The sequence below is a fragment of the Bufo bufo genome, chromosome 4 (genome assembly GCF_905171765.1).
Source record: "Bufo bufo chromosome 4, aBufBuf1.1, whole genome shotgun sequence".
Classification (NCBI taxonomy): Eukaryota; Metazoa; Chordata; class Amphibia; order Anura; family Bufonidae; genus Bufo; species Bufo bufo.
This window is the reverse complement of record NC_053392.1, coordinates 20859970-20932058: the sequence shown is the minus strand read 5'-3', so window position 1 is coordinate 20932058 and position 72089 is coordinate 20859970. Positions and strand designations below refer to the sequence as shown.

Genomic DNA, 72089 nt, shown 5'->3' with positions numbered 1-72089 from the left:
ACACAGCGGCGCGTAGAGGGAAAGGTGCTCCGTTTGTTTTTTGGAGGGCTGATTTTGCTGGACAGTTTTTTTGACACCATGTCCCATTTGAAGCCCCCTGATGCACCTCTAGAGTAGAAACTCCATAAAAGTGACCCCAGCTAAGAAACTACACCCCTCAAGGTATTAAAAACTGATTTTACAAACTTTGTTAACCCATTAGGTGTTGCACAAGATTTAATGGAAAATAGAGATACAATTTAAAAATTTCACTTTTTTGGCAGATTTTCCATTTTAATATTTTTTTTCAGTTACAAAGCAAGGGTTAACAGCCAAACAAAACTCATTATTTATGTATGTTTACAGAAACACCCCATATGTGGTTGTAAACCGCTGTACGGGCACACGGCAGGGCGCAGAAGGAAAGGAATGCCATACGGTTTTTGGAAGGCAGGTTTTGCTGGACTGTTTTTTTTTACACCATGTCCTATTTGAAGCCCCTCTGATGCACCCCTAGAGTAGAAACTCCAAAAAAGTGACTCCATTTTAGAAACTACGGGATAGGTTGGCAGTTTTGTTGGTACTAGTTTAGGGTACATATGATTTTTGGTTGCTCTATATTACACTTTTTGTGCGGCAAGGTAACAAGAAATAGCTTTTTTGGCACCGTTTTTTTTTTTTTGTTATTTACAAAATTCATCTGACAGGTTAGAACATGTGGTAATTTTATAGAGCAGGTTGTCACGGACGCGGCGATACCTAATATGTATACAATTTTTTTTATTTATGTAAGTTTTACACAATGATTTCATTTTTAAAACAAAAAAAATGTTTTAGTGTCTCCATAGTCTAAGAGCCATATTTTTTTTATTTTTTGGGCGATTATCTTAAGTAGGGTCTCATTTTTTGCGGGATTAGATGACTGTTTGATTGGCATCTATTTTGGGGTGCAAATGACTTATTGATTGCTTGCTATTTTACTTTTTGTGACGCAAGATGACAAAAAATTGCTTTTTTTACACGGTTTTTATTTTTATTTTTTTACGGTGGTCATCTGAGGGGTTAGATCATGTGATATTTTTATAGAGCCGGTCGATACGGACGTGGTGATACCTAATATGTATACTTTTATTTTATTTATGTAAGTTTTACACAATGATTTCATTTTTTAAACAAAAAAAATCATGTTTTAGTGTTTCCATAGTCTAAGAGCCATAGTTTTTTCAGTTTTTAGGCGATTATCTGGGGTAGGGTATGATTTTTGCGGGATGAGATGACGGTTTGATTGTTACAATTTTGGCGTACATGCAACTTTTTTGATCACTTTTATTACCTTTTTTGGGATGTAAGGTGGGCAAAATTTCTATTTCATCAAAGTTTTTTTTTTTTTTTTTTTATGGCGTTCACCGTTCAGGTAAAGTAACATGACCGTTTTATAAATCAGGTCGTTACGGAATCGGCAATACCAAACATGTGTAGGGAATTTTATTTTTTTCATTTTTAATCAGTGATAAATGTGTTTTTTGATTTTTACTTTATTTTCACTTTTATTCACTTTTTTTTGACCCAGACCCACTTAGTTCTTGAAGATCCAGTGGGTCTGATGTCTGCATAATACAGTACAGTACAATATATATTGTAATGTACTGTATTTTACACTTTGTCTGAACAGATCTATGCCTTTAGCACAGATCTGTTCAGCACCATGGACAGCAGGACGCCTGAGACGGCGTCCTGTTGCCATGGGAACCTTCCCCGTCTGCTCAGTATTGGTCAGAACTGCGCAGACGGGGAAGGGTAAGGACGGGGCTGTCGGGGGGCTGTCTGGGGCTCTCTCCCTCTCCCATCGGGGGGCTGCAAAGGCACAGCAGCCCCCCGATGGGAGAGGGAGGAAGCTCCCAAAGCTGTTAACCTTTTCCATACAGCGGTCCGTATGGACCGCTGTATGGAAAGGGTTAAACGGCAGACATCGCATCGCAGATGTCAGCCGTTTATACCAGGGTGCCAGCAATGTGCTGGCACTCTGGTATACCCACTGTACACCAACGATTATTCAAGGGGAGGCGGGCGGGGGATCGCGATCCCGCTTGCCGCACCGCCCGCCTGCCGCACCGCCCGCCTCCCGCACCGCCCGCAACCCTCCCCCTGCACCTCCCACCACCATAAAATCATTCGGGGGTGCAGGGGGGGTGAATAAAACGATATTTTAGGTATATAAAGTTTCTGATCCCCGTGGTCAGGGACCGCGGGGATCAGAAAATGCAGAAATCGTTGCAAACCGCAGGTCTGAATTGACCTGCGGTTTGCCGCGATCGCCGACATGGGGGGGTCACGGGACCCCCCCGCGCATTTAGCCTAGGTGCCTGCTCAATGATTTGAGCAGGTACCGGGTTCCGATCACTGCCAGCCGCACGGCAGTGATCGAAAATACACAGGGCGTACATGTACGCCCTGTGTCCTTAAGTACCAGGGCACAAGGGCGTACCTGTACGTCCTATGTCCTTAAGAGGTTAATGACCCAGTTGCAGAAGCAGTGCTGACCAATAACAAACTCTCAAAACAGACAGGAGAACTCTCTAGATAAAGTAGAAGACAAAGAATGAAGAGTGTTTCTAGATAGCAGAGGAAAAGCAAGCCAGGGAAAGTGCTGGTCTGCCGACCGACACATCCAATATAGTGGCTGGTCAGGAAAAAAAATAAATCCATGTTAAAGGGGCGGTCACTATGAAAGTCACTGTTAAAGGGGCGGTCACAGTGAAAGTCACTGTTAAAGTCACTGTTAAAGGGGCGGTCACTATGAAAGTCACTGTTAAAGGGGCGGTCACAGTGAAAGTCACTGTTAAAGGGGCTGTCACTGTAAAAGTCACTGTTAAAGGGGCGGTCACTATGAAAGTCACTGTTAAAGGGGCGGTCACTGTGAAAGTCACTGTTAAAGGGGCATTCATTGTGATTATCACTGTTAAAGGGGCGGTCACTTTTAAAGTCACTGTTAAAGGGACAGTCATTGTGAAAGTCACTGTTAAAGGGGTGGTCACTGTGAAAGTCACTGTTAAAGAGGTGGTCACTGTGAAAGTCACTGTTAAAGGGGCGGTCAGTGTGAAAGTCACTTTTCTTTTTTTTACTTTCAATGGCTTTTATTGTGTTAGCTGTCAATTGATAAGTGCACCTGTTCCCTGAAACAGAAGATTATTTTTTTTTATATTTAAAGTTTTTTATTAGTTTTGTAAAGAGACAATAACCGTGTAACAACAGGAACCCTGTATCACAGTACAGGATAAGACAATGATAAAGATTGTATCAGCAGGATAACAAATCCAATGGGCGGTACAGAATGTGTCATAAATTAGGCAAGCAACATACACAATAGTATTGAGAGTTATCAAAGAGACATAGTATCATTTTCCTATTTAATAGTGTATTATATGAGTCCTTGCAAGGGAAGGGTAAGATCCAGAGGAAGAGGGTTCTTATTGAGCAGAAGCAGCTGTTCTGGAAGTATTATGGCAGTAAAGGTGAGCACTGTAGTGTTAGGCTGGGAAAGCAGCGAGGTTGCGGCAGAGTGAGGGTTGGTAAAGAGGGATATACTAGGCATGAAAACTTGGGCTCAACCCAAGTGGGGTGGTGTAAACCTATGGACAAGCCACAGGTGCCATTTTTTCATGAATTGTGGGAGAGTACCAGACTCCCATGCAGAAATTTCCTCAAAACTGTATATATGGTCAACTTTCTGCTTCCATTGCAATATAGAGGGGAGAGAAGTTTGCAACCAGAATTTTGGTATGAGGAGCCTTGCAGCAATCAATAGTTGTCTAAAAAGGAATGTGGGGGGGGGGGGGGGGGGTTTGGATATCTTCGTCAAAACAAGCAAGTAAGGCTTTGCTAGGAGAGGCCTTTACGTCTGTGAGGCAGATTTCATTACTGGTATCGAATATGTTTCTCCACCATTCATGTATTTTGGGGCAGTCCCACCAGATGTGGAAAAAGGAACCTCTGTCACCTTGGCACCTCCAGCAAACATTCGAGGAGCCCTCGGAGAAGAGGCAAGATTTCTCTGGGGTTATGTACCATCTAGATAATAGTTTGTAGCTACTCTCCTGAATCCTAACACATCTAGACGGCTTAACGGCAGAAAGAAAAAGTTTGGGGAGCATGGAAAGAGGGAGGTCTCTGTCCAAATCTTTTTCCTGAAGTCGGATGAAGGCAGGTTTAACTATTAAGGGATTTGATCTCAGTCTGTTGTATATTTGCGATATGAGCTTTTTAGGCGGTTTCGGATCGGTAATCAAAGATTCAAGCCAGGCCAAAGGGCGAAGGAGTTCACCCTCACCTGTATTGCGGGATATGAACAGCCTACGTAATTAGGGTTAAGCCACTAGGCTGGGGTTTTAGAATCTCTATCATGTCGCAAGCACTAGTAATATCTCCAGTGCTTCCCAGGAAAGAGATAATGGGGACAGATGAGCTCCTTAACTCTCTTGGGGTAGAAGTCAACCTATCAGAGGAGATCGTTTCAATCACATCACTGACCTGTAGGAGAGGAGAGGGAAAGGGGATTGAGCAGTGTGTAGAAAGTGACCATTTCCAAGCATTCAGTGTGGCTCGTAAAATTGGGTATGAGGTGAGAGGAGTGAAGGTCAGATTTTGGCTTCCCAAAAGTAGAGACCGTAAGGGTCTGTCCATTAAGTGTTGTTCTAGTGGGACCCACGATTTTTCGGGACTATTGCGTAACCACTCAATTGCTCTAGAAAGGAGTATTGCGTTACCATAAACCTCAGGGTCCAGGAGACCAATTCCTCCCGGTGACACTGGTTTTGAGAGTTGGGCATATGAGAGACTCGGTTTCCTTCCATTTCAAATAAAGGATCAGATTTTTTTCCTAATAGACGCATAGTATGGCTTAGGTATAGGGATAGGTAGGACTTGTTGGAGGTAGGTGAGACGAGGTATGATCAGTGACAAAAGGAGATTTTTACGTCCAAACCAGGATAAGTATGGGGTACGGAGATTAAGGTCGTCTATGGCTTTAAACATAGATTGGAGCAATGGGGTATAATTTAATGCAAAGAGATCAGGGACAGATGGGCTTATCTTTACACCTAGGTAGGTAAAAAAAAGGGGATGACCAGTCAAAGGGTGAATTAATCTTTAAGGTCTGCTTGACATGCGAGGGGAGGCCAGTACTCATAATTTGAGATTTTTTTTCATTGATTTTGAAGTTAGAGACTACACTATAGTTTTATAGGTGGTTTTGTATGAGGGGGAGAGAGACCATGGGGTTAATGGTCATAACCATGATGTTGTCAGCAAAGGCCGCCAATTTATGTTCCTGTCCTCCCAGCTTAACGCCACTGATGTTGGTGTAATTTCTCAACAATACCAGAAGGGGCTCTAGAGCTAAAACTAATAGTAAGGGTGACGGGGGCACCCCTGTCTAGTGCCATTGCAGATGCGAAGGGGGAGGACAGGACACCATTCACCATTACCTTAGCAGTAGCAAGAGAGTACATAGCAAAAATAGCTTGCACATAGAGACCAGGGAGTCCGAAATGCAACAAAGCTTCTCTCAAATAAGTCCAATTGATCCTATCAAACGCTTTTTCTGCGTCAGAAATTAAAAAGAGTAGAGGTTTTGGGGATGCTGAGGCATGGCATAATACATTTATGACTCTGGAGGTATTGTCTCTGCCTTCCCTATTGCAAACAAAACCCACCTGGTCTCTATGTATCAAAAGGGGGAGGAAATTGGCCAAGCGGTTGGCCAACATTTTAGCCAGTAGCTTTAGGTCTAAATTGAGTAAATAAATTTGCCTGTAATTGTCACATTTTATTGGATCCTTCCCCTCTTTAGCTATTAAAGTGATGTGTGCTACCGTCATATCCCTGGAGAGAAGGCTACCCTTTAGGGTGAGATTGCAAACATCCAGAAGATGGGGTAAGAGTTGGCTCTGAAAAGTTTTATAATATGAGGCGGGAGGACCGTCTGGGCCTGGACATTTGGCCACTGATAACTGGTGGAGAGCAGCAAGCAGTTCATCTAAGGTAAAGGGGGAGACCAGAGACTGTTTTTGTGACTCTATCAGAGATGGGAGGGTCACTGAGTCTAGAAAGGAAGAAATTAGAGACTTATGGGTGTCTGGATCATTCATGGGGGGCAAGTTGTAGAGGGCTTCATAAAAATCTCGAAACTGAGCAGCAATTTGAGTGGAGGAAAACAATGAGTCACCTAGTGGGGAGGTTAACTGATGTATAAAATTGTTGGCTCTCCTGTTTTTTATTTTGTACATCATGAATTTAGAGGCCTTGTCCCCATGGGCAAAATATTTGTGTTGAGAGTTGAAGTAATATTTGGCTACTTTGAATTGTAAGAGGGCTTTCAATTCTGCTCTTAGCTTCAACAATTCCTCAAATTGTAGGTCAGAACAGGAGCGTTTGTGAAGCGTCTCAAGGGACTGGATTTTTAGTTGGATAGACTCTATTTTTTCTCCTCTGATTTTCTTCAGGAACGTTCCTATACTAATAAAGTGTCCCCTAATGTATGGCTTGTGGGCATCCCAAAGAGATTGGGGTGACGTAGAGGGTTGTTTGTTTAATAGAAAGTATTCTTTCAGGAGGGCCTTAATTTTGTTTTTAGTTTCTGTGTCGCCCAGCAAAGATTCGTTGAGGCGCCAGCTAAAGGCCCTCGGATGCTGTGAAGGTGCCAGGATGGAGAGAAAGATGGGGGCATGGTCGGATAGGTGGATGGATCCAATACTAGCTTCCGAACAAAGCTGGAGATGTTCCTTGGAAACAAATAAGTAGTCTAGGCAATGATAGGTGTTGTGGGGATGTGAGTAAAAGGTGTAGTCCACTGAATCGGGATGGAAAGCACGCCAGGAATCCACTAAATGCAAGTTCCACAGCCCATCTGTCACGGCGGACAGAATATAAGATACATAAATCACAAAACAAGTTTTCTAGGCGAGAAGCTGGGGATAAGGTCACCTCCTAGCTAATCCCTAACTTCTCTCCCTATTCTGCTTTGCCCACATTCAGACCTTGAAGATAGGAATAATGTGTCCTCGTGCCTGGGCTGAGAATACCCTAGAATCCCTGAGATGGTGAAAGGGGAAAAAGGGACAGCCTGCTCCCTCAGAACCAGGAGGGGACAGACGATACACAAAAGCCTAGACAGCAAACCAAAGAAATAAGAAACCAACTTATCTTATCTGAGCCAGAAAAGCCAATCCTTCACTCCTTACTTCCACAGACTGACTGAAGCTATAACCCGCACGGCACCCTGGGAATGAAAGTAATTTAAGCCAATGACCCCACCCAGAGCACCTGAAGGAAGGCGGATCTAGCACGACTCCAAAACAAAACAAATGATTAGACACGTGCTGCTAATCTGACAGACCTCCGCACATCGTCTGAGCAGGGCATGACAGTACCCCCCCTTCTACGGGTGACCTCCGGACACCCCGGACCAACCTTATCCGGGTGAGATCTGTGAAAAGCCCTAACCAGTCGGCTGGCACTGACATCCAGCTCCGGAACCCAAATCCTCTCCTCAGGGCCGTATCCCCTCCAATGTACCAGGTACTGAAGGGAACCCCGAAGAACTCTAGAGTCAAGAACCCTGGAGATCTCAAACTCTAAATTTCCATCGACCAGAACAGGAGGAGGGGGCAATGGCGATGGTTCCACCGGTCTCACATATTTTTTCAATAAAGACCTGTGGAATACATCACCTCCAAGTCTGCGGAAGATCCAGCCGAAACGCTACTGGACGCTACTGGATTGATCACCGCAGATATTTTGTACGGACCAATAAATCTTGGACCCAGTTTCCAAGATGGCACTCTCAGTTTAATATTTTTAGTGGACAACCACACCAGATCACCCACACACAGGTCCGGACTAGTCACACGTCTCTTGTCAGCCATTCGCTTATACCTCTCACCCATCGTCTCCAAATTCACTTGGATCCTCCGCCAGATAGAAGACAAGGCAGAAGAAAATCTCTCCTCCTCTGGCATCCCAGAGGAACTAGTCCCAGAAAAGGTACCAAACTGAGGACGAAAACCATATGCGCCAAAAAATGTCGACTTACCCGTGGACTCCTGCCTACGGTTATTCAAAGCAAACTCTGCTAGGGACAAGAATGAGGACCAGTCCTCCTGATTCTCAGCCACAAAGCACCTCAAGTAGGTCTCCAGGTTTTGATTAGTACGCTCTGTCTGTCCATTCGACTGCGGATGAAAAGCCGAAGACAATGAAAGTTGAATGCCAAGCCGAGAGCAGAACGCCCTCCAAAACCTGGAGACAAACTGCGTGCCCCTATCAGAAACCACATCCAAAGGAATACCATGCAATTTCACAATATTATCAACAAAAATCTGCGCAAGAGTGTTGGCATTAGGCAGACTAGTTAACGATATAAAGTGAGCAATCTTGCTAAAACGATCAACTACCACCAAAATTACTGTTTTCCCGGAGGAACTCGGCAGATCCGTAATAAAGTCCATAGACAAGTGTGTCCAAGGACGAGACGGAATAGACAAAGGAAGGAGTGAACCAGCCGGTCGAGTATGAGCAACCTTAGATCGTGCACAGGTTTCACAAGCTGCCACGTAATCCTCAATGCTCTTACGTAACCCAGGCCACCAGAACCTCCGGGACACAAATTCACAGGTGGACTTACCACCAGGATGTCCAGCAAGGACAATATCGTGATGTTCCTTGAATACCTTGTATCGCAGTTCTTCAGGAACAAACAACCTCCCTGGGGGACAAGAACCAGGAGCCCCATCCTGGGCTCCCAACCCCTCCATCTCCAATTCGGGGTACAGAGCGGAGACCACCACCCCATCAGCCCAAATCAGAGCAGGATCCTCTGAATCACATCCCCCAGGAAAACTGCGAGACAACGCATCTGCCTTGATGTTTTTAACCCCCGGTGAAAAGTAACCACAAAATTAAACCTGGTAAAAAACAGTGACCATCTGGCCTGTCTAGGGTTCAGACGCTTGGCAGATTGCAGGTAAGCCAAATTCTTATGATCCGTATATACAGTAACGGGGTGAGACGCCCCCTCCAACCAGTGACGCCATTCCTCAAAGGCCAACTTGATGGCCAGCAACTCTCTATCTCCAACATCATACTTCTTCTCGGCGACCAAGAGCTTCTTGGGAAAAAAAGCACACGGGACCCACTTGCCAGAAGATGAACCCTGTGACAGCACCGCTCCAACCCCCACTTCTGACGCATCAACCTCCACCACGAATGGCTGAGACACATCGGGCTGCACCAGAATGGGAGCAGACGCAAAACATAGAATGTGTCGGCAGATAAGAACCATTTGGCCCATCTAGTCTGCCCAATATATCTGAATCCTATGAATAGTCCCTGGCCCTATCTTATATGAAGGATAGCCTTATGCCTATCCCATGCATGCTTAAACCCCTTCACTGTATTTGCAGCTACCACTTCTGCAGGAAGGCTATTCCATGCATCCACTACTCTCTCAGTAAAGTAATACTTCCTTATATTACTTTTAAACCTTTGCCCCTCTAATTTAAAACTGTGTCCTCTTGTGGTAGTTTTTCTTCTTTTAAATATGCTCTCCTCCTTTACCGAGTTGATTCCCTTTATGTATTTAAAAGTTTCTATCATATCCCCTCTGTCTCTTCTTTCTTCCAAGCTATACATATTAAGGTCCTTTAACTTTTCCTGGTAAGTTTTATCCTGCAATCCATGTACTAGTTTAGTAGCTCTTCTCTGAACTCTCTCTAGAGTATCTATATCCTTCTGGAGATATGGCCTCCAGTACTGCGCACAATACTCCAAGTGAGGTCTCACCAGTGTTCTGTACAGCGGCATAAGCACTTCACTCTTTCTACTGCTTATACCTCTCCCTATACATCCAAGCATTCTGCTGGCATTTCGTGCTGCTCTATTACATTGTCTTCCCACCTTTAAGTCTTCTGAAATAATTACTCCTAAATCCCTTTCCTCAGATACTGAGGTCAGGACTGTGTCAAATATTCTATATTCTGCCCTTGGGTTTTTACGCCCCAGGTGCATTATCTTGCACTTATCCACATTAAATTTCAGTTGCCAGAGTTCTGACCATTCTTCTAGTTTTCCTAAATCCTTTTCCATTTGGCGTTTCCCTCCAGGAACATCAACCCTGTTACATATCTTTGTGTCATCAGCAAAAAGACAAACCTTACCAGGCCTTTTGCAATATCACTTATGAAGATATTAAACAAAATTGGTCCCAGTACAGATCCCTGTGGAACCCCACTGGTAACATGACCTTGTTTTGAATGTTCTCCATTGACTACTACCCTCTGTTGTCTGTCACTCAGCCACTGCCTAATCCACTTAACAATATGGGAGTCCATGCTCAATGACTGCAGTTTATTGATAAGTCTTCTATGTGGGACAGTGTCAAAAGCCTTACTAAAATCTAGATATGCGATGTCTACTGCACCTCCACCGTCTATTATTTTAGTCACCCAGTCAAAAAAATCTATAAGATTTGTTTGACATGATCTCCCTGAAGTAAACCCATGTTGTTTTTCATCTTGTAATCCATGGGATTTTAGATGTTCCACAATCCTATCCTTTAATAGGGTTTCCATTAATTTGCCTACTATTGATGTCAGACTCACTGGTCTATAGTTGCTCGATTCCTCCCTACTACCTTTCTTGTGAATGGGCACGACATTTGCCAATTTCCAATCTTCCGGGACGACTCCTGTTACTAATGATTGGTTAAATAAATCTGTTAACGGTTTTGCCAGCTCACCACTAAGCTCTTTTAATAATTTTGGGTGTATCTCATCAGGCCCCTCCTTAAAACACTCCTTAATAGTCGAAAAGGCCTGCAATGCCTCATCCGACCAGACAGAGACGACGGCGCCCTTCTTTGTCATATCAGTCAGAGGTCTTACAATGATAGAATAGTTCAAAATACATTTTCTATAATAGTTAGTAAACCCCAAAAACCGCATCAAAGCTTTCTGAATCTCTGGTCGGTCCCATTCCAGAACCGCCCGGACCTTTTCGGGGTCCATACGAAAACCAGAGTCAGAAAGCAGATATCCTAAAAACGGAAGCTCCTGCACAGAAAACACACATTTCTCCAATTTGGCATATAATTTATTCTCCCGAAGGATCGTCAAAACCTTTCTCATATGATCCTGATGGGTCTTCAGATCAAGAAAGTAAATTAAAATGTCATCCAAGTAAACTACCACGAACCTCCCCACCAAATGATGAAAAATGTCATTGACGAATCGCTGAAATACCGCTGGCGCGTTCGTCAACCCAAAAGGCATAACCAGATTCTCAAAATGACCCTCGTGCGTATTGAAAGACGTTTTCCACTCATCCCCTTCCTTGATTCTGATCAGATTGTAGGCCCCTCTCAAATCCAACTTGGAGAACACCTTGGCACCAACAATCTGATCAAAAAGGTCGGAGATCAAAGGAAGGGGATACGGATCCCGGACCGTAATACGGTTCAATTCCCGGAAATCCAAACAATGTCTCAGCGATCCATCCTTTTTCTTTACAAAGAAAAAACCTACTGCCACCGGAGACTTAGATGGCCTAATATGACCTTTTGCCAAACTCTCGGCGATATACTTCCGCATGACCTCTCTTTCGGGTTGAGAAAGATTGTAAAGCCGAGACTTTGGCAACTTAGGATGAGATTAACTGGACAATCATAGTCACGATGAGGGGGCAATTCCTGAGCCCCACCCTCCGAAAAGACATCCGTAAAATCTGAGAGATACTGAGGTAGAACCGTAGTGGACACACCAGAGATAGATGTGTGAAGACAATTATCCAAACAAAATTCACTCCAACCAATGATTTGTTTTGCTTGCCAATCTATAATTGGGTTATGTTTTGTCAACCACGGTAACCCTAAGACTATAGGAGCGGGCAAATCCTTAATGACAAAACAAGACATAATCTCAAAATGTAAATCACCCACCCTTAACTGAATACCATGAGCAATATGAGAGACTCCTTTGAGAAAGAGGGGAAGAATCTATTGCAAACACCGGAATCTCTCTTTCTAAAGTGCAAGTACTTAGACCCAGATTTTGAAGAAAAAGAAAGTCAATAAGGTTTACCCCAGCACCACAGTCAATGAATACATCAACAAAAGTCTAGCGCCACCATAGCTGGAAGGAGAAAACGAGTATTACAGGGAGCTTGCATACCTGCTTGCTCCACCACTCCATTCACGCTACCAAGAGTCAGGACGGTTTTCTTTTTCTCTTTCTTATCATCATGCGGTTTAACAAAAGGACAAGCAAAAACAAAATGACAACTTTTCCCACAGTAGTAACATAGTTTATGCAATCTCCTAAAGTCTCTACTACCAGAACGGAAATATATCTGACCCAGCTGCATGGGTTCCTCCCCTACCCGAGAGCTATATGTAATATCACCCTGGGAAGCAGGTGAGATGAAGCCACTCACAGAAGGGATCCCTTGCGCGGAGGGAGCCTTACACCTCTCTCTGATACGTCTATCTAACCGTACTGCCAAAGACAAAGCATTCTCTAAAGTATTAGGGTACTCATGAAAAGCCAGGGCATCTTTCAACCTCTCAGATAACCCTTGACAAAACTGACTACGTAACGCGGGGTCATTCCACTCTGACTCTGTAGCCCATCTCCTAAACTCAACGCAGTAAACCTCTGCAGTGTGTTCACCCTGTAATAAATTACGCAATTTAGATTCCGCCATCGAGACCCGATCTGGGTCATCGTAAATTAATCCCAGGGCTTTGAAAAATTCTTCCCTTTAAGCAGAGAAATGATTATACCAACTCTCTGACTTTCATCACCTGACGAAGATGGACGCAGCCGAAAATACAATTTGCATGACTCTTAAAGCGGATAAAATCATCCACACCCCCTGTAAATCTCTCAGGAAGAGCGACTTTAGGCTCCTCACAAATTTGACCTGCACCTGATGCCAGAGTGACCGAACTACGCAGATCCGCAACCTCTAGAGATAATCCCTGCATGCGGTCAACTAGCGCATCAATTGACGCCATCACAAAACCGCAGAGTAATGGCAGTCAAAGTATGGCAGGTTAAAATGTCACGGCGGACAGGATATAAGATACATAAATCACAAAACAAGTTTTCTAGGCGAGAAGCTGGGGATAAGGTCACCTCTTAGCTAATCCCTAACTTCTCTCCCTATTCTGCTTTCCCACATTCAGACCTTAAAGGTAGGAATAATGTGTCCTCGTGCCTGGGCTGAGAATACCCTAGAATCCCTGAGATGGTGAAAGGGGAAAAAGGGACAGCCTGCTCCCTCAGAACCAGGAGGGGACAGACGACACACAAAAGCCTAGACAGCAAACCAAAGAAATAAGAAACCAACTTATCTTATCTGAGCCGGAAAAGCCAATCCTTCACTCCTTACTTCCACAGACTGACTGAAGCTATAACCCGCACGGCACCCTGGGAATGAAAGTAATTTAAGCCAATGACCCCACCCAGAGCACCTGAAGGAAGGCGGATCTAGCACGACTCCAAAACAAAACAAATGATTAGAAACGTGCTGCTAATCTGACAGACATCCGCACATTGTCTGAGCAGGGCATGACACCATCTCTCATGACTCGGAGGGAGCCTAGAGAGAGTGCAGATTTGTGTGAGGATGAGTCAAGTTGTGGGTTCAGGGTTACATTCAAATCCCCACCCAGGACCACCAAACCTTCCTTGAAGGAGTCGATGATTGGGATGATTGTGGTAAACCATTGTGCTTGTTTAGTGTTTGGTACATATAAGTTGATAAACGTGTATACTTAAGAGCCTATGTGACCCTTGACTAGAATGTACCTTCCCTCTGGGAAGGCTTGGATCTCCAGCACTGAGATATGCGAACCTGAACATATGTAGAGATGACCTGGGTAGACATGAAGGTAAAAGGGGAACAGTAGTAGCCCTTTCAAGGTGAGGAAGAAGTTGGAAAGGACAGGGAGAGATAGGGTCTGTTACAAGTTAAAGAGCATCACGACCTGGGTGGAACTTTAAGCTAACTGTAGCATGGCAGACTCAATATACATGAAAGTAATAGGGACACAACTAAAGAGGTGTCTTATGGAGCTTAAGCAAGTCTCTTCGGAGTTAGCTGTCGGCTTCTTTTCCCGGTTCTTTGTGCTTTAGGGGTCCGCTGGTAAGTAAACGGGATGACTGTTGGGACAACTGGGAGGGCAGCAAGGTCCTGGTATAGTTCCCAGTTGTCCACTTTCAAGGGGGGGATTTGCAGCTGTTCATATAAATCTTCCAATTCGGAGTAAGCCGAGATGTTGAAGCGACGTCCAGCCTGGGAGAAGGAAAGTCCAAAAGGAAAGTTCCATTTATATTGACTCTTGTTGGATCTCAGCCATTCCGTCAGAGGTTTCATGGCTCTGCGTTTTCTGAGCGTGGACGGGGCTAGATCTTGGTAGATTGTAACTTGCGCCCCCTCATAAGAAAAATCTGGACGATTTCTTGAAGCCTCTTGCAGGTAAGCGCTGCATTTTTGGAATGAGTTAGTGGTGGCTGACTGGTGATCCAGTATTAATGCCTGGTGAGTTTCAAGTGACTCTACCCGATCCCCCACTTGCCTCATCTCCTGACGGAGTGCAGATATTTCGTCAATGACCGTCTCCATGGCTTTGCAGAGGGCTTGCTTCATAGAACAATGTTCAAAAGGCCAAGCCTCAGGCAAAGTGTTAGCAACAACATAGATTGATCTATAATCAATACATCAAGTGCCAAGTGCTCAACTCTGCATGGAAGGCTAAATAACCATCCACATGAGTCATTATGCAATTATTATACAAATAAATATTGAATATTACAACATAATTCATAAATTAATTGCCAACAGCAACCCTGTCTCTTTTTTTTTTTTAACTACCCCACCCTCTAACCCCCCTCCCTCACATCCCCCTCCCTGACTGTCTGGGATGGGAGCCCCTGACACTCCCCCTTCAAAAAACCAGAGGGAAATCCTCCGGTAGTCCAGGTTAATAGGGTTCGTCCCAGTTGGCCTATACCGACTCCCTTTTCCGCCTCTGACCCTCAGTAGAGATGTCCCGAATAGTTCGCCGGCGAATAGTTCCCGGCAAACATAGCTTGTTCGGGTTCGCCGCGGCGGGCGAACATATGCGATGTTCGGTCCGCCCCCTATTCGTCATCATTGAGTAAACTTTAACCCTGTACCTCACAGTCAGCAGACACATTCCAGCCAATCAGCAGCAGACCCTCCCTCCCAGACCCTCCCACCTCCTGGACAGCATACATTTTAGATTAATTCGGAAGCTGAATTCTTAGTGAGAGGAGGGACAGTGTAGCTGCTGCTGATTTAATAGGGAAATCGATAGCTAGGCCAGTGTATTCAGTGTCCACTACAGTCCTGAAGGACTCATCTGATCTCTGCTGTAAGGACAGCACCCCAAAAAGCCCTTTTTAGGGCTAGAACATCAGTCTGCTTTTATTTATTTTTTTCCTGTGTAATCTAATTGCAGTTGCCTGCCTGCCAGCGTGTGTGTCAGGCTCACAGCGTATACTGTGCCCACTTGCCCAGTGCCACCACTTATATCTGGTGTCACAATAGCTTGCATTTAAAAAAAAAATAATACATTTTTGACTGTAATATAATAGCAGTTTCCTTCAAACGTGTGCATTTCAGGGCCTGCCAGGGCAGTGTCACACCAGTGCAACTCATATCTGGTGTCACAGTAGTGTACATTTAAAAAAAAATACAATTTTGACTGCAATAGATTGAATAGCAGTTAGTTGTCTGCAAGCGTGTGTGCCAGGCCTACAGCGTCTACTCTGCCAACTTCTGCCAGTGCACAGTGCCCCTCATATCTGGTGTCACAGTAGCTTGCACGCATAGTACAACTTAACTAATCTAAAAAAAAATGACAGGCAGAGGCAGGCCACCCCGCAGAGGCCATCGTGGTTGTGGTGCTGTGATTCCCTTTGGCCCTAGAATAATGCCCAGTGTTCAGAGGCCACGTACCCTGAACTCAAAAAGTTCTGAGGACATAGTTGACTGGCTAACACAGGACACCCAATCTTCTACAGCTTCCGCTCAGAACCTTGACGCACCATCCTCCTCCAGCTTAGCTTCGGGCACCTCTCAAGTTACTACTCGCCCGCCTGCTGCCACCAACACTAGCACCACAGCCGCTTCACTTGATCTGTCAGAGGAGTTATTTACACATCAGTTGGAAGAAATTAGTGATGCGCAACCATTATTGCCAGAGAATGTAGATAACAGGGATATGTCTCAGTCAGGCAGCATTACACACATGGACGTACGGTGTGATGATGATGATGTTGTACCCACTGCTGCTTCCTTTGCTGAGTTGTCAGATACAAGTGAAGCGGTTGATGATGACGATGTGTCCGTGGATGTCACGTGGGTGCCCGCTAGAAGAGAAGAAGAACAGGGGGAAAGTTCAGATGGGGAGACAGAGAGCAGGAGGAGACGAGTTGGAAGCAGGGGGAGGTCGTTGCAAGGAGCTAGTGGCACAGTCAGACAGCATGCATCGGCACCCGGGGTCAGCCAGACAGCACGCCAATCAACGCATGCTGTTGCCTCCACCAGAATGCCGTCATTGCAGAGCGCAGCAGTGTGGCATTTTTTTTGTGTGTCTGCCTCTGACAACAGCGATGCCATTTGCAACCTGTGCCAAAAGAAACTCAGGCGTGGGAATTCCAACACCCACCTAGGTACAACTGCTTTGTGAAGGCACATGATCGCACATCACAAACGCCTATGGGATCAACACATGAGTACAAGCAGCACACAAACTCAAAGCCACCATCCTCCTCCTGGTCCAGCATCTTCAGCCACGTCAACCACTGCTGTCCTCCTTGCCCCCTCTCAACCATCCACCACTCCGTCTCTCGCCTTGAGCAGTTCCTGCTCATCTGCCCACAGTCAGGTGTCTGTCAAGGACATGTTTGAGCGTAAGAAGCCAATGTCACAAAGTCACCCCCTTGCCCGACGTCTGACAGCTGGCTTGTCTGAACTCTTAGCCCGCCAGCTTTTACCATACAAGCTGGTGGAGTCTGAAGCGTTCCAAAAATTTGTACCTATTGGGACACCGCAGTGGAAGGTACCCGGCCAAAATTTCTTTGCACAAAAGGCAATCCCCAACCTGTACTCGATTGTGCAAAAGGAAGTAATGGCATGTCTGGCACACAGTGTTGGGGAAAGGGTCCATCTGACCACTGATACCTGGTCTGCAAAGCACGGTCAGGGCAGGTATATCACCTACACTGCGCATTGGGTAAACCTGCTGACGGCTGCCAAGCATGGAATGCGTGCCTCTGCAGAGGAGTTGGTGACACCGCCACGACTTGCAGGCAGGCCTGCTGCCACCTCCTCTACTACTCCTACTACATCCTCTTCCATAACCTCCTCGGCTGAGTCCTCTTCTGCTGCTGCGTCTTGGTCCACATCAACCTCACCCCCCCAGCTCCCCAGGGGCTATTCCACATGCCGGATACGGCAGTGTCACGCCGTCTTGGGGTTGACTTTCCTGAAAGCAGAGAGTCACACCGGACCAGCAGTCCTGTCCGCCCAGAACGCACAGGTGGATCAGTGGCTGACTCCGCACCAACTGGAGATCGGCAAATGTGTGTGACAACGGAAGCAATTTGTTGGCGGCATTGAATTTGGGCAAGTTGACACATGTGCCGTGCATGGCACATGTGTGTAATCTGATTGTACAACGCTTTGTGCATAAGTACCCAGGCTTACAGGACGTCCTGAAGCAGGTCAGGAAGGTGTGTGGCCATTTCAGGCGTTCCTACACGGCCATGGCGCACTTTTCAGATATCCAGCGGCGAAACAACATGCCAGTGAGGCGCTTGATTTGCGACAGCCAGACACGTTGGAATTCAACACTCCTAATGTTCGACCGCCTGCGCCAACAAGAAAAAGCCGTTAACGAGTATTTGTATGACCGGGGTGCTAGGACAGCCTCTGCGGAGCTGTGAATTTTTTTTGCCACGTTACTGGACGCTCATGCGCATTGCCTGTAGGCTCATGCGTCCTTTTGAGGAGGTGAAAAACCTAGTCAGTGGCACTGAAGGCACCATCAGCGACATCATACCATTTGTTTTCTTCCTGGAGTGTGCCCTGCGAAGAGTGCTGGATCAGGCCATAGATGAGCGTGAAGAGGAAGAGTTGTGGTCACCATCACCACCAGAAACAGCCTTATCAGCATTGCTTGCTGGACCTGCGGCAACGCTGGAAGAGGAGTCAGAGGAAGAGGAGTCAGAGGAGGAATGTGGCTTTGAGGAGGAGGAGGAATACCAACCACAACAGGCATCCCAGGGTGCTCGTTGTCACCTATCTGGTACCCCTGGTGTTGTACGTGGCTGGGGGGAAGAACAGACCTTCAGTGAGATCACTGAGGACGAGGAACGGGACATGAGTAGCTCGGCATCCAACCTTGTGCAAATGGGGTCTTTCATGCTGTCGTGCCTGTTGAGGGACTCTCGTATAAAAAGGCTGAAGGAGAACGACCCCCGTTATAAGCAGAAAGTTCCTTAAATGTTACCGAATTACCGTAAGTCGGAAAGGATGCAGCAGTTCCAAAATAAATTAAAAAGTATGCTTTACACAGCGTATAAGGGTGATGTCACAGCACAACGGGAATCTAACAGGGGAAGAGGTGAAAGTAATCCTCCTCCTCCCACGACCACGCCGGCAAGGACAGGACGCTTTACAGACGTGTTGTTGATGGAGGACATGCAGAGCTTTTTAAGTCCTACGCATCGCCACAGCCCTTCGGGGTCCTCGTCTTAACTGCAGATATTGACACTCTGAGGAGCGATGAACCCTTGACTACTGGGTGTGCAGGCTTGACCTGTGGCCTGAGCTATCCCAATTTGCGATAGAACTTCTGGCCTGCCCCGCTTCAAGTGTCCTGTCAGAAAGGACATTCAGTGCAGCAGGAGGTATTGTCACTGAGAAGAGAAGTCGCCTAGGTCAAAAAAGTCTAGATTACCTCACCTTTATTAAGATGAATGAGGGATGGATCCCGAAGGGACTGACAGTGGGCGATACATTCGACTAAAAAAAACCTGATGAGATGAGCTGCCTTGGGCTAAAAATGGTCCACACGCTGCTGTATTTTATCTCTGAATGCCGGATGACTTGCGTGACTTATCCGCCACCAACTAGGGTTCAAGCCGCAATGTTTTAGGGCACTTTCTGCCTGGGAAACATCAATTTTTCTGGCCTGTGTACATGCCTAATTTTTCTGGCCTCTGGTGCTGCACTGTGGCTTCAAAAACCAAACAAAAAAAAAGGTACATACATGTGTCAATTCCCCTTCGTGATCGTTACCTTGTCGTGGTGAAGGGGCTTGCATATCACAATGAAGCGACCACCTCTATGAGTGGGTTGGCAATGTTGGCACACCCCAGATGATAAGGTCGTTGCTTCATTGTGAGAAGACCAAAAGCGATCGGCTGGATAATTTTGCATAGAAAAAACATTCATTTTCTTTGTGATCATCTAAGGTGATCATTAAAGCCTACTAGGCCAACAATGGGCCCACACTGCAGAATCATTTTTTTTCTGGGTCACTTAACTGTCACTGAACTACCTTAGCACGACCATAGGCTTTGTAAAACCCCCATCCCCTGCAATCTCCCAAACTTGCGCACGAGCACAGTCATTACTACTCCAAGATTGACGCATAGAGGTATAAAATTTATGTCATGAGTGTGTCAACTATTGATAACTCTTTGCGGTTGTCTAAAATCTATTCCATACACGTCCCCTGATAGGGGACGTAACAGGGATTAAACTGATAAGAATAGAACAACATAACACACCACTCCTATCTGGTGGCACATTAGATTGCACGCGCAGTGCCCCAAATTTGAAGTAGGAGGACCGACCAAGCATCTTTTTCCATCTCCCGGTTCCTAAAACCAATGCCATATACACGTCCCCTGATAGGGGATGTAACAGGGATTAAACTGATAAGAATAGAACAACATAACACACCACTCCTATCTGGTGGCACATTAGATTGCACGCGCAGTGCCCCAAATTTGAAGTAGGAGGACCGACCAAGCATCTTTTTCCATCTCGCGGTTCCTAAAATCGATGCCACATACACGTCCCCTGATAGGGGACGTAACAGGGATTAAACTGATAGGAATAGTACTACTTAACACACCTTATAATAACGCAGAGAGAGGCAACGCAGAGAGAGGAGTCTGAAGAAGAGGAGTCAGAGGAGGAAGGTGGCTTTGAGGAGGTGGAAGACCAACCAGAGCAGGCGTCCCAGGGGGCTTGTTGTCACCTTTCGAGGACCCTTGTTGTTGTACGTGGCTGGGTGGAGGAAGAGAACTTCAATGACATCAGTGAGGACAAGGAACAGGACATGACTAGCTTGGTATCCAACCTTGTGCAAAAGGGGAGTTTGCGGTTATGCAAATGGACTGTTTGCGGTTGTTTGCGGTGCGTTAAACGGGGAGTTTGGTCTGTCACTGTGAAGCGGACGTAACTCTTACACTACCTGATCGATACAACATCATACCTTATGTTTTAAAGCACGTTATTCCAAACAATTTAGGAATGTTAGTTTATTTATGCCCTTTAAGGATTAAAACCAGACTCCGTGTCAACTATGTAATTTTCCATGGGAGTTTTGCCATGGATCCCCCTCCGGCATGCCACAGTCCAGGTTTTAGTCCCCTTGAAACAACTTTTCCATCACTATTGTGGCCAGAAAGAGTCCCTGTGGGGTTTAAAATTCGCCTGCCTATTGAAGTCTATGGCGGTTTGCCCAGTTCGCGAACACTTGCGAAAATTTGCGTTCGCTGTTCGCGAACGGAAAATTTTATGTTCGCGACATCTCTAACCCTCAGTCGTACAGCCAAAAAGTTCATAATGCTTTATCCTACTCATATTGTTTTTCCATTCGGCGAAGGTCGGGATGTTTTCAGATCCCCATTTCTGAATAATCAATACTTTAGTAATCATTAAACCCTTCGTCCATAGTTGTAATAAGGTGTACGGTATTTTACCTTGTATATCAGTTAAACCTAATCCAAAAATAACAAACTCAAACGACGGATCTGGGCTAAGTTTGTCCACTATTCCAAAATTTAAAAAAATGGGTTGCCAGTATCTCTGAACACTGGGGCATCTCCATAAAAGATGCAAAAACCCGGCCTCTTCACTTCCACACTTCCTACAGGAGAAAACTCTCCCATTACCTTGATATATTTTAGACAGAAGAGTAGGGGTATAATAGAGCCTATGCACAATCTTAAATGAATCAGCCTGTGTTGATTTGACACCGAGACTCCTTGGATGTTTTTATATACCCTTGCCCAATTTCTAACCGTGCCACCCAATTCCTTTTTCCATTTCCTTTCACTATTAACCACTACAGGACCGCCTTACGCAGGATTGCATCTTTGCGGCGGCCCTGTTATTCTGGGTAGACGCGCTGGCGCGTCCTCTCGCGAGACGCGAGATTTCCTGTGAACGCGTGCACACAGGCGCGCGCGTTCACAGGAACCGGAGGGAAACTAGCTGATCTACAGCCTGCCAGCGGCGATCGTTCGCTGGCAGGCTGTAGATGTGATTTTTTTTAACCCCTAAAAGGTATATTAGACGCTGTTTTGATATACCTGCTACCTGGTCCTCTGGTGGTCCCTTTGCTTGGATCGACCACCAGAGGACACAGGCAGCTCAGTAATAAGTAGCACCAAACACCACTACACTACACCCCCCCCTGTCACTTACTAACCCTTTATTAACCCTTGATCACCCCATATTAGACACCCTGATCACCCCCCTGTCATTGATCACCCCCCCTGTAAGGCTCCATTCAGACGTCCGTATGTGTTTTGCGGATCCGATCTATGGATCCGCGGATCCGCAAAACACATACGGACGTCTGAATGGAGCCTTACAGGGGGGTGATCAATAACATATAGCCCATATAGACTCCCTGATCACCCCCCTGTCATTGATCACCCCCTGTAAGGCTGGCTCCATTCAGAGGTCAGTATGTGTTTTGCGGATCCACGGATCCATGGATCGGATCCGCTAAACACTTACGGACATCTGAATGGAGCCTTACAGGGGGGTGATCAATGACAGGGGGGTGATCACCCCATATAGACTCCCTGATCACCCCCCTGTCATTGATCACCCCCCTGTAAGGCTCCATTCAGACGTCCGTATGTGTTTTGCGGATCCGATCCATGGATCCGTGGATCCGCGGATCCGCAAAACACATACGGACCTCTGAATGGAGCCTTACAGGGGGGTGATCACCCCATATAGACTCCCTGATCACCCCCCTGTCATTTATCACCGCCCTGTAAGGCTCCATTCAGAGGTCCGTATGTGTTTTGCGGATCCACGGATCCATGGATCGGATCCGCAAAACACATACGGACATCTGAATGGAGCCTTACAGGGGGGTGATCAATGACAGGTGGGTGAGCACCCCATATAGACTCCCTGTCATTGATCACCCCCCTGTAAGGCTCCATTCAGACGTCCTTTTATGTTTTGCGGATCCGATCCATAGATCTGTGGATCCGCAAAACACATACGGACCTCTGAATGGAGCCTTACAGGGGGGTGATCAATGACAGGGGGGTGATCAATGACAGGGTGGTGATCACGCCATATAGACTCCCTGATCACCCCCCTGTAAGGCTCCATTCAGACATTTTTTGGGCACAAGTTAGCGGAAATTGATATTTTTTTATTTATTTATTTTTTTGTTTTTTCTTACAAAGTCTCATATTGCACTAACTTGTGACAAAAAATAAAATCTCACATGAATTCACCATACCCCTCAAGGAATCCAAATGCGTAAAATTTTTTAGACATTTAGATTCCAGACTTCTTCTCACGCTTTAGGGCCCCTAAAATGCCAGGGCAGTATAAATACCCCACATGTGACCCCATTTTGGAAAGAAGACACCCCAAGGTATTTCGTGATGGGCATAGTGAGTTTATGGAAGTTTTTATTTTTTGTCACAAGTTAGTGGAATATGAGACTTTGTAAGGAAAAAAAATAAATCATCATTTTCCGCTAACTTGTGACAAAAAATAAAAAGTTCTATGAACTCGCCATGCCCCTCACGGACATTGGCTCGTTTTCGGAACATCTCTCAGCCTGGGTTGATTCTCTGCTCCAGCCTCTGGTGCAGGATATACCCGGTTTCCTGCAGGACACAAGGAGTGTTTTACAGGCCTTTCATAGCCTGAAGTGGGAGTCACGTTTTGCATGGATTTCTGCAGACGTGACCTCCCTCTACACCGTTATTCCACATGATTTGGCCATCAAGGCATTAAGTTGGTTTCTTGCTGTGTATTCAGATTTTTCTATTCCCTTTCAGGGCTTCGTGTGCGATGTGTTTTTTTTTCTCTTAAAACACAATTTTTTTATGTTTAATGATAGGTTTTTCCTGCAATTATCGGGAGTTTCTATGGGAGCTAAATTCTCCCCTTCCCTGGCCAATGTGTATATGACCTGGTGGGAGCAGGCATTTTTGTTCTCTCCGACCAATCCCTGCAATCCCTGGGCATCCTCTCTGGAGTGGTATGGCCGTTACATCGACGACCTGCTATTCATATGGTCGGGCGATGTGGCGGCCATACCACTCTTTGGGGAGTTTTTGAATTGCAACATATGCAATTTGAAATTCACTTTACATTTCCATACCACGTGTATTTCCTTCCTGGATTTGTCTCTTGAGGGTGATGCGCGCACCAATTTAATTTATACCCGCACCTTTCACAAGGAAACCGCGGGCAACACAATTCTCCATGCGGCATCTTGCCATCCTCCTCATGTTGCTAAAAATATTCCTAAGGGTAAATTTATTCGCATTAGACGTAACTGCACTCAGGACGCAACATGCCGCATGGAGATGCGCTCTGCGGCCGCTCGCCTCTCCATCAGACAATATTCCCAGCATGGTCTGGAACATGCCCAGAAGCAGGCCCTGTCCATACCTAGACAGACATTATTATTTACTCACCACAATCGCACACGTCGCCCTGAAAACACAAATCAGTCACGGCATTCTCGTCTGCCTGTTTTTGTCACTGCCTATAGTACACAATACTCGCAGATTTGTAACATAGTAAGAAAGCACTTACCCATATTGTCAACAGATGATCAATGGAGTAGTGTCCTGAAAGGTGGCATCTTGTGCTCAGCCCGTAGAGCGCCCACGCTTGGTAATAGACTCTGCCCCTCTTTATTCACTGAGGGGGCACGAGCCTCTTCAGTTTGGTTGCGGTTTCTCGGTAGTTATAAATGTGGACATAAAATTTGCACATGTTGCTCCTACATGCGACCTGGCAAAGAAGTCTTTTCCTAGGCCATAAATCAATGTTTTTCCATCAAACAATACATTAACTGTAATACCACTCATGTGGTATATTGTATTTCATGTACCCTCTGTTCCCTCCAGTACATTGGCTGCACCACCAATGGCCTCAAGGTTAGACTACGCAGGCACATCTCTGACATCCCTCATTCACATGCCAGAAATGTATCTGCAGTCAGCCTGCATTTTTCAGTGGTGCATGGCGGTGACACAGAGGGTTTAATTGTGCAGGGCTTGGAAAGGATTACTCCACCATCAAGGGGTGGTAATCATAAAAAGAAGCTTTTGAACCGTGAGTCGTTCTGGATCTTTAAAATGGGGTCCACCATACCAAATGGACTTAATTGGAAACACGATTTGATACTACAGTCGTGGCCAAAAGTTTTGAGAATTACATAAATATTGGAAATTGGAAAAGTTGCTGCTTAAGTTTTTATAATAGCAATTTGCATATACTCCAGAATGTTATGAAGAGTGATCAGATGAATTGCATAGTCCTTCTTTGCCATGAAAATTAACTTAATCCCAAAAAAAACTTTCCACTGCATTTCATTGCAGTCATTAAAGGACCTGCTGAGATCATTTCAGTAATCGTCTTGTTAACTCAGGTGAGAATGTTGACGAGCACAAGGCTGGAGATCATTATGTCAGGCTGATTGGGTTAAAATGGCAGACTTGACATGTTAAAAGGAGGGTGATGCTTGAAATCATTGTTCTTCCATTGTTAACCATGGTGACCTGCAAAGAAACGCGTGCAGCCATCATTGCGTTGCATAAAAATGGCTTCACAGGCAAGGATATTGTGGCTACTAAGATTGCACCTCAATCAACAATTTATAGGATCATCAAGAACTTCAAGGAAAGAGGTTCAATTCTTCTTAAGAAACCTCAGGGCGTCCAAGAAAGTCCAGCAAGCGCCAGGATCGTCTCCTAAAGAGGATTCAGCTGCGGGATCGGAGTGCCACCAGTGCAGAGCTTGCTCAGGAATGGCAGCAGGCAGGTGTGAGCGCATCTGCACGCACAGTGAGGCGAAGACTTTTGGAAGATGGCCTGGTGTCAAGAAGGCCAGCAAATAAGCCACTTCTCTCCAAAAAAAACATCAGGGACAGATTGATCTTCTGCAGAAAGTATGGTGAATGGACTGCTGAGGACTGGGGCAAAGTCATATTCTCCGATGAAGCCTCTTTCCGATTGTTTGGGGCATCTGGAAAAAGGCTTGTCCAGAGAAGAAAAGGTGAGTGCTACTATCAGTCCTGTGTCATGCCAACAGTAAAGCATCCTGAGACCATTCATGTGTGGGGTTGCTTCTCATCCAAGGGAGTGGGCTCACTCACAATTTTGCCCAAAAACACAGCCATGAATAAAGAATGGTACCAAAACACCCTCCAACAGCAACTTCTTCCAACAATCCAACAACAGTTTGGTGAAGAACAATGCATTTTCCAGCACGATGGAGCACCGTGCCATAAGGCAAAAGTGATAACTAAGTGGCTCGGGGACCAAAACATTGACATTTTGGGTCCATGGCCTGGAAACTCCCCAGATCTTAATCCCATTGAGAACTTGTGGTCAATCCTCAAGAGGCGGGTGGACAAACAAAAACCCACTAATTCTGACAAACTCCAAGAAGTGATTATGAAAGAATGGGTTGCTATCAGTCAGGAATTGGCCCAGAAGTTGATTGAGAGCATGCCCAGTCGAATTGCAGAGGTCCTGAAAAAGAAGGGACAACACTGCAAATACTCACTCTTTGCATAAATGTCATGTAATTGTCAATAAAAGCCTTTGAAACGTATGAAGTGCGTGTAATTATATTTCACTACATCACAGAAACAACTGAAACAAAGATCTAAAAGCAGTTTAGCAGCAAACTTTGTGAAAACTAATTTTTGTGTCATTCTCAAAACTTTTGGCCACGACTGTACATTATTGATTTTTTGATCCATAAGCCATGTGTGTTCTTTTGTTTTTATTCACCATGCCTTTCAGCATGTGTTGTCAATTTCATTTTAGGAGGAGCTTGTAGTTAGTGTGTCCACCTGTTTCTAGGTGGAGGCGCTATATATTCAACCTCCTCCTCAGTATGTGTATGTCATGAGGAAGGATCGCTATTGTCCCTGATCCGAAACATGTTGACTGGAGTGTAACTGGCTTTTAATCTGCACTGAAAAATAAAGGTAACATTTTAATCGAGCTGGACTTCTTTTTCTCCTTTACTTAAGTTACGCTGTGGTTCCCAGCATGGTCCGTGCTCGGTGCAACAGGGTTTGAGCACGCCTTGGGGTGTCTTCTTTCCAAAATGGGGTCACATGTGGGGTATTTATACTGCCCTGGCATTTTAGGGGCCCTAAAGCGTGAGAATAAGTCTGGAATCCAAATGCCCTCCTAAAAGATACTCATTGGAATTTGGGCCCCTTTGCGCACCTAGGCTGCAAAAAAGTGTCACACATGTGGTATCGCTGTACTCAGGAGAAGTTGGGCAATGTGTTTTGGGGTGTCTTTTTACATATACCCATGCTGGGTGAGAGAAATATCTCTCTATAATGACAACTTTGTATAAAAAAAATGGGAAAAGTTGACTTTTAGAGAGATATTTCTCTCACCCAGCATGGGTATATGTAAAAAGACACCCCAAAACACATTGCCCTACTTCTCCTGAGTACGGCGATACCACATGTGGACACTTTTTTGCAGCCTAGGTGGGCAAAGGGGCCCAAATTCCAATGAGTACTTTTAGGATTTTACAGGGCATTTTTTACACATTTGGATTCCAGACTTCTTCTCACGCATTAGGGCCCCTAAAATGCCAGGGCAGTATAACTACCCCACATGTGACCCCATTTTTGAAAGAAGACACCCCAAGGTATTTCGTGATGGGCATAGTGAGTTCATGGAAGTTTTTATTTTTTGTCACAAGTTAGTGGAATATGAGACTTTGTAAGGGAAAAAAAAAAATCATAATTTTCCGCTAACTTGTGACAAAAAATAAAAACTTCTATGAACTCACTATGCCCATCAGCGAATACCTTAGGGTGTCTACTTTCCGAAATGGGGTCATTTGTGGGGTGTTTGTACTGTCTGGCCATTGTAGAACCTCAGGAAACATGACAGGTGCTCAGAAAGTCAGAGTTGCTTCAAAATGCGGAAATTCACATTTTTGTACCATAGTTTGTAAACGCTATAACTTTTACCCAAACAATTTTTTTTTTACCCAAACATTTTTTTTTTATCAAAGACATGTAAAACAATAAATTTAGAGAAAAATTTATATAGAAATGTATTTTTTGGAAAAAGTTTACAACTGAAAGTGAAAAATTTCATTTTTTTGCAAAAATTTCGTTAAATTTCAATTAATAACAAAAATAGTAAAAATGTCAGCAGCATTGAAATACCACCAAATGAAAGCTCTATTAGTGAGAAGAAAAGGAGGTAAAATTCATTTGGGTGGTAAGTTGCATGACCGAGCAATAAACCGTGAAAGTAAGGTAGTGCAGAATTGTAAAAAGTGGTCTGGTCATTAAGGGTGTTTAAACTTTGTAGGTCGACCTAGCTCCATTTGTAACCTAGCATAGATTTGTGATATTTTAACGTTCGTGCTTAACGCAGAAAAACAAAAATCTAAAAACTATTGCTCCTGAACATATAATAAAGCCTTATTAGTAGTGGATAAAGCAGCATGTACAACCTGTGCATACCTAAACTGCCCCATAAATGTGATATCTTCATCTAAAAAGATTTTAGAAAGGGCTTTTAATTTACCCTCCCGAAAAAAGTGCGCAACGGTCGTAATCCCCCTATTCGTCCAAAAGTGATAATCACTTATCTTATCAAACTCAATTATGGCTAAATTATTCCACATAGGGGAAAAGTCCAGCGCATGCATAACATCAAGGAGCCCCTTGAATTTATTCCAAACTTTCTGCAACATATAGGAAATCGGCACTCAGGGCCCCTAGTCCCCAACCGCCCAGACTCCAATAGGGAAAACAGATCAGCACATGAATCAATGCATCCCCCGTGGAGAAACCCAAGTAACCCATTCTCCCTAGCATTCAAACACCACTGAATTTGTGCACAGAGATAATATCCCTGGAAGAAGGGGAAAGATAATCCCCCGTCCCCATGGGAAGGATATAGATATTTCAACTTAATTCGTACCCTTTTTCTGCCCCACAAAAGATCATTGATAAGTCCCTCCAACCTATAGAAAAAGGAGTCATCAATCCAGGTGGGCAAACTGTCAAAACATATAAAATGGAAGGAAGGAGGTTCATCTTAACGAGGGCGATCCGATCTACTTGCGAGAGGGGTAGCCTCAACCAGGCCTTGACTTTGCCCCTTACTTTTTCCAATAGAGGCTTAACATTATAATCAAAGTAATCACCCAAATTAAGACCGATTTTTATCCCCAAATAGTCCATTTGGTCTTCCTTAGTCAATATCTTTATCTTAACTCTGGAATCACTAACATCAAGAGGGCCTAGCGGGAGCATTGTCGACTTTTTCCAGTTCATCTCAAGACGAGAAAAAGCGCCAAATTCATCTATGATTTGGATTGCATATTGAACTTTGGCTCCATCATTTAAGAATATAAGAATATCATCGGCATATAGGCTAATATTTCCAGGGTCCCCCAGCCCCCCCAATTCTGCAATAGCCTCCTCCGATCTAATCTTTCTTGCCAAAGGCTCTAAAAAAAATTGGGAGGAGATCCCTCAGGAGACCATCCGCCACCTCATCAGGAGCATGCACAGGCGTAGTAGGGAGGTCATACAGGCACGTGGAGGCCACACACACTACTGAGCCTCATTTTGACTTGTTTTAAGGACATTACATCAAAGTTGGATCAGCCTGTAGTGTGTTTTTCCACTTTAATTTTGAGTGTGACTCCAAATCCAGACCTCCATGGGTTGAAAAATTTGATTTCCATTTTTTTATTTCTGTGTGATTTTGTTGTCAGCACATTCAACTATGTAAAGAACAAAGTATTTCAGAAGAATATTTAATTAATTCAGATCTAGGATGTGTTATTTTTGTGTTCCCTTTATATTTTGAGCAGTGTATATTATAGACCATAGCAGGCTAAGACTAAACAAGGGGGGAGGCCCTGTGCTCCATCACATGAACTACAACATAGAGATCCCATTGCAGACAGAAATACCCCCCAACCCTCCCCCTGACGTCCCTTCCCCACACCACCCAAACCCTCCTAACCTCATAGTGATTCATGAGGACAATAGACCCCATAAACCTCTTACCTAAGTCACCCCCCCAACCCACCGCCAAACCACCGCCACCCTCATCCGAAGCCGCCCTTAAACCAATTAATTCAACAATTGTATTATAGCACGTTATAAATAGGCTCATATACCCACAGAATCTAACCACTCCGTGGCCTCAACTGGGGTGCGAAGAAAGTGTACCCTCTCTTTGTATACTATTCTAAGCGTAGCAGGATAAAGCTTGGCATATTTGATGTTAGATGACCGCAACCTCTCGTTATATTCTCTCCTTTTATTCTGGGTTTCCCTGGAGAAGTCGGGAAAGATTTGGATCGGATTGTTATTATACTCTCTCTCTTGTAGTTCTCTTTTCCGTCTCAATACCCAATCTCTATCCCTGGAACTGAGCATTCTAACCAAAAGAGCTTTGGGGGGACTACCTTCCTGAGTTGTTTTTTAAGAGGACTCTATCCGCACGTTCCACACTAAAGGTAGTGGAATTATGTTCCGACCCCAGGGCCTGATCGAACCATTTTTGAATAAATGCCCCAGGATCCTGTTGCTCTATTCCCTCCGGGAACCCAATAATTCTCAAATTCTGTCTACGAGATCTATCTTCCAGATCAGTCAACTTACTCCTAAGCCTAGTCTGATCCTGCTCCATTTCTTTAACCTTTTTGGATAGCCCCGCCACCTCGCCCCCCACAGACCGGACCTCAGTACTCATTTCCAGAAGTTTTTTTCGTGTGTTACTTAAATAATTTTTAATCAAAGCCAGGTCTGCCTGTAGCAAGGAGACGGAGCCAGCCAGCGCTGTGACGGACATATCGGTGCTCTGGATACCCCCAAAACATCCGCCAATTTGCCATTTATAATCTCTAAGCAGTCATCCTTAATACTAGCCCCCCTTTTTGACTCTCAATGCCTAAGTGCTGGGAAGCCTGTTCCTCGCCCCCTAAAGTCGGTAGGTTCTTCTGACCCCTCCGTGTTTTGGAGATCGGGGACTTAAGGAATTTATCCAACTTAGCTTGTGGGCTGGATAATATCACGATCTTTGGTGAACCCAACCCCCCCCTCCCCCCGATCTCCTATTATATTTGGGTGGCATTGCGAGTTCTAAAAAAAAACAAAAAAAAACAGCAACACTCAAACAAAGCCACGACTAACAGGCCAGCTCTAAAAGGCCAAACGGTACAGTCTCCAGAGCATAGTCAGACGCAGTGCCAGGATCAGTTCCCCAAATCTTATACAGCCAATTGTTCCACACACAGGTGGATGGCCTCAGAGAAGTACAGGCAGATAGCTAGCCCTTCCACACTGGATCCAATTCTTCAATTCCTCGCGACAGTTCAGTAAGAAAGAGAGACAGAGCTAAGGGTCCAATATGGTGATCAGTTCACATCAATCAAAGTAGCAAATGCTGGAGATGATAAAAAGACTGCTATCTTTTCAAAAATAGAGGGGAATACAGTCAGATCTCACCCATCTTCAGCTTTTTAAAGCCACTGAACCAGTCCATATCGACACAGCTGCATACACCTGCTTCAGCGTTGCACCCACAAACTCATCCGGGCTTCTGCCAATCTTCCAGAGCTTCACATAGAAGGCCCCCTCTACAGTATCACTCCAGCCCCACCTCAGCTCCACAGCTTCCAGACTGGATCGCCCCACAAGGCGCTATGAGCAACCACCTCCAAACCTCCAGGCCGCGGTCAGGGCAGAACACATCCGACCCCGCTGCATAGCATATATAGTAAAAGGCAGAGGCAGGCAGATGAACACAGCGGAGCTCAGTGGCAGCGAGGCAAGGAACCGGGGCAACAGGGGAGCGAGGAGGGTCCTCTCATCCGTAGTATCCTCCCTTGAATGATCGGGAGGCAGCCGTCCCAGACTCCGGGTGACACTAGACAAACGCCCACAATAGAGAGCTTTTCCCTAGGCCACGGACGCCAAGCGCACCAACACGCGGCTTCAGGAGAGGGGCGAGTGATGGGCGGCGGCAGGCAGGGGGCACGGCACGCCCACGTTCATTACGTCATGCCGCAACGCTGTTTAAGGGGCTGTTAAAGTCACTGTTAAAGGGGCGATCACTGTGAAAGACACTGTTAAAGGGGCAGCCACTGTAAAAGTCACTGTTAAATGGGCGGCCACTGTGAAAGTCACTGTTAAAGGGGCTGTCACTGTGAAAGGTGCGGTCACTGTTAAAAGGGAGGTCACTGTGAAAGTCACTATTAAAGGGGCAGTCACTGTGAAAGTCACTGTTAAAGGGGCGGGCACTGTGGAAGTCTGGGCTGGCACTGTGGAAGTCACTGTTAAAGGGGAAGGCACTGTTAAAGGGGCAGGCACTGTGAAGGTCATTGTTAAAGGGGCAGGTACTGTAGAGGTCACTGTTATGGGGGAAACTGTCAATATCTTTTTACGACACACGGAAACATAAAATGAAATAGATGAAATATACCCGTGTGAAGTCGGGTCTCTTATATATATAAAAATGAGTTTCTGTCTGTCTGGACGTTCTTTATGCGCGACCAAACGACTGGACCGATCTTCACCAAATTTGGCACACAGGTTCATCAGATGTCCGGGAAGGTTTTAGGTCTCAGCTCTCTAGGACTTATTGTTCCTGATATATTCCCAAAATTTTTACATATACCCATACTGTGTCTGAGAAATATCTCTGTAAATGACAACCTTTTACATTTTTTTATACAAAGTTGTCAATTTACAGAGATATGTCTCTCACCCAGCATGGGTATACAGTATGTAAAAATACACACCAAAACACATTGCCCTACTTCTCCTGAGTACGGCGATACCACATGTGTGACACTTTTTTGCAGCCAAGATGCGCAAAGGGGCCGAGAGTCCAACGAGTATCTTTTAGGAGGACATTTTTAGGCATTTGGATTCCAGACTTCTTCTCACGCTTTAGGGCCCCTAAAATGCCAGGGCAGTATAAATACCCCACATGTGACCCCATTTTGGAAAGAAGACACCCCAAGGTATTCCTTGAGGGGCATGGCGAGTTCATAGAAGATTTTTTTTTTTGGCACAAGTTAGCGGAAATTGATTTTTATTTTATTTTTTCTCACAAAGTCTTCCTTTCCGCTAACTTGTGACAAAAAGTTCAATCTTTCATGGACTCAATATGCCCCTCAGCGAATACCTTGGGGTGTCTTCTTTCCAAAATGGGGTCATTTGTGGGGTGTTTCTACTGCCCTGGCATTTGAGGGTCTCCGCAATCATTACATGTATGGACAGCATTAGGAGTTTCTGCTATTCTCCTTAGGCCTCATGCACACGACCGTTTTTTGGGTCCGCATCCGAGCCGCCGTTTTGGCGGCTCGGATGCGGACCCATTGATTTCAATGGGGCCGAAAAAGAAGCGGACAGCACTCCGTGTGCTGTCCGCATCCGTGGCTCCGTTCCGCGGCCCCGCTAAAAAAATATAACATGTCCTATTCTTGTCCGTGCTTTGCGGACAGTCAACACCGGCGCCTTCTGTTTTTTGCGGATCCGCGGTTTGCGGACCGCAAAAAACAGCACGGTCGTGTGCATGAGGCCTTATATTGAGCATACAGATAATGAGATTTTTTTTTTCCGTTCAGCCTCTGGGCTGAAAGAAAAAATGAACGGCACAGATTTCTTCATTCGCATCGATCAATGTGGATGAAAAAATCTCTGCCAAAAAATGTGCAAAAAAAAAAAAAGATGCGATCACTAATAAAGATCCAAAAAGCTCAAAAGTGATCTTTATATCGCCGCAGCGATTTTACGGTGTTTTTGCAGTGATCAGAAAAAAAATAATTTCTGTCACTGCGGTGTGGCGGACTGAACGCAAGTGTGCGCACAAGATCAGGCCTGATCGGGCGAACACTGCGTTTTTTGTAGAGCCTAAGGTGACCCTAATGTACTGATATAGATCTGATTGCGATCAGTCTTGATCACTTACAGATACTATATAGTACTAGTGCTGATTAGCGACAGCAATGACGCTAATCAGCGACTAATCAGTGACTGCGGTGCCGTGGGCTGGGCGCTAACTACCTATCAAGTAGCTAACTAACTGGCGGTGATAAGGGACCCTTAGGCCCCATTCACACGTCCGCAATTCTGTTCCGCATTTTGCGGAACGGAATTGTGGACCCATTCATTTCTATGGGGACAAACTTTGTCCCGCTCGGATCCGGAATTGCGGATCTGCACTTCCGTTCCGCAAAAATATAGAACGAGTCCTATTCTTGTCCGCAATTGCAGACAAGAAAAGGCATTTTCTATATAGTTCTGGCAATGTGCGGATCCGCAAAACACATACGGACGTCTGAATAGAGCTATACAGGGGGGTGATCAATGACAGGGGGGTGATCAGGGAGTCTATATGGGGTGATCAGGGGGTTAATAAGGGGTTAATAAGTGACAGGGGGGGGGTGTAGTGTAGTGTGGTGCTTGGTGCTACTTATTACTGAGCTGCCTGTGTCCAATGGTGCTCGATCCAAGCCAAAGGGACCACCAGAGGACCAGGCAGCAGGTATATCAGAATCAGAATCAGAATTAGCTTTATTCGCCAAACACAACACATTCGATCGTGCTCGGAATTGGGTTAGGCACAGGTACAGGCATAATACTAGGGGGAGGGGGGGGATAGGGTTATGCAATGGGCACATCAGGGGCGAGGGATTAAGGGCGTGGTGAGTTCAGCAGTCTGACGGCCGTTAGGAAGAAAGTGTTCAGCCTCCTCAATGTCCTTGCAGGGATGGCCTGATACCTGCGGCCGGACTTTAGACGTCTGAAGAGATGATGGCCCGGATGGGAGTGGTTATTGGATATTTTCAGAGCCCTGGTTCGCAGTCTGTTGGAGAAGATAGAGTCAAGGGGTGGTAGTGGCAGTCGAGTAGTTCTCTCCGCCGAGCTGATGACCCTTTCTAGTTTGCGCTTGTCACTGGCTGATGAGCCGGCATACCAAACCAGAAGAGACGAGCACAATACCGACTCGATGGTACAGGAGTAGAAGGACTTCAGTAGGTCCTGTGCCATGCCGAACTTCCTCAGTTGTCGAAGGAAGTAGAGCCGTTGGTGAGCCTTCTTTATGATGGACGAGATGTTGGGACGCCAGGATAGGTCCTCAGAGATTGTCGTGCCTAGGAGACGGGCACTGGGTACCCTTGCGACTTCAGATCCGTCGATGTAGGTCGAGGGGGAACTACCCTTCTCTTCCTGAAGTCGATGATCAGCTCGACCGTCTTTGTGGTGTTTAGGACCAGTTAACAAAACAGTGTCTAATATACCTTTCTGATGTTAAAAAAATCGCATCTACAGCCTGCCAGCGAATGATCAGCGCTGGCAGGCTGTAGATCAACTTGTTTACTTCGCGATCCTGTGAATGTGCGCTCTCCTGTGAGCGCGCGTTCACAGGAAATCTCGGGTCTCACGAGATGACGCCTATTGGCGTCATCAAGACCTGAGAGTGCCGCCGCACTGACGCCTATCGCGTTAGTATGACGGGAGGTGGTTAAAGGGGTTTACAATGATTATTTTAAGTGCTTGCAGCGCACCCCGAGACAGAAGACTCACACTTACCTGCTCCACTCTTCCGTGCTGCTCCCATCTTCCAGTCTGGCTGGCCCTGTGCATGGTCACATACCTCCCAACCATCCCAGATCCCGCGAGACAGTTCCGGATTTCAATGGCTATCCTGCGGTCCCAGTATGGGGGAGGTATATCCCGTACTCTGGCAGGCTGGCAGCTATCCCTGCTTCAACAAAGAGAGCTGCCTGTAGTGATGAAGCAGTGATGAACCAGCAGTCAGCCGCTGCTCCTCCTTCTCCACAGACCAGTGCAGCCAATGTGGATCCTGTTGCTGAAGGAGGTGAGTATGGGGATTTTTTTTTTACTTTCTGTGAAGGGGGCACAGTCCTTGGCATATTTCTGAGTGGGCACAGCTGGCCATATTTGTGAGGGGGCACGGTCCTGGGCATATTTCTGAGTGTGCACAATTCTGGGCATATTACTGTGAGGGAGCACATATCTGGGCATAATTACTGTGAGGGGGCACATATCTGGGCATAATTACCGTGAGGGCGCATATATCTGGGCATAATTACTGTGAGGGAGCACATATCTGGGCATAATTACTGTGAGGGGGCACATATCTGGGCATAATTACTGTGAGGAGGCATATATCAGGGCACATAACTGGGCATAATTTCTGTGAGGGGGCACATATCTGGCCATAACTACCGTGAGGGGCACATATCTGGGCATCGCTACTGTGAGGGGCACCTATCTGGCCATAACTACTGTGAGGGGCACATATCTTGACATAACTACTGTGAGGGGCACATATCTGTCATAACCAGTGGCGGATTATAATTGGGGCATTTGGGTCGGTTTCCCCGGGCCCCGCCACCGTCTGCCGATCACCGCCATAGGCTTCAGGCCTAGTAGGCCTGAAGCCTATGCGGTAGTAAAATCCCGGCGCAGGCGGGCGTGATGATGTCTTCGCGCAGCGCCTGTGCCCGGACGCAGAACACTGACGTGTGCGCGCAGCGCACCTGCACCATCGACAAGTGAGCGCCGACTAGGAAACAGGTAGGTAAGTATTAGCTTTTGTTTTCATTTTTATTGCGTGCCAACTGCCAACTTTGGGGGACATTACTGAAGGGACAATAAGGGGCAAACTACTATGTGGGGGAAATTAGTACTCTGGGGGCAGTGTGGGGGACATTTAATACTGTGGGGGCAAATTACTACCATGGGGGGAATTAATACTGTGGGGGCAGTGTGGAGAAAATAATACTGTAGGGGCAGTGTGGAGAAATTATTACTGTGGGGGCAGTGTGGAGAAATTAATACTGTGGGGGGAAAATTACTTAATGGATGGCAGCGTCGGGGCAAATTATCTAATGGGGGGCTGTGTGGGGGGTTATTACTTAATTGGGGCAGTGTGGGGGGGGGGAAATTACTTAACCTCTTCCGAAAGCAGGGCGTACAGATACGCCCTTATGTCCTGGTACTTAAGGTCACAGGGCGTACCTGTGCGCCCTGTGTATTTTCGATCACCGCCGCGTGGCGGGCGGTGATCGGAACCCGATGCCTGCTCAAATCATTGAGCTGGCACCTGGGGCAAATCCGCCGGGGCGTCTTGTGATCCCTCCGTGTAGGCGATCGCAGCAAACCACAGGTCAATTCAGACCTGCGGTTTGCTGCGTTTCCGGGTTATTCGGGTCTCTGAGGACCCGATAACCCGGAACAGGATGGTGATCGGTGGTGTGTTTTTACCCCACCAATCACCATCCTTAGATCCTGAGTGGTGATGGTGACATCACCTCTCAGGATCACCTCTGATTAGTAGGAGGGTGGGCCGGCGGGAGATTCAAATCATAGCAGCGCTCCTCTCCTCCTCCTTTTGTGTCCGGAGCACGAGGAGAGAGGAGCGCTGCCTGCACGTGTGGAGCATCACCCCATCTGTGCCCCAGCACCCATCCTTGCCCCCAGAACCCGATCTGTGCCCCAGCACCCCCCAACTGATCAGCAGGTAATTAGGGAAAGTATAGGGAAAGGTTGGGCTAGGCAGGGATAACAAAGGGAAAGTTAGTGTGAAAAAAAAGTTTTATTGCATCACCCTAAGTAGGGTGTCTGGGGTCCACAGCACAGCTGTGTGACCCTAGAGCCCCCAGGGGTGCTGCCGCTTGCCCCCCTCCCCCCCCCCCACAACTTTTTTGGGGCGCAGGCGGTTGATCAGCGGTTTAGAATTATAAATTTTTTTTTCACATTTTCCGGTTATTTTTAACTTTTTTTTTCTGTTAGTTTTAGGGATAAGTACGTGAACACCCGTGACCCACACACACGCACACTGAATAAAGATTTACACACACACACGCAGACACACACTCCCCTATGGCCCGCCGGACGTTCTCGGCCGAGGAGGCATACGCCCAGCTTGCCTCTGAGTCTGAGAGTCCCAGTGAGGACGAGGATGACCCCACTTTCCTGTTGTCATCTGCGTCCTCCTCATCATCTAGCCGCCATGCTAGGGACCCTGTGGCCCACCCTAGTGCGAGCAGCTCTGGGGCTCGTACTAGTTTTCCGGCCAACCAGTTAAATCCACCGGAGTCCCCTGCCGGTGAACTTGTCTGGTGTACCCCAGAGCGATTTGAGCCCGTGATTCCTGAGTTTGTAGGCCAATCAGGAATCCAGATTTCCACAGTGGGTTTCACTGAATATGACTTTTTTTGTCTTTTTTTCAGTGACCAACTGGTAAATCTAATGGTGGAGAAGACGAACCCGTACACCCAACAGTTCGTTGCTCAACACCCGGGCTCCTTTTTGGCTAGGCCCGGTGGTTGGACCCCGGTCAGTGCAGCCGAGATGAGAACATTTTGGGGCCTCGTGCTGCACATGGGCCTAGTCAAGAAACCTAGTGTCAGGCATTACTGGAGTGGGGACGTCCTCTACCAGACCCCACTTTACAGTACGGCCATGACACGTACCCGGTTTGAGGCCATCCGGAAATGCCTGCATTATTCAGATAATGCTGCATGTCCCCCCAAGGTGATCCTGCCTATGACCGCCTGTACAAAATCAGGCCGGTCATCGATCATTTTGGGGCCAAATTTGTACAGGCCTATGTACTTGAAAGGGAGGTCGCGGTTGATGAGTCTCTCATTGCGTTCAAGGGGAGACTCATTTTCCGCCAGTATGTTCCCTCAAAGCGGGCGAGGTATGGCGTGAAGCTGTACAAACTTTGCGAGAGTACCTCAGGGTACACTTAAAGTTTTGTGTGTACGAGTGGCGAGATTCCCGTATTCAACCCCCAAAATGTCCCCCCACTCTGGGTGTTAGCGGGAAACTTGTGTGGGACCTTATGCACCCACTGCTAGATAAGGGTTACCACCTGTACGTGGATAACTTTTATACTAGTATCCTCTTGTTCCAGTCCCTTGCCGCCAGATCCACGTCCGCTTGTGGGACCGTGCGGAAAAATCAACGCGGCCTCCCTGCCCACCCCCTCCAGGTACCTATCCCTAGGGGTGAGACCCGTGACCTTACCACTGGAAACCTGTTGCTGGTCAGATATAAGGACAAGAGGGACGTCCTTGTACTGTCCACAATTCATGGTAACGGCATCACTCCCGTCCCTGTGCGAGGTACCGCGGCAACGGTCCTCAAGCCCGATTGTATCGTCGAGAGGAGAGGAGTTGTATATGAGAGGAGTTGATCTCTCTGATCAAGTCCTCAAGCCATATAATGCCATGCGCAAAACCCGAGCATGGTACAAAAAAGTTGCGGTCTACTTGGTGCAGGTTGCCTTGTACAACTCTTTTGTGCTGTCCCGGAGCGCTGGCAGCACAGGGACATTCCTCCAATTCTATGAGGCAGTCCTCAAGGCCCTGATCTTTTCGGACTGGGAAAGAGCAGGCCGGTGTACCTCGGGAAAGGGAGGCGCCCGGATCGTCCCTGGCCAACACTTTCCAAGTGTGGTCCCCCATACTGGAAAGAAGGGACGAACCCAAATAAAGTGCAGAGTGTGTCACAGGAGGGGGATACAGAAGGACACCACTACTCAGTGCGACACGTGCCCCGATCATCCGGGCCTCTGCATTGCTTCAGGGAATACCACACTTCTATGGAGTACTAAATTTATATTCCAATATAGCCACTGACAATCGGATAAAAAAAAATGGTTCTCAGACTTGAGACACCCAAAAAAATTGTAAAAACTAAAATAATTTTAAAAAAGTATACAAATTAGGTATCGCCGCGTCAGTAATAATCTCCTCTATAAAAATACCCCATGACCTAACCCCCCAGAATAACATGGTCCAAAAAAAAAACGGTGCAAAAAAATAACTTTTTTTGTCATCTTACATAACGAAAATTTTAATAGCAAGCGATCAAAAAGTCATATAGCCCCCAAAATAGTGCCAATAAAACCGTCCTCTCACCCCGCAAAAAATGAGCCCCTACATAAGATAATCGGCTAAAAAAAAATATAAAAAAATGACTCAGACTTTAGAGATACCAAAAAAAAAAAATTTGTATCAAAAAGGATAATATAGTCTAAAACCTAAATAATTGTAAAAAAGTAGACTTATTAGGTATCGCCGCGTCCGTAAGAATCTCCTCTATAAAAATATCCCATGACCTAACCCCCCAGATTAACACGGTAAAAAAACTTTAAAAAAAACTGTGCCAAAACAGCTATTTTTGGCACTTTTCCATTTCAATACGTTTTTTCAGGTAACAAAGCAAGGGTTAACCACCAAACAAAACTTAATATTTATTACCCTGATACTGCAGTTTACAGAAACACCACATTTGTGGTCGTAAACTGCTGTATCACTAAAAGGTAGGGCGCAAAGGAAAGGACCGACATGGTTTCTGGAAGGCCGATTTTGATGGCCTTTTTTTATTGACACCATGTCCCTTTTGAAGCCCCCTGATGCCCCACTAGAGTAGAAACTCCCTAAAAGTGACCCCATCTAAGAAACTACACCCCTCAAGGTATTCAAAACTGATTTTATAAACTTTATTAACCCTTTAGGTGTTCCTCAACAGTTAATGGCAAATGGAGATGAAATTTCAGAATTTAAATTTTTGGTAACCTTACCTCACAAAAATGTAATATAGAGCAACCAAAAATCATATGTACCCTAAAAATAGTCCCAAGAAAACTGCCACCTTATCCTGTAGTTTCCAAAATGGGGTCACTTTTAGGGAGTTTTTACTCCAGGGGTGCATCAGGGGGGTTGAAACAGGACACGGTGTAAATAAGCCAGTCCATAAAAATCAGCCCTCCAAAAACCACATGGCGCACCTTTCCCTCTACACCCCGCCGTGTGCCCGTACAGTAGTTTACGACCACATATGGGGTGTTTCTGTAAACGGCAGAGTCATGGCAATAAAGATACAGTCTTGTTTGGCTGTTAACCCTTGCTTTGTTAGTGGAAAAAATGGGTTAAAATGGAAAATTTGGAAAAAAAAAAATTCTCAAATTTCATCCCCATTTGCCAATAACTCTTGTGCAACACCTGAAGGGTTAACAAAGTTCGTAAAGTCAGTTTTAAATACCTTAAGGCTGGGTTCACACGAGCGTGTCCGGATTAGGTCCGGATGCATCCCGGTGTATTGCGGCAAACCCGCGCGAGTAGGAATGCAATTGCAGTCAGTTTTGACTGCGATTGCGTTCCGATGTTCAGCTTTTATCGCGCGGGTGCAATGTGTTTTGCACGCGCGTGATAAAAAACCGACTGTGATACCCAGACCCGAACTTCTTCACAGAAGTTCAGGTTTGGGTTAGTTGTAGTGTAGATTGTATTATTTTCCCTTATAACATGGTTAGTAGCTAGGAATGCTTAGTAGGTGATCAATTGAGGGTTAAAAAAAAAATAATAATTAACTCACCTTCTCCTCTTGTTCGCGTAGTTCCCGGTCTCTTCTTTACTTCTTTAATGATGAGCTGTGGGCTAAAGGACCTGTGGTGACGGCAGATCACATGCTCCATCACCGTATTTGAAATTTGGCAACTAAAATTTAAATTTGTCACCTGCAGTCCTATGTAACAGCCCAGATAACAGTGCTAACTTTCTGTGTGCAGATAATGTAGTAGATGTTCCATGCAGTCCTATGTAATACCCCACATAACACAATAGTTCACTGTGTTATGTGGGGTGTTACATAGGACTGCAGGTAACATCTATGAAATCTGTACTCAGAGAGTTATGAGATGGTGGGGGTCAGACTCCTGGCACCCCCCACCCCCCCGCCAATCCGCTGTTTGAGGAGACCGCGATGTCCCAGTGAGCGCCGCAGCCTCTTTTCTCCTTCCCAAGCACAGCGCTGTCCATGTGATAGCACTGTGCTGGGTATTACAGCTCAGCCCCAATCAGTCAGATGGGACAGAGCTGCACAGAGACCACGTGAACGATGTCATATGGCCGAGGAAGAGACTTTACCGCTTACGAAGCACCAAAGCCTCTTCATACAGAAAAAAAACTGGGTAGACAGCCCCGGGCCTATCATGCACTTAATCCGCCCCTGGTCATAACTACTGTGAGGGGGGCACATGGTCTGGACATAACTACTGTGAGGGGGGCACATGGTCTGGACATAACTACTGTGAGGGGGGCACATGGTCTGGACATAACTACTGTGAGAGGGGCACATGGTCTGGACATAACTACTGTGAGGGGGGCACATGGTCTGGACATAACTACTGTGAGGGGGGCACATGGTCTGGACATAACTACTGTGAGGGGGGCACATGGTCTGGACATAACTACTGTGAGGGGGGCACATGGTCTGGACATAACTACTGTGAGGGGGGCACATGGTCTGGACATAACTACTGTGAGGGGGGCACATGGTCTGGACATAACTACTGTGAGGGGGGCACATGGTCTGGACATAACTACTGTGAGGGGGGCACATGGTCTGGACATAACTACTGTGAGGGGGGCACATGGTCTGGACATAACTACTGTGAGGGGGGCATATGGTCTGGACATAACTACTGTGAGGGGGGCACATGGTCTGGACATAACTACTGTGAGGGGGGCACATGGTCTGGACATAACTACTGTGCGGTGGCTTAATTACTATGTGGGGCATTTACTGGACTGTGTGGGATTAAGTGTATAATTATGTTTTGGGCGGAGTTAGAGGCGTGGCCTAGTGCAGAAAAAAGTTGATGTGGCGGCGCGCATAGTGTCCCTCTTCTTTTCCAAAGTCGGGAGGTACAGTGCCTTGCAAAAGTATTCACCCCCCCTGACCTTTTTCGTATTTTGGTGCCTCACAACCTAGAATTACCGTGGATTGTTTGAGCATTTGCATCATGTAGCTTACAGAACATGCCGACAACTTTGTAGATGTTTTATTTTATTTTTATTATGAAGCAAACAAGAAATAGGACAAAATAACAGAAAAGGTCAATGTGCAGAACTATTCACCCCCCCTAAAGTCAGTACTTTGTAGAGCCACCTTTTGCGGCAATCACGGCTCCAAGTGGCTTTGGATAAGTCTCTATGAGCAGTTGCCACATCTTACCGTTCCTCCTTGCAGAACTGCTCCAGCTCCTTCAGGTCGGATGTTTGCGCTTGCGAACAGCCATCTTTACGTCTGACCACAGATCTTCTATTGGATTGAGATCTGGGCTGTGACTCGGCCATTCCAACACATTTACATGTTTCCTCTTAAACCAGTCAAGTGTTGCTGTAGCCGTGTGTTTGGGCTCATTGTCCTGCTGGAAGGTGGACCTCCGTCCGAGCCTCAGATCCCTGTATTTAGCACCATCTATCTTTCCCTCAACTCTGACCAGTTTCCCAGTCCCAGCTTCTGAAAAAACATCCCCACAGTGAGACCTGGTGGTGGCAGCATCATGCTGGGGGGACTGGGAAACTGGTCAGAGCTGAGGGAAAGATGGATGGTGCTAAATACAGGGATATTCTTGAGCAGAACCTGCCCCACTCTGTGCGTGATCTGAGGCCAGGACGGAGTGGCGTTCTTTGGGTGATGTGTTGGTTTTGTGCCAGACATAGCGTTTTCTTTGAAGGCCAAAAAGTTCAATGTTAGTCTCCTCAGACCGGAGCCCCTTCCTCCATACATTTCGGGAGTCTCCCACAGGCCTTTCCGCAAACTCACAACGCGCCTTTTTGTTTTTAGCTGAAAGTAATGGCTTTCTTCTGGCCACTCTATGGAGCGTACGGCTTATTGTCGTCCTCTGTAGAGATCCTCCAGTCTCTGCTGTGGAACTCTGCAGCTCCTCCAGGGTTACCTTAGGTCTCTGATTAATGCCCTCCTTGCCCGGTCCGTGGGCGGCCGTCTCTTGGCAGGTCTGCCGTTGTGTCATGTTCTTTCCATTTGGTTATGATAGATTTGATGGTGCTCCTGGGGATCCTCAAAGATTTGGATATTTTTTTTTATAACCTAACCATTGTCTTGTACTTCTCAACAACATTGTCCCTTACTTGTTTGGAGAGTTCCCTGGTCTTCATGGCAGTGTTTGGTTAGTGATGCCTCCTAGCTTAGGCGTCGATGTAATGACGGATGATGTGACGCTTAGATTGCACACAGATGACATCATGTCACTAATCATGTGACTTCTGAAGGTAATCGGCTGCACCAGAGCTTTTGATGGGTTTCCTAACAAAGGGGGTGAATACATACGCACGTGGCAATTTTCTGTTTTCTATTTCTAAACAATAGTTTTATATATTTTTCTCATTTCACTTCCCCGACTTAAGACTATTGTGTTCTGATCCATCAGATGAAAAACAAAATACGAAAAAAGTCAAGGGGGGGTGAATACTTTTGCAAGGCACTTAGTGTTGCCACCCGTACGGGAATGACCCGGACAGTCCGGGTTTGCAATCCTGTGCCCGGTTACAAGCCTTTCTCAGACTCGGGCACAGGATCAGCTGTGAATGATGGCGGCGGTGGCTGGGCACAGGGAGATGAGCGCTTCCATTGTGGAAGCGCTCATCTCCATAGTCATCTGTATCGCCGTCCTCAGGATAGCGATACAGACGGCTGTGCTGCGGCGGGGGAGGGAGAGGCGTCTCCCTCCCCTGTTCCTCTGATAGGCTGCGGGCCTTGTGCCGTAGCCTATCAGAGGCCGGTGCAGGCGGCGCGATGATGTCATCACGCCGCCTGAGCCATACAGCACGGTACAAAGGCCGGGAAGAAGCCTGCATCGCATCGTTGGAGGTAAGTAAAAGTTTTTTCTGTTTTTTTTTTTAGAGAAGAGAGGCACCTGAAATTGGCACATATGGGGGAAGGGGTGGAAAGAGGCACCTTATACTGGCACATATTGGGGAGGAGGAGAAATGAGGCACTTGAAACTGGCACATATGGGGGAAGGGGGGGAGGCACCTTATACTGGCACATATGGGGGAAGGGGGGGAGGCACCTTATACTGGCACATATGGGGGAAGGGGGGGAGGCACCTTATACTGGCACATATGGGGGAAGGGGGGGAGGCACCTTATACTGGCACATATTTGGGGTGGGGGGAGAAAATAGGCACTTGAAATTGGCACATATAGGAGAAGGGGTGGAAAGAGGCACCTTATGCTGGCACATATGGGGGAAGGGGGGGAGGCACCTTATACTGGCACATATTTGGGGTGGGGGGAGAAAATAGGCACTTGAAATTGGCACATATAGGAGAAGGGGTGGAAAGAGGCACCTTATGCTGGCACATATTGGGGGGGGGGGAAATGAGGCACTGAAACTGCCACATATGGAGGGAAGGGGGGGAGAGGCACCTTATACTGGCACATATTGGGGGGGAGAAAAGAGGCACTTCTTACTGACACATGGGGGGGCATCTATGGGGGGCACTTCTTACTGGCACATTATTTGGGGGCTTCTACTGAGGCCACAAAGAAGGGGTATTTTATATGGGGGGCTCTGTGTGGTACTAGTATTATCAGGGGGTTTATCTGCTTCTGCAGTATAGTATTGGGGAGCACAGCGGCACAGTATTGGGGGTAGTAGGATGATTTGTCCAGAAGATGGGAGGATGATGGAAAAGTAGTAAACTAAGATATTTTTTTTTGTTGTTGTCAAACTGCAGAGACGAAGAATGGCGACAAAATGTTGGTCTGGTCTGAAGGTCTGAAAGGAGAAGATGAGGAAAGAGAACGTCTACATCAAGGAGACGTCACTGGATGTAAGAGGTATGGGGCGCTGTATTTCTGTAGTGACGGGATCAGGGGCGTAACGATCGCGGTGCGACAGCGACCAGGGGTGGAGGCGGGGCATGGGCGTGGCTAGAGGCAGGACATGGGTGGGGCCTGGAAAGGGCCCTCCCTCCCTTCTGTTCGGGTTTGCCTAAAGGCCCTGTAGGGGGTCACAGTCCGGCCAATGACCGGCTTCACCAGTGCCAGCCAGATCTTTGAGGCCAGTCATTGGCTAGAGCGGTGCCTGTGCCAGCTGGATCACGTAAATCGCGCGGGCGCCCGAACAGCAGCGCGCCGCGGAGCAGGGAAGTGGGAATAGTCTTGTTTTAGGGGGCAGGCTGCAGGTACTAACACAATCACTATTATTACAGTGGGTGATAATAACAAGGAACATGATAGCAATGCTCGATCCCAGAACAGAAGGAGACCCAGGCTATAGGACATGATGCAGCGGCCCGCCTCAGAGAAGAGGTACATGTGCGCATGCGTCACACAACTTAAAAAAAAAAAATAATAATTAACTCCGCGCATGCGCTTCTCCGTCCAGGAGCCGGTCATGCGCAGGCCGACCTCGGCTCCCGCGCTTGCGCACTAGTTGCTCTCTGGCTGGAGGGGTGTGGCGCATGCGCATGCCGAAGAGCGGGCCGTCTTTGTTCGCTGAGGTGAGTGTGGACCGGTCGGTGGTCGCGGTGTGTTTGTGACGGGGCGCCGGCGGGAAGTGAATGTCCCGGAAGCGCCTGCTGTGGAGCGGCCAGGCCCGGCAGGGGAGCCGCGCATGTTTGTAGAGCATTATTCTTAATGTAGCATCACCTGGACAGCAGGCCCCGCCCCCTCCGAATCAAGCCCCGCCCCCGTAGACAGGTAGCCCCTGGGAGGCTGAGTTCACACACACACACGTGACTGGGGGCCACACCTATACTGAAAATAAAAGGGGGCGTGACCAGAGAGGGGCGCACAATCCCCATATATACTTATCTCATATTAACCCTGAAATGGGACGAGAGTCAGGAGGCGTTCACCGTTATTTTCCCGTTCTTCTGAAAGATCAGAAAAATACTGGGAAAAAAAAACGGATCCTGACAGTTACGTTTGCTTGGCATCTCTTTAAGCCATTCCTGTCTGAGATGCGGTTTTTTTCCCGTATTTTTCTGTTCTGTTCGAAACAGTGACGTGAACCGCCTTACCTGTTGCCTCCAAACCATTCTAGGCTTTACCCTAAAGATGACTGGGGGCGCGGTGTAAAGACGACTGGGGGCGCGGCGTATAGATGACTGGGGGCGCTGTGTAAAGACGACTGGGGGCGCTGTGTAAAGACGACTGGGGGCGCGGTGTAAAGATGACTGGGGGCGCGGTGTAAAGATGACTGGGGGCGCGGTGTAAAGATGACTGGGGGCGCGGTGTAAAGATGACTGGGGGCGCGGCATAACGATGACTGGGGGCGCGGTGTAAAGATGACTGGGGGCGCTGTGTAAAGACGACTGGGGGCGCGGCGTAAAGACGACTGGGGGCGCGGTGTAAAGATGACTGGGGGCGCGGTGTAAAGATGACTGGGGGCGCGGAGTAAAGATGACTGGGGGCGCTGTGTAAAGATGACTGGGGGCGCGGTGTAAAGATGACTGGGGGCGCGGCATAACGATGACTGGGGGCGCGGTGTAAAGATGACTGGGGTCGCGGTGTAAAGATGACTGGGGTCGCGGCGTATAGATGACTGGGGGCGCGGTGTAAAGATGACTGGGGGCGCGGTGTAAAGATGACTGGGGGCGCGGTGTAAAGATGACTGGGGGCGCTGTGTATAGATGACTGGGGGCGCTGTGTAAAGATGACTGGGGGCGCGGTGTAAAGATGACTGGGGGCGCGGCGTAAAGATGACTGGGGGCGCGGCGTAAAGATGACTGGGGGCGCTGTGTAAAGATGACTGGGGGCGCTGTGTAAAGATGACTGGGGGCGCGGTGTAAAGATGACTGGGGGCGCTGTGTAAAGATGACTGGGGGCGCGGTGTAAAGATGACTGGGGGCGCGGTGTAAAGATGACTGGGGGCGCTGTGTAAAGATGACTGGGGGCGCTGTGTAAAGATGACTGGGGGCGCGGAGTAAAGATGACTGGGGGCGCGGTGTAAAGATGACTGGGGGCGCTGTGTAAAGATGACTGGGGGCGCGGTGTAAAGATGACTGGGGGCGCGGCGTAAAGATGACTGGGGGCGCGGTGTATAGATGACTGGGGGCGCGGTGTAAAGACGACTGGGGGCGCGGTGTATAGATGACTGGGGGCGCGGCGTAAAGATGACTGGGGGCGCGGCGTAAAGATGACTGGGGGCGCTGCGTAAAGATGACTGGGGGCGCGGTGTAAAGATGACTGGGGGCGCGGTGTAAAGATGACTGGGGGCGCGGTGTAAAGATGACTGGGGGCGCGGTGTAAAGACGACTGGGGGCGCTGTGTAAAGATGACTGGGGGCGCGGTGTAAAGATGACTGGGGGCGCGGAGTAAAGATGACTGGGGGCGCGGTGTAAAGATGACTGGGGTCGCGGCGTATAGATGACTGGGGGCGCGGTGTAAAGATGACTGGGGGCGCGGTGTAAAGATGACTGGGGGCGCGGTGTAAAGATGACTGGGGGCGCGGTGTAAAGATGACTGGGGGCGCTGTGTATAGATGACTGGGGGCGCTGTGTAAAGATGACTGGGGGCGCGGTGTAAAGATGACTGGGGGCGCTGTGTATAGATGACTGGGGGCGCTGTGTATAGATGACTGGGGGCGCTGTGTAAAGATGACTGGGGGCGCGGTGTAAAGATGACTGGGGGCGCGGCGTAAAGATGACTGGGGGCGCGGCGTAAAGATGACTGGGGGCGCTGTGTAAAGATGACTGGGGGCGCTGTGTAAAGATGACTGGGGGCGCGGTGTAAAGATGACTGGGGGCGCTGTGTAAAGATGACTGGGGGCGCGGTGTAAAGATGACTGGGGGCGCGGTGTAAAGATGACTGGGGGCGCTGTGTAAAGATGACTGGGGGCGCTGTGTAAAGATGACTGGGGGCGCGGAGTAAAGATGACTGGGGGCGCGGTGTAAAGATGACTGGGGGCGCTGTGTAAAGATGACTGGGGGCGCGGTGTAAAGATGACTGGGGGCGCGGCGTAAAGATGACTGGGGGCGCGGTGTATAGATGACTGGGGGCGCGGTGTAAAGACGACTGGGGGCGCGGTGTATAGATGACTGGGGGCGCGGCGTAAAGATGACTGGGGGCGCGGCGTAAAGATGACTGGGGGCGCTGCGTAAAGATGACTGGGGGCGCGGTGTAAAGATGACTGGGGGCGCGGTGTAAAGATGACTGGGGGCGCGGTGTAAAGATGACTGGGGGCGCGGTGTAAAGACGACTGGGGGCGCTGTGTAAAGATGACTGGGGGCGCGGTGTAAAGATGACTGGGGGCGCGGAGTAAAGATGACTGGGGGCGCGGTGTAAAGATGACTGGGGGCGCGGTGTATAGATGACTGGGGGCGCGGTGTAAAGATGACTGGGGGCGCGGAGTAAAGATGACTGGGGGCGCGGTGTAAAGATGACTGGGGGCGCGGCGTAAAGATGACTGGGGGCGCGGTGTAAAGATGACTGGGGGCGCGGTGTATAGATGACTGGGGGCGCGGTGTAAAGACGACTGGGGGCGCGGTGTATAGATGACTGGGGGCGCGGCGTAAAGATGACTGGGGGCGCTGTGTAAAGATGACTGGGGGCGCGGTGTAAAGATGACTGGGGGCGCGGTGTAAAGATGACTGGGGGCGCGGTGTAAAGATGACTGGGGGCGCGGTGTAAAGATGACTGGGGGCGCGGTGTAAAGATGACTGGGGGCGCGGTGTAAAGATGACTGGGGGCGCTGCGTATAGATGACTGGGGGCGCGGCGTAACGATGACTGGGGGCGCGGTGTAAAGATGACTGGGGGCGCGGCGTAAAGATGACTGGGGGCGCTGCGTAAAGATGACTGGGGGCGCGGTGTAAAGATGACTGGGGGCGCGGTGTAAAGATGACTGGGGGCGCGGTGTAAAGATGACTGGGGGCGCGGTGTAAAGACGACTGGGGGCGCTGTGTAAAGATGACTGGGGGCGCGGTGTAAAGATGACTGGGGGCGCGGAGTAAAGATGACTGGGGGCGCGGTGTAAAGATGACTGGGGGCGCGGTGTATAGATGACTGGGGGCGCGGTGTATAGATGACTGGGGGCGCGGTGTAAAGATGACTGGGGGCGCGGAGTAAAGATGACTGGGGGCGCGGTGTAAAGATGACTGGGGGCGCGGCGTAAAGATGACTGGGGGCGCGGTGTAAAGATGACTGGGGGCGCGGTGTATAGATGACTGGGGGCGCGGTGTAAAGACGACTGGGGGCGCGGTGTATAGATGACTGGGGGCGCGGCGTAAAGATGACTGGGGGCGCGGCGTAAAGATGACTGGGGGCGCTGTGTAAAGATGACTGGGGGCGCGGTGTAAAGACGACTGGGGGCGCGGCGTAAAGACGACTGGGGGCGCGGCGTATAGATGACTGGGGGCGCGGAGTAAAGATGACTGGGGGCGCGGTGTAAAGATGACTGGGGGCGCGGTGTAAAGATGACTGGGGGCGCGGTGTAAAGATGACTGGGGGCGCGGTGTAAAGATGACTGGGGGCGCGGCATAACGATGACTGGGGGCGCTGCGTAAAGATGACTGGGGTCGCGGCGTATAGATGACTGGGGGCGCTGTGTATAGATGACTGGGGGCGCGGTGTAAAGATGACTGGGGGCGCGGCGTATAGATGACTGGGGGCGCGGTGTAAAGATGACTGGGGGCGCTGTGTAAAGATGACTGGGGGCGCGGCGTATAGATGACTAGGGGCGCGGTGTAAAGATGACTGGGGGCGCGGCGTATAGATGACTGGGGGCGCGGCGTAAAGATGACTGGGGGCGCGGCGTATAGATGACTGGGGGCGCGGCGTAAAGATGACTGGGGGCGCGGCGTAAAGATGACTGGGGGCGCGGCGTATAGATGACTGTGGGCGCGGCGTATAGATGACTGGGGGCGCTGCGTAAAGATGACTGGGGGCGCTGGGTAAAGATGACTGGGGGCGCGGCGTATAGATGACTGGGGGCGCGGCGTATAGATGACTGGGGGCGCGGCGTAAAGATGACTGGGGGCGCGGTGTAAAGATGACTGGGGGCGCGGTGTAAAGATGACTGGGGGCGCGGTGTAAAGATGACTGGGGGCGCGGTGTAAAGATGACTGGGGGCGCGGTGTAAAGATGACTGGGGGCGCGGAGTAAAGACGACTGGGGGCGCGGTGTAAAGACGACTGGGGGCGCGGCGTATAGATGACTGGGGGCGCGGAGTAAAGATGACTGGGGGCGCGGCATAACGATGACTGGGGGCGCGGAGTAAAGACGACTGGGGGTGCGGCGTAAAGATGACTGGGGGCGCTGGGTAAAGATGACTGGGGGCGCGGCGTATAGATGACTGGGGGCACGGCGTATAGATGACTGGGGGCGCTGGGTAAAGATGACTGGGGGCGCGGCGTAAAGATGACTGGGGGCGCGGAGTAAAGATGACTGGGGGCGCGGAGTAAAGATGACTGGGGGCGCGGAGTAAAGATGACTGGGGGCGCGGAGTAAAGATGACTGGGGGCGCGGAGTAAAGATGACTGGGGGCGCGGCATAACGATGACTGGGGGCGCTGTGTAAAGATGACTGGGGTCGCGGCGTATAGATGACTGGGGGCGCTGTGTATAGATGACTGGGGGCGCGGTGTAAAGATGACTGGGGGCGCGGCGTATAGATGACTGGGGGCGCGGTGTAAAGATGACTGGGGGCGCGGAGTAAAGATGACTGGGGGCGCGGAGTAAAGATGACTGGGGGCGCGGCGTAAAGATGACTAGGGGCGCTGGGTAAAGATGACTGGGGGCGCTGAGTAAAGATGACTGGGGGCGCGGAGTAAAGATGACTGGGGGGCGCGGAGTAAAGATGACTGGGGGGCGCGGAGTAAAGATGACTGGGGGCGCGGAGTAAAGATGACTGGGGGGCGCGGAGTAAAGACGAAGTAGAACTGCGTTTTGGTCATTGTTGTTGTAGTGGTGAGCATAGCTGCTTCCCAAGCAGTGGATCCAGGTGTGATTCCTTGCTAAGGCATAGCTCCTTGCCTTTGGTGGATTTCTAAGCTTTGTCCTAATCTTATTAAAACCTAGATAAACTAGAAAGACAAAAAATAGAATGTAAAGCTTACCACAAGTGTGGGCGTTGGTGGTATAGTGGTGAGCATAGCTGCCTTCCAAGCAGTTGACCCGGGTTCGATTCCCGGCCAACGCAGTCCTTTCACTGTTTCTCAACAAACCTTCCTACTCCTTAAATTTTCATTCTGGACTTAGAAAATGAAGTCTGTCAAAGTCAAAGAAATTGAAGGTTGCTGTGGGCGTTGGTGGTATAGTGGCAAGCATAGCTGCTTCAAAAGCTGTAGGCTGATACCTGTAGGCTGTTGGGGCATGCTGGGAGTTGTAGTTTTGCAACAGCTGTAGGGCCGCAGTTTGAGGATGCCTGCTCTATGGGACACCCAGGCCCCACTCAAACACCATCACCAAAGCTAGTGGGAATAGGGGGCGTTTCAGGGGTCTGAGTGTTCAGACATTTCTCATGTATACATATGATAAAGGGCATCTGTCAGCAGATTTGTCCCTATGACACCGGCTGACCTGTTACATGTGCACTTGGCAGCTGAAGACATCTGTGTAGGTCCCATGTTCATATGTGCCCCCATGGCTGAGATGAATAAAGTTATAATATATGCAAATGAGCCTCTAGGAGCAACGGGGGCTTCACCATTACACCAAGAGGCTCTGCTCTCTCTGCAACTGTCACGCCCTCTGCACTTTGATTGACAGGGCCAAGCAGTATAAATGTGATCACACTTGGTCCTATCAACCAAAGTGCAGAGGGTGCGGCAGTTGCAGAGCCTCTTGGTGTAATGGTAACGTCCCCGTTGCTCCTAGAGGCTCATTTGCATATATTAAAACTTTATTCATCTCAGCCATGCGGGCACGTATGAACATGGGCACAGGTGCTTTCAGCTGCTAAGTGCACATGTAACAGGTCAGCCGGTGTCATAGGGACAAAACTGCTGACAGATGCTCTTTGAAAGGGCATTTCTGGGTTCAGGATATTGATGGCCTATCAGGTGGGGGTCTGACAGCACCACCGCCGATCAGCTGTTCTTCAGTAGCTCCAGCGTCGGGCCTAAACAGCGCCACCCACTGTGTGGTGGCTGGACCTGGTTCCTGCTGTCGGCATGTAGTTCCACACGCAGCCTCTACAGGACATACTGCATCCTGCCTGGTAGTAAAGAGGACATGAACGACCCCTTCCATCATGTGATAGACGAGGGTGCTGAGAGTTGAACCCCCACCTGTCTCTGAGTTTAGGCCATCATTATCCTGTTGGAGTCCAGGTATATGGTTCGGACTGTTCCCGTGTGAGGACCAGTGTGTAGAATGGATCATGCGCCCTCCACAGAAGTTGTGTGTCACTTGTAGTGTGATGTAACCTTGTGACATGTTAGAAATGTGTTGTCTTCTGCAGAGCTCTGAAATTTACAGATCTTCGACAGACCATCGGTGATCTGCCGTGAAGTATAAGCTCTTTCCTACGTGACTGAAGAAATTTCCAGTGCACCGCTGCGCTTTGCTCGCAGGTACGGTAACTGAGCTTCCCAAAATGTATCAGAGTCTTCTACCTTGCATTCGACTACCTGGGGCATGGGTGGAAGTGGCGATAAACCCAAAGCCCAGTGAGGTAGTGACGCCCCAGCACTGAGGAATCTTGCACTGTGCTAGTCAAGACGTCATCTACCAACCAATCAACTGTAGACTTTATGTTGCTGCCGGCATGGAGGCGTTTGGTCCCGTCATGCTCTACTTGCTACAGGTTGAGGAAGATGAGAAGAAAGATAAAGCCAACCTGAAACATAGAAGACACCTCAGACCGTCGCCTTCCTCACAGAAGCCTCACCCAAAACCAAAACGACCTCCATCACAGAAACCTCAAGTGATCAGCATTCGGAGGCCACGCATTTTCCGGGAACGCACAGGAATGGAAGGACTGACGGACGAAGAGGTGATGGAAAGGTTCAGGCTGTCTAAACGTACCATCATCGATTTATATGAGCTGATCCGTGCGGACATTGATCCGTTGACCCAGAGGAGCCACGCCATCCCCGGCATCGTGAAACTATTGAACTGCCTGCACTTCTTTTGCTCTGGGTCCTTTCAGACCAAGGCTTCGGCCATCGGAGGGGTCTCCCAGTCCACGTTCTCCCGTTTCCTGGTGCCAGTGATCCAGGCCTTGAAGAAGCATGTCCACACGTTTATATGCTTCCCCACCGACAAGGCAGGGTGGCAGCAATTGAAAAATGGCTTTTACTCAGTGGCAGGGATCCCGCATGTCATGGGGGTCTTGGATTGCATTCACATAGCACTGTCGGCGCCCCATGAACGAGAGGAAATCTACAGAAATAAGAAGGGCTACCACTCCGTCAATGTGCAGATGATCGTCGACAGCAACTGTAGGATTCTCAGTTTGTTCTCAGCTTTTCCTGGAAGCTCCCAGAACTCTTCCATACTGCGGCAGTCTTCAGTCTACGAGGGGTTTGAGAGCGGCCGGCTCAGCGGTGGGTGGCTCATAGGTATGTCCGTAATGACTGAGGGTTATTGAATTTGTTATACTGGATTAAGGGTCCAAGGGATTATCTAAGCAGGGATCACTGATGCTCCTTCCAGGCTTAAGCAGTTCTTAGCCAGCGCATGGTAGTCCGGAGCTCACTGCTGAAGATAAAGTCATCTCTGAGGTTTCATTACACGTTCTCAGTGAAGGCATGGGATCCTCAGATCGGTGGGGGTCTGACACCCAGCACCGCTGCTGATCAGCTGTACAGGGAGACGGTGCGCACTTACCCATAGGCATACAGCAGCGGACAGGAAGAGAGAACGGCGATGGCACGTGCACACTCTGCTCGGCGTCTTCCTGTACAGCTGATCGGTGGAGGTGTCGGATATTGATGAGACCTATCCTGAGGATAGGTCATCAATATTAAAATACCAGGACAACCCCTTTTAAGTCGTAAGTAGATTTGGCCTCAGCAGGAACCATGAGGTTCCAGATCTAACATCCCACACTTTAAGATGTCTAGATATGTCGCCTGAGCTCCCTCCCTCTGCAGAGAGTGGTCTGGCAGCTCGTCCACATCCTTGTCATCCTTAGCCCCATAAACATACCAGTCGTACTTCCTCACACCGCTTCTGTCCTTCTTTCTAAACCACCAAATGTACCTAAACGAGGACTGGGGATCAGACCATGTTTGGTTTGTTTGTAGTGTGGGTCTTCATAAGGGCTGTATACACAAGACGGTAGCACTATTTGTTCCAAAGGTGAGGGACCCCCCCCCCCATGATGTCCATATGCCATAGTATAGCACAGTGTCTTGGAGCTAGGCCGTGAATGACTTGTCATGTTGTATTCTGTGCTCATCGGTGTCTCTCTCTATAATCAGAAGCTTCTCTATATTCTGTATAGGGGGGTCCGGATATGCTTGTCGACCTTGGTTGATGACCCCAGTACCAGAACCCTTGACCCCAGCAGAGCTCTCCTACAACGAGGCCCACGCTAGCACTCGAGCCATCATAGACAAAACATTCAAGATGCTGAAAAGCCACTTCAAGTGCTTGGACAAGTCAGGCGGGGGGCTGCAGTACGACCCCACTAAGGTCTCCGACATCATCGTGGCCTGCTGCATCCTTCACAACATCTCCATCCTTCACAACATGTCACCCAAAACGGAGGAGCCCTCTGAGGAGAAGCTGGGAGCTGCATATGACCCCCCAGCTGCTGGCAATGCTCACAACATCCGCTCTCAGATCATAAAGGACCACTTCTCCTGTAGGTGACGATCCCGCTATCATCAGAGCCCTGGAGCCATGACAGCGGCTCTAACCGTTTCTTTCTTCTTCTGTAGAAAAAAAGCGTCATCTTTGCCTTCATGACTGGATCTGGAAAACACATTTCTGCGTAGTTGAATATAGGACAGGTGAGGCACGGTAAGAACGAGGGCCAGGCCGCATAGTCCCTAGTGGAATTTTTATATTTTTGAAGTGAATGTTTCCGCAAAATACAGTCGTGTGCATGAGCCCTTATTCTATTGGTCAGGACCTGTATTTATTTAGTTTTTATTATATTTTAATACTTTAAAAAAATAAACAACTGAAAAAAATGTCTTTGCTTCACGATAAGGCTACTTTCACACTTGCGTTAAAGTTTTCCGGTATTGAGTTCCGTCCTAGGGGCTCGATACCGGGAAAAAAAACGTTTCAGTTTTATCCTAATGCATTCTGAATGGAGAGCGATCCGTTCAAAAATTTTTAAGCTGTGTGTTTTTTTTTGCATGACCATCTGTATTTTTTATTGGTACCATTTTGGGATGTGTGTGATTTCTGGATCACATTTTATTCCATTTTCAAAGCGAATGAAAAAACTGTGATTGAGATATTTCGATTTTTTTTTCATTGCGGCGTTCACCGTGCTGGATAAATGCTTTCATATTTTGGTAGCTCCGGTATTTTTGGACTTGGCAATACTAATGTTTTTATTTTATTTTTCTATCTGTAAAATAAGGGAGGGTTGCGAGTTCAACTTCTTTTTTCATATATTTTTTTAAACTTTTTTTATTTTTTTTTAAACTTTTTTGACTAGTCTCCAGGGGACTTGAACATGCGATCATCGGACTCACTATGAGAAGTTTACTATGGCAGGCCTGGAAGCCTTCACAAGGCTCGAGGCTACCAGAACAGGTGACAGGAAAAGCCCCCTACCTGTAAATCGCCCATCAGATGTCGTGGTAGCAATTGACCACAACATCTGAGGGGTTGATTGTCCGTGGTCAGCGTTGCCTCTGATCACAGATACTGGTGGCAGGTGTCTGTTGTGTAACAGCTATGGCGACCACTCAGCTCCTGAGCGAGCACCATCCTTAAAGGCCTTGTATCATCCTAGACTATGGGAGCATATCGCTAGGATATGCCCCCATTGTCTGATAGGTGCGGGTCTCACCTCTGGAACCAACACCTATCTCGTAAACGGAGCCTTGAAAGTCACGGAGGGTGCACCGCGCATGCACGGCTGCCCTCTATTCATTTCTATGGGGCCAACGGAAATAGCCGGGCCGGTGGCACGCATGCTTGGCGCGCCCTGCATGACTTTCAAGGCTCCGTTCCGAGATAGTTGCGGGTCGCACCTCTGAGACCTGCACCTATCGGACAATGGCGGCATATCCTAGCGATATGCCTCCATCGTCTCAGATGATACAACCCCTTTTAAGACTGTGGAAGTCAGGAAGGAGATAAAAGAAGGTACTATGCACTAGAGCAGATGTGTTGTGTAGAGATCAGTGGAAGTCTCATAGTCTGAGCTGCCACCAATATAAAATGTCATATCTCAGTGAAGTTTCCTATAAGTGTTGGTTGGCTTTAACCCCTTCCCAGTCCCCAGCGTACATGTATGATGGAGTAGTGCAGGGGTTACTACATAGACCGGCAGTGCAGGGGTTACTACATACACCTCTCACAAAAAGTTAGGGATATTTGGCTTGTAGGTGAAATTTCAGGATGAACCTAAAATGCCCTCTAACCTTTACAGTTGAACTTAATGTGACCCTCTCTAAACCTCTGAATGCACATGTCCAAGTGTTTCAGTACTTTTTGCACAACTTGCTGTTCTCTAACAAGGAGCTTAACGGCAAAATTCACAACAGGTGTTTGATCTATGAATCACCCAATAAATTTCCTGGTTCATTTAGATTTGGTATTTAAACAGTCCTCCTCATCATGCTGTTCGCATTTTGACATCATGAGACCAAGGCGACCCCTAACAATTGATCAACAGTACCTTGCCATTGCGAGGCTTGAAAGCAGGCTGTTCTCAGACGGAAGTGGCCACTGAGCTTAGAGTGTCACAGAGTGTCATCAGCTGTCAGTCAAAAGGATTGTGGGCGTGATTATTAGAATAAGGGCGGCAGTATAATTACATGGGCGTCGGAGAAGCAGTGCTCGGAAGGCATAAGCCCGCCTCCGAGTGCTCCTTTTGCTTATTAGCATATATTAAGTTGATTTTCCTGCCAAACTGGACCTATTGGTAATAGAAGAAAAAGAAAGGTATGCTTTTTGTCAGCGTTATCAACCCTACCTGGCTATATGCCAAGTAGTGTATGCTTGCATCAGGTGACAGAGTCTCTTTAACACCCTCAGGACCCTGCCATTTTTTACCTTAAGGACCAGGCCGTTTTTTGGAAACTTGACATGTGTCACTTTATGTGGTGATAACTTCGGAATGCTTTTACTTATCCAGGCCATTCTGAGATTGTTTTCTTGCGACACATTGTACTTCATGACAGTGGTAAATGTTAGTCGATATGATTCACCTTTATTTATAAAAAAAAATCCAAAATTTACCGAAAATTTGCAATTTTTAAGATTTTAATTTCTCTGCTTTTAAGACAGATAGTGATACATCATAAGTGAGTTATTCCCTTACAGTCCCCATATGTCCACTTTCATGGTTGCATCATTTTGTAAATGTAATTTTAATTTTTAGGATCTTAGAAGGCTTAGAATTTTAGAAGCAAATTTGTAAATTTTTTAGAAAATTTACAAATCCCACTTTTTTAAGGACCACAATTCTAAATTCACTTTGTGGGGCTTACATAGTGAAATACACCCATAAATGACCCCATTGTAGAAACTACACCCCTCAAGTTATTCAAAACCAGCTTTTTTTTTAACCCTTTAGGTGTTCCACAAGAATTAAAGTAAAAGGAGATGACATTTTTCAATTTCATTTTTTTGGGCAGATTCTCTATTTTAATTCATTTTTTCCTGTAACACATCAAGGGTTAACAGTCAAATAAAACTCAATATTTATTAGCCCGATTCTGCAGTTTAGAGAAACACCCCACATGTGGTCGTAAACTGCTGTACGGGAACACTGCTGAGCGCACACAATTTTATGTCTCCATTTTCAGAAAGCCAAATCTTTTTTTTATTTTTGGGGCGATTGTCTTAGGGTCTCATTTTTTGCGGGATGAGATGGCGGTACTATTTTGGGGTACATACTACTTTTTGATCGTTTGGTATTACACTTTTTGTAATGTATGGTGACAAAATAATTTTTTGGCACGGTTTTAATTTTTTTTAGTTAGCTCATGTAATATTTTTATAGAGCAGGTTTTTACGGATGCAGCGGTACCTACCGTAATATGTTTTTTTTTTTATATATATTTTGGTTTTTAAACAATAAAAGCGTTTTTGAAACCAAAAAAATGATGTTTTTATGTCTCCATTTTCTGAAAGCCATATCTTTTTTATTTTTTGGCCGATTGTCTTATGTAGGGTCTCATTTTTTTGTGGGATGAGATGACAGTTTGATTGGTATTATTTTTGGGTACATATGACTTTTTGTGATAAAGGGTGACAAAAAATAGCTTTTTTTAGCACAGTTTTTACTTAATTTTTTTTTACAGTGTTGACCGGAGGGGGTGTATCATGGGATATTTTTATAGAGCAGGTTGTTACGGACGCGGCAATACCTAATATGTCTGTTTTTTATTTATTTCTTTTCTATTTTCTTACAATTTTATGTCTCTTTTTATGAGGAAGGGGCTTCCTTTTATTGAAACGTTCATTATTATTTTTTTATTGTTAAAAACACTTTTATTTCACTTTTATTATATTTTTTTTTGTCTCACTCTGGGACTTCAACATTTCAGGGTCTGATCCCTGTTTCAATACAGCACAATACATCTGTATTGTGCTGTATTGAACTGTCAGTGGCTTACACTGTAAGACGCTGACAGTTGCCTAGGACATTGTTTCCCATACAGTGTGCCTCCAGCTGTTGCAAAACTATAACTCCCAGCATGCCCGGACAGCCTTTGGCTGTGCGGGCATGCTGGGAGTTGTAGTTTTGCAACAGCTGGAGGCACACTAGTTGGGAAACACTGGCCTAGGAGACATAGCCCTGAGGCTGGATCTCCTGGGTTTCCGTAGCTGGCAGTCCCGATGCCCGTGCAAGGCATGTGGGCTGCAATAGCAACCATCAGGTCCCTGTCACCGCAGCACGGGGACCTGATGGGGATGTACAAGCTGCCGCAAACCCCCCCGTATGCCGCAGTCAGCATGACCGTCGCATACGGGGGCTTAATCCGCCGGCATCTGTGTTGTCACTGATACTGGCAGATACAGCAGGGGCCCGGCTGTCGGTATAAAGATACAGCCGGGCCCCTGCTGCTGATCGCGGCAGCGCGTGTGGGGCAGCCGGTTAAACCTAGGACTAGAATGCTCGTCCTAAGGCGTTACGTTCCGTCCCTGTTTTCCTAGTTAGTTGAGCGTCACATAACCTGTGAAGTTCTGTGCATAAGCCTGGGCTGCAGGAGGAGCAGGTCTGCCTCTGTGCAGAACGTCACTGTGAAGGCTGTGCTGGTTGGAGTAACAAGCCACGCCCCCTGCACTGCCCGATCTGCTGGCCACGCCCCCTGCACTGCCCGAACTGCTGGCCACGCCCCCTGCACTGCCCGATCTGCTGGCCACGCCCCTGTACTGTCTGATCTGCTGGCCCAGCTGTCTGCCCTGTGTCTCTCCCCTCCCACTGAATTCTTCAGCAAAGTTTAACCCCTTCTACCACAAGCAGCACAGACTCAGGGTTGGAGGCTCTGCCTCAGGTACTAAGCAGCTGCAGGGGTTCCTCTTCTGCAGGTAGTGAAGAGACAAATGCTGTGCACAGGATCTTACCTCCCTCCTCACCCTGCAGACACAGAGCTGACAGACAGGAAGTGTCTGCAGAGCATTGCACAAGAACAGGTAGAGGAAAGATCGTGTGTGTATCAGCAACGTCATTGTACTGTACAGCTGGGACTTGTAGTCCCACACATACACCATCAGTATCCCAGCATTCAGACAGGGCAGCAATCGGAGGAGACAGGCAGTGTTGGAGGTTTGAAAACCTCAGAGATTGAATAACAGTGATCAAAAAGTCGTACGTACTACAAAAATGGTACCAACAAAAAGTACATTTCGTCCCGCCAAAAAACAGAATTTTTTATTTTTATTTTTTCTTTAAGTTTTTATTTTTTTAAAAGCATTAAAACAAAACAAACCTTTACAAGTTTGGTATCGCTGTATTCGTATCGAGCCGCAGAATAAGGACGTCACGTCACATTTAGTGCACCGTGAACGCCGTAATATCGAAACCCAAAAAGAATTAGAATAGAGTTTTTTTTTTTATTTGACCACACAAAGATTTTTTTTTTTTTTATCGTTTTCCAATACAAGACATGGTAAATTAAATGGTGCCATTAAAAAATACAACTTATCCCGCAAAAAAATAAGCCCTCGTATGGCTATGTGAACGGAAAATGAATAAAGTTACGGCTATTGGAACGCGGGGAGTAAACAACGAAAATGGGCCCCGTACTTAAAGGGGTATTCCCATCACAGACGATGGGGGCATATCGCTAGGATGTGCCCCCATTGTCTGATAGGTGCGGGTCCCAGAGGAGAGTGGTGGCTGGAGGACTCCAGGTTTCCCGGGATTCGGCCACCGCCAAGCAATCTCCCCATCTATTCGTAAGACTCTGTGTTATACAGGGCTGTGGAGTCGGAGTCAAGGAGTCGGAGGCAATTTTGGGTACCTGGAGTCGGCAAAAAATGAACCCACTCCGACTCCTACTAGATTTAAATTGGAATAAAAAAAAAAAAAGCAAGTTTAAATGTCCTAATTCACAAAAAGTTATAATTAATTACCGTATTTTTCGCCCTATAAGACGCACCTAGGTTTTTGAGGAGGAAAATAAGAAAAAAAATATTTTTTAACCAAAAGGTGTGCTTTTGGTGGGTTTTGAACTATTAGTGGTCTGCGGATGACACTATTATGGGGGATCTGTGGATGACGCACTGTTATGGAGGGGATCTGTGGGTGGCACTGTTATGGGGGGTTATTTTGGGGGCATCTGTGGATGGAACATATATAGCATCTTATCTTATGTGTCATGCACAAATCCCCCCCATAACAGTGTCCCTGTGTAGTGATTGGGGGCCGGCATCTGTTTCTGTAATGGCAGCGGGGCCCGGTGCCCGCTTCATACATTCAGTGGGCGGAGCAGGCGCCTGACGTAGTGAGCTACGCTACGAGCGCCCGCCCGGCCTCCTGACTGCCAAGATGTTAGTAGTAAGTAGTACAGCGCTAGATTTAAGATGATTGGAATACTTTAACAATACCCACAAGTTAGATATGATTACTGTATACTACAGTGAGCGGGGCCCGGTGTAGTAGTAGAATACAGTGACTGCACCGGGCCCCGCTGCCATTACAGAAACAGATGCCGGCCCCCAGCCCCTCCTCCCTCTCAGCCTATTCACCGGACGGTCGCCCCAAAAGATGCACTTCTATTTTTCCCCCACTTTTGCTAAAAATACGGTACTTCTCTACTGTAAGAATAAAGGCCAATGCACGCAGTGCGTCACGTTACGGCAAAACAAACACGTTAAGTGAACATGTATGTTGCCTTTCTTTTCTTCAAGGAATGTATAAAATACATTTGCATATTAAATACAGAGGAGTCGGGGAGTCAGAGTCGGGGAGTCAGAGTCGGAGTCTGAGTCTGAGTCGGAGCATTTATCTCCCGCCTCCACAGCCCTGGTGTTATACCATTCTCCTGTTATTCCCACTAGAAGTTATGAAGGCGTAGCTAGCCGTCTGTGGTACAGGTCGATCTGGGTGTTATCAGTCGGGGGGGTGTCCCTGACACTACCCGGTCACTGCTGTACTGAGATGTCATGGCTTCTTGTTTTGCAGATCCCTTTATGGATGTCATTGAGCTCCGTGTGCAGTTTACTTCATGTCATACACCATCTTGTCCAGATATGGTGCTTCATCCCGCTATCAATGACCACCACGGAATAGTAATTGTAATGGACTGATCCAGTCACCTCCCTACACAGTCATGGAAATGGACTGATCCAGTCACCGCCCTATACAGTGATAGAAATGGACTGATCCAGTCACCTCCCTATACAGTGATGGAAATGGACTGACCTAGTCACCTCCCTATACAGTGATAGAAATGGACTGATCCAGTCACCTCCCTACACATTGATGAAAATGGACTAATCCAGTCACCGCCCTATACAGTGATGGAAATGGACTGATCCAGTCACCGCCCTATACAGTGATGGAAATGGACTGACCTAATCACCTCCCTATACAGTGATGGAAATGGACTGATCCAGTCACCTCCCTACGCAATGATGGAAATGGACTGACCTAGTCACCTCCCTATACAGTGATAGAAATGGACTGATCCAGTCACCTCCCTACACAGTGATGAAAATGGACTGATCCAGACACCGCCCCAATACAGTGATGGAAATGGACTGATCCAGTCACCGCCCTATACAGTGATGGAAATGGACTGATCCAGTCACCTCCCTACACAGTGATGAAAATGGACTGATCCAGTCACCGCCCTATACAGTGATGGAAATGGACTGACCTAGTCACCTCCCTATTCAGTGATAGAAATGGACTGATCCAGTCACCTCCCTACACAGTGATGAAAATGGACTGATCCAGTCACCGCCCTATACAGTGATGGAAATGGACTGATCCAGTCACCTCCCTATACAGTGATGGAAATGGACTGATCCAGTCACCTCCCTACGCAATGATGAAAATGGACTGATCCAGTCACCTCATTATACAGTGATGGAAATGAACTGATCCAGTAACTTCCCTGTATAGTAATGTAAATGGACTGATCCAGTAACTTCCCTATATAGTAATTGAAATGGACTGATCAATTCACCCCTATATAGTAATAGGAATGGACTGACCCAGCCACCTCCCTAAATAGTAATGGACTGATCCATACACCCCCTATATAGTAATAGGAATGGGTTGAACCAGTCACCTCCCTTTATATTAATAGGAATGGATAAAGCTGATCTGGATTTTTCCACTGATGCCTTCAGATGGGGGGGGGGGGGGGTGTCCATTTGTGCCTAGAACTGGATCACTCCAGTAAAGTATTTGTCAGTGGAATGTTCCAATATGTAGTTTGGGGTCATGGACCTTTCCAATAATCAGCTCTTAGGCTGCAGACTGTACTAGTGATCTGCATTCTGGTGTTACGGTAGGCCCCATCTAGGCCATGGACTGAATGATCCCAGTCCCGTCCTGCAGCTGTGGACGTGCACTGGGGGCAGGGTTGGGGACTCTAGAAATATTGGTCGGGGGGAGAAGCTGCTGGCAAAACAGAACCATAATCAGAAAACCCAACAGTGAACCCAACCGAGGCCTGATGTGTGAAGAACGGAGGAGGAATGTTCTGACCAATGTCTCCTGAGGTGGAGACATCTGGAGAAGGATACTAGATGTGCTCCCAGCCACAGTCCGCTCTGCCTACAGCCCGCAATGGACAGACAAGTGTTCCTCATAGTCACATCCAGAGCTGCATTCACAATTCTACTTTTATATACTCGAAGACCTCAGGTTGGATTTATCTGGGCTTGATCCAACAGCAGGATTGTGAATGCAGCTCTGGAATGTGACTGGAGTATGATGTGATATAGCAGAATTGTGAATACGGCTCTGGAATGTGATTGTGGCGGAGCACACATGGAGGCACCGTGGTTCCTCGCCCTTTGGGTCACTCTCTTAGGGTGCAGCCTGTAACTATCATGAATGGTTATGATCAGGTGGAGGTCGTCGGTGTAGAGATCATCAGCCCACCTGTCAGGTTCCTCAGTGAGGTAGAAAGATTTATCCAAAAACCTCAAGACGTGTTAGTCTGTCTGGACAAGGAGACAAACATGTATGCAGCTACTGTCGGAGACCACAGGGGGCAGTATTAGAAGAGAGCAGTCACTATAGGAGACCACAGGGGGCAGTATCAGAAGAGAGCAGTCACTCTAGGAGACCACAGGGGGCAGTATTAGAAGATAACAGTTACTATAGGAGGCCACAGGGGGTATTATTAGAAGATAACAGTTACTATAGGAGGCCACAGGGGGCAGTATTAGAAGATAGCAGTTACTATAGGAGGCCACAGGGGGCAGTATTAGAAGATAACAGTTACTATAGGAGGCCACAGGGGGCAGTATTAGAAGATAACAGTTACTATAGGAGACCACAGGGGGCAGTATTAGAAGATAACAGTTACTATAGGAGGCCACAGGGGGCAGTATTAGAAGATAGCAGTTACTATAGGAGACCGTGGAGGGGGGAGTTAGTATTAGAAGAGAGCAGTCACTATAGGAGACCACAGGGGGCAGTATTAGAAGATAGCAGTTACTATAGGAGACCACAGGGGGCAGTATTAGAAGATAGCAGTTACTATAGGAGGCCACAGGGGGCAGTATTAGAAGAGAGCAGTGACTATAGGAGACCGTGGAGGGGGGAGTTAGTATTAAAAGGGGTTGCAGTTACTATAGGAGACCACAGGGGGCAGTATTAGAAGAGAGCAGTCACTATAGGAGACCGTGGAGGGGGTAGTTAGTATTAGAAGGGGTTGCAGTCACTATAGGAGACCACAGGGGGCAGTATTAGAAGAGAGCAGTGACTATAGGAGACGGTGGAGGGGGAAGTTAGTATTAGAAGGGGTTGCAGTTACTATTGGAGACCACAGGGGGCAGTATTAGAAGAGAGCAGTTACTATAGGAGACCACAGGGGGCCGTATTAGAAGAGAGCAGTGACTAAGTATAGAAGACCATGGGGGGCAGTATTAGAAGAGAGCAGATACTATAGGAGACCACAGGGGGCAGTATTAGAAGAGAGCAGTTACTATAGGAGGCCACAGGGGGCCGTATTAGAAGAGAGCAGTTACTATAGGAGACCATGGAGGGTGGAGTTAGTATTAGAAGGTGTTGCAGTTACTATAGGAGACCACAGGGGGCATTATTAGAAGAGAGCAGTGACTAAGTATAAAAGACCATGGGGGGCAGTATTAGAAGAGAGCAGTTACTATAGAAGACCACAGGGGGCAGTATTAGAAGAGAGCAGTCACTATAGGAGACCACAGGGGGCAGTATTAGAAGAGAGCAGTTACTATAGAAGGCCATGGGGGGCAGTATTAGAAGAGAGCAGTTACTATAGAAGACCATGGGGGTCAGTATTAGAAGAGAGCAGTGACTATAGGAGACCACAGGGGGCAGCATTAGAAGAGAGCAGTTACTATAGAAGACCATGGGGGGCAGTATTAGAAAAGAGCAGTTACTATAGGAGATCACGGGGGCAAGATAATAAGAGAGCAGTTACTATAGGAGACCCCGGGGGAAGGGGTAGTATTACAAGAGAGCATTTACCACAGAAGGCAGTATTTAGGGGGTTCGCAGTTCCTAGTGGAGACGACAGGAGGCAGTATTAGAAGAGTAATTACTATAGGAAACTACAGGGGCAGTATAAGAGTGGTCACAGTTACTAGTGGATAGAGGTCAGTATGAGAAGAGAGCAGTTACTGCTGGAGACCACAGGAGGCAGTATTGTCAGGTGTCACAGTAAGGAGTTGCATACTAATAGGGAACACAAAAGTTGTTATTGTAAGGAGCTGCAGTTAGTAGTGTAGACTACATGGAAGCAGTATTGTATTACTAGTGAGGACCATAGGAAGCAGTATTGTATTACTAGTGAGGACCATATGAGGCAGTATTGTATTACTAGTGAGGACCATAGGAAGCAGTATTGTATTACTAGTGAGGACCATAGGAAGCAGTATTGTATTACTAGTGAGGACCATATGAGGCAGTGTTGTATTACTAGTGATGACCATAGGAGGCAGTGTTGTATTACTAGTGAGGACCATAGGAGGCAGTGTTGTATTACTAGTGAGGACCATCGTAGGCAGTGTTGTATTACTAGTGAGGACCATCGGAGGCAGTGTTGTATTACTAGTGAGGACCATCGGAGGCAGTGTTGTATTACTAGTGAGGACCATCGGAGGCAGTGTTGTATTACTAGTGAGGACCATCGGAGGCAGTGTTGTATTACTAGTGAGGACCATCGGAGGCAGTGTTGTATTACTAGTGAGGACCATATAAGGCAGTATTGTATTACTAGTGAGGACCATCAGAGGCAGTGTTGTATTACTAGTGAGGACCATAGGAGGCAGTGTTGTATTACTAGTGAGGACCATAGGAGGCAGTGTTGTATTACTAGTGAGGACCATAGGAGGCAGTGTTGTATTACTAGTGAGGACCATAGGAGGCAGTGTTGTATTACTATTGATGACCATAGGAGGCAGTGTTGTATTACTATTTATGACCATCGGAGGCAGTGTTGTATTACTAGTGAGGACCATCGGAGGCAGTGTTGTATTACTAGTGAGGACCATCGGAGGCAGTGTTGTATTACTAGTAAGGACCATAGGAAGCAGTATTGTATTACTAGTAAGGACCATAGGAAGCAGTATTGTATTACTAGTGAGGACCATAGGAGGCAGTGTTGTATTACTAGTGAGGACCATAGGAGGCAGTGTTGTATTACTAGTGAGGACCATCGGAGGCAGTGTTGTATTACTAGTGAGGACCATCGGAGACAGTGTTGTATTACTAGTGAGGACCATCGGAGGCAGTGTTGTATTACTAGTGAGGACCATCGGAGGCAGTGTTGTATTACTAGTGAGGACCATCGAGCATCGGAGGCAGTGTTGTATTACTAGTGAGGACCATAGGAGGCAGTGTTGTATTACTAGTGAGGACCATCGGAGGCAGTGTTGTATTACTAGTGAGGACCATCGGAGGCAGTGTTGTATTACTAGTGAGGACCATCGGAGACAGTGTTGTATTACTAGTGAGGACCATCGGAGGCAGTGTTGTATTACTAGTGAGGACCATCGGAGGCAGTGTTGTATTACTAGTGAGGACCATCGGAGGCAGTGTTGTATTACTAGTGAGGACCATCGGAGGCAGTGTTGTATTACTAGTGAGGACCATCGGAGGCAGTGTTGTATTACTAGTGAGGACCATCGGAGACAGTGTTGTATTACTAGTGAGGACCATCGGAGGCAGTGTTGTATTACTAGTGAGGACCATCGGAGGCAGTGTTGTATTACTAGTGAGGACCATCGGAGGCAGTGTTGTATTACTAGTGAGGACCATCGGAGGCAGTGTTGTATTACTAGTGAGGACCATCGGAGACAGTGTTGTATTACTAGTGAGGACCATAGGAGGCAGTTTTGTATTACTAGTGAGGACCATCGGAGGCAGTGTTTTGCGGGGTGAGAGTCACTAGAGAGGACTCCATTGGGCAGTATTATAGTGGGTCACAGTTTCTAATGGGGACTATGTCACAGAAGAAGTGTGTTGGACCTCAGTAGTTAGTGACCATAGATGACGGCTTTAGATCGGGTCTCAGTTACTAGTGAAGCCCATGAGGGTCAGAATTGAATGTAGTTACTAGTGGAGACCACAAGGGGCACTGTTGGATTGTAGCAGTTATTGGTGCGGACCTGGATTCAGTAATTGGTAGATCACGGTTCCTGTGGATGAGGCCACATCACTTGTAAGACCAAAGATTGCCGTGCAGCCGTTGAACCCATTGCAACTTCGGACTGTTACCCCATTCAGTTCAATGGCTGCATTGGTTTGTAGCATTTAATGGTGGGGGTGACGGGGACAGTTTTGGATTGTATTAAGTTACCAGCACAAGTCACAGGGGTCGGTATTGTATATACTAGTCTTTTATAAGCCACGTGTTCAGCAGTGAATGGGTTAATGAATTGACAAACAACGACCTGTAATATATTTGGTAATAAAAGCTTTACTACAATCCAGTTCTTGTAATCAGGACAGTGTGATGGGGGCGTCACCAGGGCTGTGTGTGGCGCTGCATGATGAGGGTGTCACCAAAACTGTGTGCGATGATGCGTAGCTTGGGCAGTGTATAGGTGTGGTTTTGGGGTCACTGGGATTATTTGTGGGTGTGATTGGTGGGGGGTTGTTGAGGTGTTATCAGACCTGTGTGGGCGTCATCAGTTTGTCATTGTTACACTGGCAGGCCATGCCTACTGCTGCGCCTCTCCTGGCGGGTGCATTGTTCACCCGCTTCTGCTTTCCAAAGGTTCTGTAACCAGTGTCTGTCTCCACCCTGTAGGTTCAGCTGCTGGAGTAGTGCTTCCTTTTAGTCCTCCTTTCAGCCTGTACACATACCCTTTGTCTCCTAATAAAGGGCCAGTGCAAGCATCCTAATCTCCAGCCAATGGCTGGTCACCTCAGGGTACCTTCTCTTATAGGAGGTTGCCTGAGCAATAGGTTCTAGTACGCCTTTGGCTTTTTGGGCTGTTCCGTCTACTGACTTCTGCCTGTCTTTTTAAATTTGACTCTTCACTGCCTGACCTGACCCCTGCCTGATCTCTTTTTTGACCCTGAGCTTGCTCTAACCTTGACCTGTCTCTGACTATGATTTTTCCTGATCCCTTAGTGCTCTGCACTGGTGTCTCTTGACCCCCATGGGTCAGCAGTCACCTGAAGAAAGACTACTCTAAGAGGTAGTGGCTTGGTGGTTCCCCAGTGGAGTCCAGAGCCCTGTATGAGGGTGAAAGGGTAAGGAAATAGTCCTAGGCCAAATCTGTTCAAGTGACAAGTGGAAGATCTGGTCAGCACTCGGGATAGCGATGCACATGAAAGGGATGTGTTCCGGTCTTCTCAGAAAACAAGAAATCCCTGCAGTCGCTCCTTCAATATGCTTTTATATTCACCACATCAATTGTTACATTAGCATTAGGACGCGTTTCGGACCTGAGCTTTTTTGCAAGTAATATAGTTGCACAAGTAACAAAGCGGATCCACATCCACCGTGTAACAGTCAGAACTGGGTCTGAGTGTGATTTGGGTGTCACAAACACAATGTACGACTGCGATTGGGGTGTCCACAGGCCTCTGTGGATGTCACCGGGACTGTGCATTTATTACACTTAGCCAGGTCTCAGGTTAAAAGTCTCAGTCCAAAGAGATGGAAGCCATTACTCAATCTACCTGGTGGTTGATCTGGCCCTGTTTTTGTTGAATATTCACCAGGTCAGTCGAGGACATTATATCTGGAGAGGGGACAAAGGTATGGCGTATGGTATATTTTGTACGGTGTCCTCTTCGATTCGGCTACACAGCAAATCAAATTTTTCCAGAAATTTGGATCGAAGTCTACTTTGTGAACTTCGATTCGCTCAACACTAGCAATAAAGTGTAAAATATTTTTCGATAGATCTTAAGGTAGGCTCACATATGCGCTAGTGAACTCCTGTAGTCTGTTCTGGCAGAGGAACAGACTACCTGGAGTTCGGAGTTACCGGATCAAAATCATTTATGCCAGAAAGTCTCTGCATTCCATTACAGTCTATGGGGATCCGGCGGTGTCTGACAAACTACGGGAGTTTACGTCGGCAATTTAAATGTAGCCTTATGTTTTTACCCAATTCTTGTCTCGACAGAGGATAGGTCACTTTTACACACCAGCGCTCGGCAGTCCTGCTCTGTAAAGGGCCCTTTCCACGGGCCAAGAATCGCGCAGACTATCGCTAACGAGCATTCACAGTAAAGTTAGTTAGTGATGATCGGGCAGTGCACCGCCCAAACGGTCATTCATCGGGTAATCCGAACGTTTGTGCGCACGCAAAACCGAGTCCTTATGGGGAAGAGCGATGGCATTAGCGATTGCTTCTCCTCATATTCTGGAGGAGATAGCTTCATGTAAATGCACCGGTCTCCTCCGCTAGAGATCAGCAGATAGTCCTTCCCGACAATCTGCTGCAGTATTGTCCCGTGTAAAGGGACCTTTAGTTTTCACAGTCAACCACTTTGTAGATGAACTGCTGTAGCTCCTTTTCACCATAAAATCACTTACAGGTGACCAAAGTGAATCTTAACCGATCAGAAGTTCCATGAATTGACACAGGTAGCATCCTATGACGGGGCCATGTGTACAATGACTGAGCTCTTTAGGACAACCCATATTACTACCAGTCTTAGTCTATGGAGATTACATGGCTGTGTGCTGGATTTGATGCCCCTTTTCCCCATGATTGTCATGAAACGTCTGACTTCAATCATTAAGAAGGCATTCTTTTTGCCATGTAATGTAAGGCTATCCATGGGTGTACGCAGAGGAGGGAGCACAAATTAAAATGAGGCCCTTGTGCTGGACTATCCCACAACCATTCCTTTGCCTGTCTCCTTCCACCTTTTGTTTCCTTCCCACCGTTGTTCGCTCACATTCGATGCTTGAGGCCTCCATGAGTCAGAATATGAACGATAGAAAATACGCTAAGTTTTTACTGTTCATGTTTATTACATTAAGGCGGAGACAAGTCACACAAGCTATTACGGTGGTGGTGGTGACAAAGACTCGGAAGATGGTGATGTCCTATGTGCTAGTCCAGCAGCGGTGAGCAGCACATCCCATTGGTGCAGAAGCCCCTCTGCCATAGCTGTGGAGAGCACGCTCCCTGGCAAATCCCTCCTGTTCTCCAACAATGTGTGTCAAGATCATCCACGTCTACTAGAAGGAAAACAAGGAGTTAGTGGGAAGTACTGATCACCAGGAGAGGGTTCTAGAAGATGACTTATAGATCATCTCATCTCTAGGTAGACTGGAACCACTGGGACCTCTTAGCTGATTTAGGGTGAACGGGCTTATTACCATGTGCATGTTATGGGGCTTCCACCTAGGTTGCCTCTGGGACTGAACAATGACAAGTCATGGGGTTGTATGTGGTCTCACATACCAGTGTGTGGTGGTGTTTCCTCTGCCGGTGTAATATGCCACCCTGGTGCTGTGTCTTCTGAAAGGAGGTGCAGTGAGGGAAGAACGAGGAACATTTTTATTCTTTAACTTTATATTTATTGAAAAAAAACTCTTGTGTTCTCAGTTTAGATACCCAAATCTTTGTCCCATAAGGTAGAATAAATGAATGAAACTACAACTTTCCCATTGGATAAAGCAGCTCTATCCTTTGGTTGTTGGCTCCACAAAGCTCACCTGATCCCTAGGTATTGGACTGCAGGAGTTACATGGTGCCTACACATTTCCAGGGAAAATATTACATGGCACGAGTAAAATTTAGCAAGTGAGGACCACCCTATAATGTTCTACAATTATGCTATGAATGCTGAATTTGGAAACACTACTGCATGCACTAAATGGGCTCCGAGAAGTGTCAGCCAGAGGCCACCAAAAGCAAACCCAAACTCCCTGAATCCTTAGACACACAGGGCTCCTTCTGTTTCTATAGAATGGAATGGAATTTTGTGCTTTCTCCGAGCTCTGCTGAAGGGCAGGGTCATGGTCAATGTTTTTCTTTTTTTTTTCTCAGCCCCCTAGTGGCTAGTCTGGAAATTGCACTCCTCTCAATATTAGAGTCACTGTTCTTTAATGCAATTTCATTTCATTTAATCGAGAAATGTGTAACTAACAACTTTCAAAAAACTTTTAAAAAATCTGCCTAAATCCACCTGAAAAAAAAAGATGTCAAGTTATGGCCACAAGGTTCTCACTTCTGCCTAATTTGCAGCCCACCGCCTGTTGTCAGGCAAGATTTGTCCCTGATAACAGAGACTCAGAAGCCAGCAAAGAGGCATTGGGAGCGTGTCACAGCTAGCTAACATCCTGAGCCTAATAAAACAACTGTTTGTACACTGCTTCTGAACATCACAGGAGCCTCCTGCTTTTCTACAAGTGTAACCTCTCCCTCCTTATCTGTTCTATGAGCTCCA

The 72089-nt window shown here is 47.4% G+C and overlaps 2 protein-coding genes and 1 non-coding gene across 5 annotated transcripts; all 3 read left to right on the top strand.

Moving 5' to 3' along the window:
* The first annotated feature begins 45924 nt into the window (after positions 1-45924).
* On the top strand, positions 45925-62729 carry LOC120997056 (putative nuclease HARBI1). Of its 2 annotated transcripts, none has more exons than XM_040426964.1 (5): positions 45925-45968; positions 52872-53973; positions 54861-55223; positions 55300-55371; positions 62184-62729. In XM_040426964.1, coding segments are annotated over exons 2-4 (1161 nt in total). In that variant the 5' UTR covers positions 45925-45968; positions 52872-53177; the 3' UTR covers positions 55302-55371; positions 62184-62729. The 2 variants fall into 2 exon arrangements, with proteins under 2 accessions (XP_040282898.1, XP_040282897.1); XM_040426963.1 differs by having other exon boundaries at positions 55300-55381.
* On the top strand, positions 51537-51608 carry TRNAG-UCC. The gene has a single exon. It is a non-coding gene; the product is annotated as a tRNA-Gly (tRNA).
* Positions 62730-62751: 22 nt separating the features above from the next.
* LOC120997057 (keratin-associated protein 10-7-like) lies at positions 62752-68101 on the top strand. Of its 2 annotated transcripts, XM_040426965.1 has the most exons (3): positions 64360-64867; positions 65144-65230; positions 65331-68101. In XM_040426965.1, the coding sequence occupies exon 3, from the start codon at positions 66023-66025 to the stop codon at positions 67040-67042; it is 1020 nt and encodes a 339-aa protein (XP_040282899.1). In that variant the 5' UTR covers positions 64360-64867; positions 65144-65230; positions 65331-66022; the 3' UTR covers positions 67043-68101. The 2 variants fall into 2 exon arrangements, with proteins under 2 accessions (XP_040282900.1, XP_040282899.1); XM_040426966.1 differs by having other exon boundaries at positions 62752-65230.
* The last annotated feature ends 3988 nt before the right edge of the window (positions 68102-72089 follow it).

Coding starts and splice junctions, on each gene's coding strand:
- LOC120997056 (XM_040426964.1), top strand. CDS start 53,178: ATGGAGGCGTTTGGTCCCGTCATGCTCTACTTGCTACAGGTTGAGGAA. Junction 53,974..54,860: donor CAGCGGTGGGTGGCTCATAG/GTATGTCCGTAA, acceptor TATTCTGTATAG/GGGGGTCCGGATATGCTTGT.
- LOC120997057 (XM_040426965.1), top strand. CDS start 66,023: ATGAGGCAGTATTGTATTACTAGTGAGGACCATAGGAAGCAGTATTGT.